Source organism: Odontesthes bonariensis, chromosome 7 (genome assembly GCF_027942865.1).
Source record: "Odontesthes bonariensis isolate fOdoBon6 chromosome 7, fOdoBon6.hap1, whole genome shotgun sequence".
Taxonomy (NCBI): Eukaryota; Metazoa; Chordata; class Actinopteri; order Atheriniformes; family Atherinopsidae; genus Odontesthes; species Odontesthes bonariensis.
This window is the reverse complement of record NC_134512.1, coordinates 27,292,423-27,364,511: the sequence shown is the minus strand read 5'-3', so window position 1 is coordinate 27,364,511 and position 72,089 is coordinate 27,292,423.

Genomic DNA, 72,089 nt, shown 5'->3' with positions numbered 1-72,089 from the left:
AGGAGACAATATGACTCATAAAGCAAATGACTCATCTGCCAAGTGTGTATGCGTGTTTGCCTATTGTGCGATGTGGCTGCATATGAAGCAGAGAAGCACCCAATAAACTCTGCATGTGAGAGTGATCCCGTGGTCCTTTTTCCAGCCTGGCACAGGTTGAAGACTGTCCATGCCTGTCTATTTACTTCTCACCATCGCTAACCTGAGCCTCGCATAGTCATGGGCACCGAACCAGACAAGATGCACTGTAGCCTCATTATGTCGCTTCTCAATATAATGCACTGACATTTCAAAGCTTCAAAGCGCCTTTCTGATGTTGTGTACAACACCCACAGTACATGTCGTAAACACACTCAATGCTTCATTTAAATGAGGACTAAGAAATTCAGCACAAGGTAAACAGTGACGCATCTGCAACACAAGTCTAGTTAATGCTTGTTAATGTTAGTAGTTAAAAGGTGATCATGCTGTCATTTTCAGCTGTCCTGTCCTTTTGTGTGTTTTTTCATGACAGAACACTATGGTAACATCATGTTATTCTATGCAAAGCAACATCAGAAATAAAAACTCCCAACAGCAACTTCAGTAACAGGGTCACAGTCAGTGTGTTTTTGATCTCTTTCTATTGCTTATTCGAAACCCAACACAATTTCCCTTTCTTCGGGTTTGCTGAAGTCTCAGTCTGTCTTTTCATCTTTGCCCAGATTTATTTGTCCTGCTTGTAATTCAAAATGCTGACTCCATATATGCTCTCCCTGTCTGTGTTTGCAGTGTGAAATGCTGCTCTGAATTGGTTCGTCTTTGATGGTGTTAACGCAAACGCTTTCAGTCATGTGTTTGGCGTTTCTCTTTAAAACTGAACACTTTTATGTTTGTCTGCGAGCTATTGTGTCATAGCTCATGTGGATTTATGTTGATTAGCACAGTGGGGATCACTGATAAGTGTCTGTTGAAAGGGGATAAACAGAATTTTCATTTAAAAACTGCCAAACCTTCATGTGATTAAAAAGATGAATTAGCATATTTAAAAAATGCTATATAATCAATTCAGTACAGATTTTTGGGCAAAAACTCCTTATCAGTTAATCTCATGTGAAAAATGTCCACTTATAGCTCAACGTTTGAACTACAGCATGAACGCTCGTGTAATTTAGCTCATAAAGCTTTGGTTAACATTTAGTGTACATGGTAAATAGAAAGGCCTCGGTGTGAACGGGAAAATGTTTCAACTTAAATGAAAAACGTATGTATCCTGAGGCTTTTAGTATGCTATATAAAGGTGCAAAGAAAAAAAAAGATAGATGGAAATAACTCAAAAGACAGAAGAGTTTCTGCCGACTGAGCAACATACAAAAACATGTTCCCATGCAGATCAGGTCAGGTTTATAATTTATTCTTGTTTCACCTTTATTTAACCAGTAAAACTTTCTATTGTGGTTGAAAATCTCTTTGCACAGACGTCCTGGCCAAATAAGGACAATACAAGTTTGCATATTACAACAGTAACATAAAAACAATTCATGTACACATTTACATCTTAAAATGTCCACTTCTGGATACTCTCAATCTTCCAGATGATTTTAACATGTTAGAAAAGACTCTTTTAGATAGTCTTAAACAAGGTCATTTTGTCTCCAAATTTTATTCCAAGCTACAACATTTGAATACAGATCGACAAGCATTTCTACGGAAGTTATGGGAAACTCAGTTGAAAACAACATTGGACAATGCAGTATGGGAGGAGATTTTACTCCTACCTATGAAAATATCCATATGTAATAGATTCAGAGAAATGCAATATAATATTGTACAGAATGTCTATATATCTCCTTATATGTACAGTAAATATACAGCTGGGGCCTCTCCAAACTGCCCAAAGTGCAAGACTACTTTAGGGCCAAGATTTCACTGCCTATGGGAATGTGAAAAGATTCAACGGTTCTGGCAAACTGTATGTGATGAGATTAGTGTGATAATCAAGCAGCAACTACAGCCTAACCCATTACTATGTCTACTGGGCTGTGTCCCTGAATCATTAAGATCACACAAAAACACTGTACATTTTCTGCTTATGTTGGGCCGAAAGGTTGTTATGACAAAATGGGTGGGAGACGAATCTCCTTCAATACATCAGTGGAAATCATCGATATCGGACTATATCTCTCTGAAAGGTCTGAGATTTAGTATCAACGGACGGAAGGATCTTTTTACGGCAAAGTTTGGCAAAGTGTTGGAGTACCTGAGAACTCAGAGGAATATTGCCTGAACGCTGGACTTATAAGGACTTTTGAGTTCATTGCTGTGACTGTATTCTGGATTTGCTACATTTCTCAAATAATCTGTATATGCACTGTGCTGGACTGTTATAATCTTGAAAATGTTCAATAAAAAGAATGTTTAAAAAAAAAAAAAAAAAAATGTCCACTTCTAAGTTACATGGAATTGCTTTAATGTTCAATTAAATCAGTCTCCTTCAATATCAAAAATGTTTTGTGGCTGATTTCACGTATCAGGGTCACCTTCTCTCTTCAAACATTCAATTGTCAGCACTATGATTAGCACCAATTACTGCCCTCATCACGAGCTTCTCTGTTTACAACAGCGCATAGTGCCGGTATCCGCAGCTAGAAAATACCGAAATGTAAACTCACGGATGAACTACAGAAAAAAGGTTGCAATGCATGGGAAGCTCAGTGCATGACATGCTAAGCAATGGCCAACTTATTAATGTTCTTATCAAGACATAGGTTTTTATATATATATATATATATATATATATATTTTTTTTTTTATTGTTTTTGCTTTATAAAGGGACAAACATTGAGTAGAAAGAATGAACACTTGGCCAAAAGTTATCTTCTTCGAGTACGTTTAAGCACCACACCAAAAGTGGATCAAATACCACAGCAAGATTTTTATTTTTTTTACATAGTTCCACTTTATTTAATCTTTGGCCATAAAAAGGAAAACGTCAAATTGTTGTTTATATGTTGTGGAAAGTAGCCAATATAGATTCAGTAAAGTTCAGAAAAGTTCAGTGGAAACTAGGCCAATAAAGCTCATTATCATACCGTACAGCCCTTGACTGACACATTTGTATGCATTCACATGGTGAAAGTGTACGGTTTCCTTTCTCCGTTCATACGGATAATCTTTTCATAAAGGTCGCTGATATTTTTGCTCCAGCTCATATATTTAATTTGATTCATACTGTGAAAATTTCCACTTAACTATAATTTCAATTCTTGCAAAAATGGCTTTTAGCTTGTAGCTTTTTCACTGGCGTTGTGGCTTTTGCAGTATGGTGAGCTCTCACGGACACTGTACATAGAAAATGCTGGTGTTCTCCATTAAGCTCAGCTAAATAGATATGTTTTCAAATGAATAAATAAAATTAAAAACCGGGATCAGTTTGTCAGCTATTATTCAGCATCATGTGTTGTGTTAAACTAACTTCCCTCAATAACTAGAGGAGGATGTGTTGCTTCAGTGGTTACGTTCCCTCACAGATTCAAATCTACTGTCCTCCGAGAGCCTTTCTGTGCTGGGTTTGCTTGTTCTTTTTTGTTTGTTCTTTTTTACTCAACTGCTCGGGCTTTCTGTTGCTGTCGGAAGACATGCATGTTCGGCTGACTGGTGACACAAAATGGTGGTGTGAATGTGAGCATCGGTGGGGGTCGGTCTCTATGTCAGTCCTGTTCTTGACTGCCGCCCTCTCCAGGGTGTTACCTCTCTTTCACCTCTTGTCAGCTCGAATCGGTTCAAGTTGCTCACCACCACTGCGATTTTTGTCATCTGCACTGTCAAGTTTTACCTTTTACTGTTTCCCGCTATGTCATGGCTGAGGAATAAGCCACAGTGTGTTTTCATGTGCTCACATACACACACATAAAAATGGCAAAGCAAGTAAGAAAACAGTTGCAAAGCACCACTTGCAATGTTTGTATTTTATTAAATAGATTTAATGTGAAGGCATCAATGTCAGGATTTCTAGCTACAGTACAGCATGTGAGGGCGATAGCTTTAGAGATGTTGAATAGTCACTCAGTGCTATATGGATATGAACTGGAACCCGATTTGAACAGTAAAGATATAATTACATTTGTTCCCCACCTTATTGAATAAATGTGTCATAAACTGATTGATGGCCTGATTATACCAATAAAATCTGATTAAGTAATGCTTCCCGGACACTAAACAACTTGGAACAAACTTGAAAAAGATTTTTATAAGATTAATGTCTGACATCCACTCACATCTAAGGAAAATTTCACTTTTAAAAGCCATAGACTAAATATTTTGCAGGTTCATTAATTGTAAAACCACAACTAGATTTTTTCTAGATTTTTCCGAGGTTATTTAGACATTCTTGCTGACACCGTAATGCACTTAGTTGCTGCTCTTTTTTTGGTACGGTCCATTTGAACCACTCTCGGCCACACCTTCCTTCCCTTTCCCGTTTGGAAGTGACAATGGCGCAAGTATTGGTTGATACGTGCCTGAACGACACAATTTGCACTTGTCCAACGATCAGCAGAGACGCACTGCAGCATCAAATCCAACATATGCAAAATAGTGTATTTTAATTTCATAAGAAGAAAGGAATATTTGATAAAGTCTTTGCAACAAGAGTAAAGTACAGTAGCACAGGGGTGCAGAGCCTATGTCAGGATTGGGACACACACAAAAGATTACTTTTTTTTTGCCCGTATGCAACTCATACCATGCCACCATGAATCAAAAGTTTGTAGAGGCTCGCCATATCATTCAAAAAGTATTGCAAAGGGAATCATTTATTGTGCTTACCTTGCTAAACAGCCAACAGAGCACGTATCACTGCTTACTTAACTGTTATTTTAGTAAAACCTAATTCTAAGGGTCTTGGGCATGTAATGTCTACTCACGTCCGTCCCCTCCCCGACCCTCCCAGATCCCCAATTCTTCTCACCATCTTCCTTTTTTCCCCAGTGTATGGGAATAATTTATGCATGATTAATTGATTAAAGGATGAATACTAAAATATGAAGCCCTAACCAAGTTGTGTAAACTAACTGATCATGTTTTTACAATGCCAGTTATACTGGTAAACAGATCCAAAAAGACAGTTCTAAGAGCACAATAAACACAACATAAGTTGACTCAACAAAATCTGATTTATTTACATACATTTATATAAAATCATCATCATCTGTCATTTTCCAGGACTCCCTGGAATAAGAGATCCTGTATCTGTATAACTTTTCTCATCTGTATAACTCTTCTTGTCTGTATCTGGGTAACTCCTGGATACAATAAAGGATAAAGTCCTTATAACAAAATGTATCTGTTGTCCTGTTCTATCATATTCCTGACCAGTCGACAAGAAAATCATTCCATTCAATTCAAATAGTTTATTTCAAACCAATCAGACGAAACAAATACTAACCAACAACAAACAAAATCACCAAACAGAAAAACCATCTTGGTTTGAAATGGGGATGGAAGAAGCAGAGCTGATCTGATGATTTCAATAATTTCTTCTTAGATGTGAATCTAAAATGTGAACAATGTGAAGTCTGAAAATATATTTGTTCAATTTTGAATAATTTAGGGCATCTTTTCCTAGATCTATGCTTAAGATTTTATAGTGTCGTCGAGAGTTGGTGACAAGATAAGGTACATATAGAGCTGCACTAAAGGATACCCACTAGACAGTATTGCAACACTTAAAGTGAAGAACAAAGTCGAATAAGAACTATCTAATGCATATTTTCCATTAAAGTGTGACAATTACAATGACTACCCTATTTTTTATCAAATATATCTTATTCAAAGTAGCTTACCAATGGCACAAGTATAGAAAATGACTAGAAAATGACTCGTGCATAATGGAAAATTAATGTCTGTTTAAGAAATATTAAGAACTGTATCAAAATGTGCCAAACTTTCTTGCATTGCATCGTTTTGAATTTAAATTTAATTGAATAAATGTTTTTAAAAATGCATTGTCCCCAATTTGTATCCTGCCCCATGTGTCCAGATAACGTCACAACATAACACACCCATAATACAGTATATTCACATCACAGGTCAAGATTCCCAGTCAGTTTTATTTTCTGTTTAGTGCTAAAGCAGGTGAACTTTAGCATGCAACAAAATGCAACATCCTAAATGGAAATTGTCAACATTGTAACAAATAATCAACTAATCTAAGTGTTAGTCATTGTAATGAAACACGAGGAGAAGATGGAGATTGAGGACCCAATGCTGGAAGCCATGAAGGAAGGCGAGGACTTGCGATGTAGAAAAAGAAAATGGCTGTATTAGAATTGAAAAAAAAAAAAATACAAATTCAAACAATAATTTAAATATAAAATAATAAAATAAATAAAAACACAGGCGGGAGATACAGAGCACAAACATACAACTAAAATACAATGGTCTGCCAAGGAAAACCCAGGAGAATATATACTGATATACCTAATGATTGCCAAATGGACAACAGGTGAGGCAATGAGTCAGTGAAAGCAGGTGTGACAGGGAGGGGCAAAAGTAACAGAAACGACCAGAGGCAGGGATCACCAAAATAAAACAGGAAGCAAGGAGACTGAAGATCAATGACCAAAATAAAGCAAAGGGACGAAACATTCAAAATAGAAAAGAAAAACAAGAACATGGATCATGACAGTCACAAGGCTTAAAGTACGCTCTTTCTATTGCCTGCAATTTCCTTTGTCGAATTCATGTCAAACTATGGATTAGTTTCTCTCATACTTGTGACTTCATCATTTTCCTCCATCTGATTGCAAAATTGCACACATCTTAATACCAATTTGACTTCTGCAAAGCTGCCTGGCAGCTGACAGAAACATATATGTCACTGAGGGGGAAAAGTGGCCCATTTTCTCTTTTGATTGACAACTTCACTTACAAGAGAGATGACAAGCAGATTGGTGCTCTCATTCAGGAGTTTAAGGGGCAGAGAGCAGCAACATGTCACTGTGTAACAGATCAACATAAACAAGTGCTGGCATCTTTGAAAGACTTGACGCTTCGCTGCAGTAGGCTGACTATATGTGCTATTTAATTAGCTGGCAGAGGTTTGCATGTGTGAACTGTGGATGTAAAAAGTGTTGTTGTGGGTGGAAAAGTGAAATGATCAGAGCTCTTTCGATTTGTACTCATTAAAGTAAGCAGCGAGGGGGGGGGGGGGGATTTTAACTGGTCAGGAAAAATACATGAGTGCATGAGAACTGACTCTCAATTCTTGGCTGAAATGTAAATCAAATATTAACAGCCAACGCTACCATTTAATGGTCACTTTAGAAATGCTGAAGAGTGAAAAGCAGGCTGTGTGCTGCCACAACACACCACTGAGGGTTAAATAAGCCAAACATACACAAGTTAAATCCACACTCACTTTATTTTCTAAGCCCCGAAAGCCAACTGATAATTATGTTCCTATACGGTCATAGTTGTGTTTCCATTTTGTTATAAATGTAAGTACACTGGCCCCACCATACTGAATTAATCGTGACAAGAAGCAACATGTGTACACCCTCATTGGGGAGCCATAGTAAGGGGAAACAAATAATCCTCAGTTATTGCCCTCCAGTTTATATATCACAGAAGGAGGCAGGTCTTACTCCCAACATATCACATTTCACTGCTTTGTCAGGATCTATTGCAGTCAAAGTGTACATCACTAAGTTTTACAATTTATTTTCAAAAAACAAGGAAAGATTTTAAAAATGTGTATTTTTTTTTTTAAGGCTCATGGCTAAGGCTAATCACACAGATTGAAACTGCAATAAAATGGGTCCTTTCTGACTAAGGGAACTCTTTTCTAATTCTTGTAACCATGGTAAGAAGTGTCCCCATTATTTATTTATTATTTATTTAGTTTTTTTTGTGTGCACCAGACAAACTGTGTTTGGCTGTATTTCATAGAACTCTGTGTGGAGGTTCTTTTTTAGGTCCTACCTGCATGGTCTCCCAGTATGAGGGGAACCAGCTGTGATGTAAGTGTTAGGTAAACATACCATTTCAATTCAATTCAATTCAAAATTTATTTATATAGCACATTAAAACAACCTCAGCTGACCAAAGTGCTTCACAATAGCAACTGCATCACATATTAAGAAAGTAATCAATAAAATAGCAAAAAGAATAACTTAATCACAGAAAAAAATAAGATTTGATATAAAATTAGCAATAAAATAATAATAAAAGTAACAATAAAAGTAGCAAGCCAAGGTAAACTCCATTTCAGCTAGTGGAAGGCCAGGGAAAAGAGTCTGGATTTGAACTGGCCTAAAGACTGAGAGGACCTCACAGACAACGGGAGGCTGTTCCACAGTCTGGGGGCTGCCACAGAGAAGGCTCTATCACCTCTGCTCTTTAGCCTGGCTTTGGGAACAGCTAACAGGAGCTGGTCAGCTGACCTCAGTACTCTGGGTGGAGTGTAGGGCTGCAACAGCTGACTTAAGTAAGACGGGCCTATGTAGTTTAAACACTTAAAAACAATCAATAAAACCCTAAATTTCACCCGAAAGCCGACAGGGAGCCGATGAAGTAATTTGATGTAATTGTATGGTGACTGCTCAGCACTATAAAGCACATAAAAAAAGATAATTAAAAAAGAATTGTTAACATTGGTAAAATGATGTCCATCGATATCAATTCTTCTCATCATTATCTTTAAAAATTGAACAATACATAGCTGAATGGACCAACAGCAAAGCCCAGGGTCTTATTGAGCCGATATGCAATGGAAGGATTGTGTATTTTTGACTAGCCTACAAACTGCTGGCTGGTTCATACTTTCTTTTCGTGTTCTATCGGCAGTGTAAATGCAGCTCGAGGTAGTCCTTTTAGAAGCTCCCCTGTCCCAATTTTCCCTAGCAAGCTCCCATAACTGTCTCATCCACGACTGCCTATTGGTCAAATAGATAATTCATACTCCAAGGTGTCTCCAAGGTGGAACAAAAAACATTAGTCGCTCATGGGAATTGAACCTAAGTCTACAAAATGAAAGTCACACAGTTTATTTCAATAGCAGTCATTTGCTCCAAATATTGCTCGAGTTACACCAAAAGACATCTCAAGCACATCTCAGAAAACACTACTGGCTTGAAAAATGGAACGTGTTAGATGCCTTAGGAAGGGTTGCTTCTGTTTTACTACAATAAACACTGCTGTCCATTAAGCTTAACATTTAGAATATAACGTCTGAGATACTGTTATGTCTGATTTTACCAAACGCGTAAATACTGAGATTATACAACTAATTAGCCATGAAACAAGCAATTGACAGAAAACAGAGAAAAAATGGGAGTTCCATTTCTGATTTGGGAATAAATATCTTCAAAAGTAATTCCAGGTGTACAGATCAGACCATAAGCTGGGGGCCAAGGACTATCTGACAAACGTGCAGCTCAAAACATCACCTGCTAGATCCTTGTTGTTTGCAGCTTTTTACACCACAGGAACAGATTTCATTGTCACTGTGCAGGCTTTTACTTCATGTCTTTTATTCTGTTAGTCATCTACTAGAAAGACGCCCATTATTCCATTGTCCAAAAGCACTTCAAACTGCATTTACAACCTAAAGACTTACATGTACCTGGTATACTGTTTGTTTGTTTCTTTCACTTTCTCTCAACCTTATGACATTTAAAGGCTTATGTAAGTAATCTGAAGTAAGTTACAACTTACTTAAAGTTCAAATGCTCTCTGAAATATGAATAAAGGAAGCATTTCTAGAAGCATTGTCTGCGAAAAACCATTCACTGTGCAATCCACAAATGCAGGTTAAAGCTCTGTAATACAAAGTAAAAGTTATTTGTTAGTATGATCCACACTCACCACTATTTTCTGTGTGCCAAAGCTCATTTAAAATTAAATGATAGAAATGAGGCAAAGTGGAAAATTGTGGTCAGACGTGTGGAAATTTAGAATCATTTTGGAAATCAAAATAATAAACCTCGTCCTTTGGACTAAAGGGACCATATGGCTTGATATTAGCTATCAGTTCAAAAGACTACATCTCTGAAGATATGGGACGCATAAGTGCCAACGGACCTGGCGACTTGCACATCTGGAAAAGTACCATCAATGCTGAAAGGTATATGCAGGTTTCTGAGAAGAATCCAGATTCCGTTGTCAGGGAAGGCCTTGCATATTCCAGCAAAACAATGCAACCAGCATGCTGCATCTAGGTTTGTGGTAGAAGAGTCTGGATATTGGAATTGTCCTGCCTGTAGTCCAGACTTTTCACCAACTGAAACGATTTGGCACAAAAGCCCCAGGACTCTGTTGAGCAGCTAGAATCCTACATCAGACAACATTCCTTACTCAAAAGTCCCAACAACTGGTTCCCTTTGATTCTCAGATGTTTACAGAGGTGCTACACATTGCTAAACATGGCATTGACCCAACTTTTTGAAATGTGTTGCTGACATCAAATCCAAGATTAGCTAATATTTTTCATGAAAATGTCAAATGTTTCACTCTGCGTCCAAACTGTTGGGTCTTGTGGTTGTATGAATTGGACTTTTTGTTGCTGTTGCTACATAGGTGTGGTTCATCTTCGCTCGTTAACAATAGTCAGCCTTGTTTGCTTTAGACTTTTCCCTGTATGTGCTTTGACTTCCCACTATAGACAACTTTGCTGATTGGCAGTGAGTTCACCTGGCCTCAATTTGCTTTGATGGCAGAGGATATCTGCAGTCGGTCCTGGACATGCATGAGGATGTGTGTCAGCCATATCTTTACATGCTCAGGACAACAAGACAAATGACTCATCCGTCTTATCACCACTTTCACCTAAACTTGTCTGGCTCATGGCATTTTTTGGGTCCACTATGCAAAACAGAACTCATTTATCAACACTGCCTGTGCGGAAGAGCAGACATGAGCGATTGAGAGTGGTTGTCGGGTGTCTGCCCAGAAATGACATGTTATCAGGATCCGTGACCAGCACCTAAGAGGGTTACTGCTAAAAATCCTAGCCTATGGCAGGTGTAAAATTATCGCTCTCATTCTACATTTAAATTTTTACTTTTTATCTTAGCCAGTCTCTCTTTTTTTTTTTTTTTTTTTTTTTTTGTTTAACTGTGTAAATAGAAAGCCCACATTAGACACAGTCAGCTTTGCTGTCCAATTTATCAAAAGTCCAACGTTATATTGTTTCCCAATTTGCACCTCTTTCTGTGAAGGTCTCTCTCAATCATACAAAGCCAAGGACGTGACTGTGAACATGCAGAGAACCTGAATTAGTCTGATGGTATTTTTTTTCTTTTCCTTAGTGGGCCCTGGAAAAAAAATATACTTTTCTTTTGTTTACTGATTTCAAGTGTTTTTAAGTATGCAAGGGAAATACTGAATCTCGAGAGTGTGAGTCACAGCTTGAACCATGAGTTGGAAATTCAGGGAGCCATGATAATGGCTTTAACAGTGTTCTTTTGAAAACAATAGGCTCTGATGTACCTGTGATTGTGAATGGAATGAGAAAGGCATTTGACTCTGTAAAGATCACAGGGTCATACTTATAAGGCAATGACAGCACAAAGCACTCTAAAAGGCCACTCCAGTGAGACAATAAAATATTATTACAGATCTCACCTCTATTTTGTAAAATGTCAAAATTAGAACAGGTTCCCATCGCTAGCACGATTCAAAAAGGCATTATCTAATCACATCTGGCCTGTTGTAGCAAGCATGTCACTTTCAGCAGTGACGAATCATTTGCCTTTGGGTTTGTGTAATCTGACATGCCTTCTCAAAAATTTGTTGTGGATGGAGATCAGGCCCTGACATTTAAATGATGACATCCACTTACAGAATGAACACGTCTGCTGCTCTCAGCACTGGCCTTGTTGTTTGTCAGCATCCTTTTTGATGGTGTCACTGAATCTTTTGTCACAATCTACATGGTCTAATTGCTGTTGTATTTTTATCTGATGAAGAACTTGCCCTTTATGGACTTAACTTGACCCTATGAACCTAAGATGGACGGCGATGGTAATGGTCTAAACATGCGTAGGAACACGGGTAAGGATCACACACTCGCCTTCTCATATGGTAGCACTGCTGACCTGTTCTTGCCCTGCCAGCCCTTATAACATCATTGCCATTGTCATGCAACTCATCTGTGTGCTTCATATTCAGTCTGACATTAGGGACAAGGCAGTTATTTTTGTTGTGGTCTCTTAAGGTCAGTGTAAAACGCTGATGTTTTTTTTTCTTCCAATTTTTGCTTCATTATGTAAGAAGTATAAATAGAACTTGCAACACAAACATACTGTTATTCATAATTTAAAACAGATTACCTCCAAGCCCCATAGGCTGAAGGAAATAAAGTCCCCCAATGAAATTCACAGTATTACAGCAGGACAACAGGTACTTCCGCAGCTTCGGAAGTGCCATTTGGCTCTCTTTGCTGCACTAATCTGATTTACCCCTGCCTGCTCTTTGCATTTGCTGTTTCTGCCACCACTGCCTGTCGAGAACATGTATCACACTGAGCAAGAAAGAAGTCTAACCACTGACATGACACCATCTGCACATGCAGGTAGCAATCTGTGGTGTTCTTTTCCTGTCCTGGCCTGCAATCAGTGTCTTCACCACACAGAGTATTGATTGAAAACTGCTGCAGTTTCTAATGATGGCCACCAGCAGGTAAATGGCAGGAGACTTCCTATCTTCTTTCTCACTATAGATATCTTGGAAGCATGCTTGGAGAAGTTGAAAGGGAAGATAATCTAGTTAATTACACAGATTCATGTTTATGGGATTACAATGTTCAGTTATATCTTTCTGGTTTGATAACAATAGTGCAAATGTATTGTACAATGTTAGGTTGTTAAATATATGTTCTTTTCTACATCACTTTTCATATGTTCATCAACAAAAATTTCATTTCTCAGTATAATATTATAAAAGTATAATATTCTTTTTTTTTTCATTTTAAGGACAGGGCACTACTGGTCAATTTCAAGATTTTCAGCCATTTTGCTTCCATAAAAGTCTTCTCTCAAAGAAGTGGGATAAACAAACAAAAAGAAAAAAGAAAACACTAAGTATGCACATTTGGTCTTGATAAAAGTATTCAGAACCAGGAACATTTGAGGTGTCTCCTGTTAATATTAGTGAACTTTCATTAAGTTATTTAAGTAGCCAGCAAGGGAGGTTTTCTAGGGATGTCAGTTAAAAAATTTCCAGCACAGAAGCTATTTCCATTTGAAAAAATAAGTAGTTTATAAAAAGATATCCTGAAATTGATTTACTTTTTATTTTATTTTTTTTTATTCTCTTTTTATTGATTTTCAGAAACAGAAAACATATATACAACAACACCACCTGCTAAATGCATTTCATGTCAGAAAATAAAATAAAATATAAAGTTTCCACAGCAGGCTACACACTACACAAGACAAGACAATGACAGAAAAGACGGTCAAAGGGAACAGCTCAGAGGTAGGACATCCTCCATGGTGTATACATTATGCAGCTATTCTTCAGCTCAAATCCAGAAACATTAGAGAGTGGGTACCTCCAAAAATCTCTCTGAATTCAAACATAGTAAGTTCAGTAACAGGAGGTCACCGCGGCAAGTTACACAGTATGCCAGCTATCTTACACATCTAAGGATACAACATATTATATTTATATTTATACACCATTACATTTTTGTGTTTTAACGTATTTTAAGTTGTTTGTAAGGGTGGAGCTCTTCAGTTCTTCAGGTCACTGCCATAAAGGGGCCCCATATTTTCATATAGATATCTAATCTACCTATCATCTTATAGCCCAGTCTTTCATAAGAGGCGACTTTGGCTATTTCCTCCATCCATTCCTTAAAGGATATATCCCCCTTGGTTTTCCAGTGTCGTAGTATTATTCTACATCCAGTAATGAGTGCTAATCGGCACCATGAGATCTGATGGGCATTCAGACCACCGTCCCTTGGTAACACGCCTAGCATACAAAGCATTGGGCCCTGTACCAGAGAGGAGGCCATCACTGTATTAATGAAAATTATCATTTTTGACCATAAGACGTCAACCGTGGGGCATAAATAGAATATGTGTAGGTAAGTACCACACACAGCATCGCATCTCCAACACAAGTCGGTGTCTCTGAGTCCTAGCCTTGCCATTTTGCTCGGGGTCCAATATGTTCTATTAATAATTTTATAATTAATCAGACGTGTCTGCATTTCCCTTGAGACCTTGAACCATGACCCAATAATTTCCCCCCATGTTTCACCACTTATCTCCTCCCCTATGTCATTCTCCCAGCATCTCTTAAGGCCTGCAAATGTGGGTGCTTGAGACTCCCTCAGAAGGTTGTAAAAGCACGATGTTTTGGTTTTTAAGTGCCAGCCTCTTTCTAACCTGTCCTGTATCCCTGTTTTTATAACAAGAGGTAATTGATTTACATTTTTTTTTTTACAATTGCAATATGAGGAATAAACGGGGTATCCAAAATCCTCTTTTTTAAATATATGTATTCAACAAAAGGTGAAGCAAATATGGAACCTGGCCTCCTTCAATGATCAGATTTCTGTTCTGTAAATTCACGTACATCAGCACATCTTTAGCCGTTTGACAAATCATAAGCCCTTTTTCCATCAGATTCTGTAGCGAATTAAAAGTTATATCGCATTACTTTGTTGCGATATAAGATGCGTTCGGTTGGTTTTCCATCAAACGGGACAGCGAAATAAAATGACATCACCGGAACGTGCTGATGCGCATTATTCTGACTCGACCAGATGATTTTCCATTACAAAAGTGGCGAATTGTAGCGAATTAGAATGCTCGGTAGCGGGAATTTAATTGCTCGCGCTGTTATTGTCAGCCTCCTGTTATAACAGTTGCTATAACTTTCAAGGCTACATACCTTTTCACCACCGGCTTTCGTTTTATTTATTAGGCTAGTTACTTATTTAGAGTTATGGACCGTAGGATAGGACTAAACATGCTGCTAGTGCTGCTATGTCAACTTATAATAGCCGTCAGAAATTTAAGAAGGAGGATGAGAGCGAGGCGAGAATTAATTATGCTGCTTCAGGACCTCCCGAATTGTGTTTAAAAAAAGCAGAGTCTCTGCTCTCGACCAGTTGTTTCTTTTATCATCGGACATTGTTGTTACTAGTTGTTGCTGCTGTTTTGATACCGACAGGATAGGTGAAATGGGGCGGCTGAGCGGCTCAACAACAACATTCGAATCCTCACGCTTTACCAATACCATCTGCGCATGCGTGTCTGAATCGCATTAACCTTTTCCATCACTTCTGTAGCGATACAACTTAGCCCTGAACCACCTATTTCGAGCGAATTGATTTAATGCAACAAAACAGGCGTTCTAGCGATTTAACCGTTTTTCCATCACATGTATCGCACTAACTTCTTGATGCGCATCAAATTAAAGCGAATCATGTCGTTGATGGAAAAAGGGCTTTAGGCATGTTTAAACGTAAAGTTTCAGAAAAAATTGGAATCTTACCGTATTCATACAGTGTTTCCCCCTTTCACAACTTCCTCTGCATAACACAAAGTTGTAGAATTATTACGGAATATGATGGCACACGAATTGGGAAATTTGGTTACAGAACAATACTGAATTAACACCCAGCCTCATATTGGATGTTAAATGCTATTACCAAGATATTCAGTTATAAAGATAACACAAGAGGTGTGTTACTCTTGCACTGAAATATATTAAAAGTGATTTTTGCAAACTTAAAATTCATCTGTACAACACTTTTATACCGTACACTATGGCTATATTAAACACAAAAACATGCTTACGAAAGAGACCATGTAATAGGCTAAATGTGTGCCTGGCATGTATTTCACAGATCCAAGACGCTTCCCCAGGAGATGCACTGCAAATGGCCTCACTGAGCAAGTTCTGCACGACTGCCCCGCACAACACAGAGAGAAGCCGACCTTAATGCGGTTCGCTCTGGCAAGCTGCCATAATAGAAGCTGTCCATCCTGGGGAGAATAATAGACAGAAAACAAGAAAACATTTTCATAGGCCCAACTGTTGTCATGTCCAGTCTGTGTTATATTTACAGATTTATCTAAAGTGAAGTGGGACTGGTATAGTAGGGCAAGCTAAGTTCAACAGCCAAGACATGTTATCATTCCATCGTGAATTGATTGTGTTGTCTGTACAGAATCAAATTTCCACATAAGCAGGTATTGTTGTTGCACTTCAGATCTCTTGTCAACACTTACTTCAATAGCAATTTGATGTTGTCTGAACACACAACGAATTAGATTAGAACTATGTAAGACAAAGGCATTGTTTTTAACTCCTTTAATCAATAAAAGAAAATAAAAAAATACTAAATACTGGCAACATCTCAGCACATCAGCCATACCAGCTCTGTCACTTTCTATCTATGACGGAGTATTACAGCAGCTTGTACAGGTTGATGAAAAGTTGCCATGGTTTTGACACAGCTATGCAACAAAAGAAAAAAACAATAATAAAAAACAGAACTCTCCCGGTCCAGTGTGGATTTTGTATCTCATCCACCCTGACATGAAATAATAATTACAGAAAAAAAGTCAAGGAGAGCATCCAGTGACAGGTCATTAATGATTTCTAAAGTCCCAAAACACAGTTGGAGTACTTTTGGGTGGGCTGTCACATTTCCCTTCTTTCTACATAGTATCCATCTACAGACATATTCTAATGTGTGTAGATGGTCACTGTGCTGACTGAAGCATTGGAAGCCAACCTGTTCTCACTTTGAACTTGTCACATACGGTCACCGTTATAATTAGAGAGTTGCCACCCCAATTTTTAACAATCAGATTCAACAAATATCCAGTGTAAACTGACATTTACTTGGACGAACCTCAGATGCCCAAGTGTAAGTGAATGGAGCATGTAATGTACTCCAAAAACTACACACCCACTTCCTCATAATGTTCGCATGTTTCTGTGAGCAGGAAATACTGTTGCTAGGTGCATTAAACATGGCAGATAGCTGAAAACTATTTAAGATTAAATATGCGGGTAAGTAAAATGAAGAATGTTTTCTTTATGTATCATTTGATGGTATGGAGTACAACAAAATGTTAACTAGCCCTAAAGTAACCCGTGTAGTTATAATACATTAATTTGGACACATTGCCTGGTAGCCAACTTCAGGGAGCTACAGTTGTAAAATAGCTGTGGTGATCGCAAACCATACCAGTAAGTTGAGAGGACCCTGCTGTACATTTGGTTGTAGATGATCACATCATCTCAGTGTAACCACGGCAGCAACATTTGATATCTGGAAAGTTTTGTGTTATTTAAATTGTGAGATGTATTCCTAGATCCATGAATAGTAAAGAGTGTGACCCCTAACCACATTCAATTTTCTGCACCTAACCATCTATTCTTGATTCCTAAACCCTTACTATTCACAAATAAGACCACAGTAGAAAAGTGAACGAACCATTGAAAAGGATTTTAGCAGTGGGTCTTGACTTTGGTTCTCTTGCATTGAAGGGGGTACACTAACACGCCTGCCTACCCCCTCCTAGCTCCTCGTAAGCATTTGTGGCTAAATCAAAATATAGACCCGTGCATAGGGAGATGTTGAACATGGACACTGTGATGGACACAGCAAAATGTCAAACATCTCCTTCATGACATAGTGAATGTCCACCTCATTGACATGACTTTGAATGGTGACTTAAGCTATATTTCTGTATTAAGAAAGTGGAGTACAGGCCTTTAACTATGGCCAGCATCTATCTTAATGTATTTCTCTCAAATTTAGTTTTTTGGTCTGCTTTCCTAGCTCTAATCAGGAATTTCTACTTCCTAGTGCCTGCGGGTAGGTGTTAGGGGTCAGACATGGCCAATTTCTTACAGCACTTTAAACTGGTAAAGACAGGTCAGGACCCGCCAACCAGATATGGTTCCAGCCCTCGGCCCATGTCTGGGTGGCGGGGGCCTGGCGGGGCCGGTGGGCTGTCGCCTCTGGTTCCCGGGGGGCCTCTGCCCTATGCTTGTGGGGGCTCTGTCCGCAGTCTTCTGGGTGAATGCGTGGTTGTCTCTGCGGTGGGCTTCCCGGGTTCTGTGCTCCTTGGGGGCTGATAAGGCCTGATATAGTCTTGTGCTCTAGGAGTAGAATGAGAGTCTATTTCATAGAGCTGACTGTTCCTTGGGAGGAATTAGTAGCAGAAGCATATGAAAGGAAAAAGCTTAGATATGTGGATTGTGGCCCTATACACTTATAGGGCCCCTCGTCCCTCGCCTCTGGAACTCTCTACCACCCCTACTTGGAAACACTGACTCACTCCCCCATTTCAAATCACAACTAAAAACCCATCTGTTCAAAATAGCTTATTCTGTTTGAGATCAACTTCCTTGTCCCAGCCTTTGTTTGTAACAATCCATATTCTGTCTATTCGTGATATTGTTATGTTTTTGTTTTTTTACTACTTGTGATATTGATGTGTTTTTATCTACTTTATGTACGGTGACCTTGAGTGTCCAGAAAGGCGCCTTCTAAATTAAATTTATTATTATTATTATACACTCATAATTAAGCACGGTTATCATGTGGGACCTGTGCCATGTGTATTGCATGTTCATGCATTGTCTTCAGTTTTGTTTTTACAGGTGTAGCAGCTGGTTGTCTGGTTTTTCATTATTTTCTCTGATTGTTTCTTCCTATATCTGTTCCTTTTTTTTTTCTTTGCTCTCCCTCTTTCCCTGTCCCCCGGTCCGGTTCGGCACTATCACATGTTAAGTATTATAACAAAAAGAAATAAATAAATAAGCAGTTGATGGGCATCAAGGGGAGCTTTACATTCATAAAGCTTCCTTTGGCATCGCAAATGTATTTGGCATAAACAGTATTCAGATAACAATTCTGCTGCCATCATGCTGGACAGGACAAGGGGTTTAAAAAAACTAAATAAATAAATAAACTGGGGAACCCAAATTATACAGGTAGGGGAGCAGGGCAGATATTCTTTCGATGTGTCCTACCAATTTTGTTCAGTTAATTTAGAAACTGGGAAGGCAGTAACTTTTTGGCATCAGTGGTTAAACATTGAACACAAGTCTTCAGTATATTCCGGTCTGTGTGAAAACGAGACTTCAACACCTCCTTTTGAAGTTTTCGAGCCTGTGAAAATGTAGATCGTGACAGTCAGTGTGGATAGAAAATGAGTTGCCAGAAGTGGAGATCAAATAAATTCCTATCCTCTCTCTCTAGAGAGAGAGATAACCATGCTGAGCAGATAACAGATACGAGGCTCTGAAAATAAAAGCTTCTTGTGGGTAAAGTTGTGTCATCACAGGGATGGTTCCTGGATGGTGCAGTTAGAGGATAACAACTGCAGGTTCTGACCTGTCTTGATTGAGGCCAGGTTTAATGTCATGTTACATGGACCACAACATCAACATCCATAGAAACGTCCATATATGAACACAAAGCATCCATCCATCCATCCATTTTCTATACCCGCTGAATCCATCGTTCGGGTCGCGTGGGGGGGGCTGGAGCCTATCCCAGCGGTCATCGGGCGAGAGGCAGGGTACATCCTGGACAGGCCGCCAGTCCATCACAGGGCCACACAGAGACAAACGAGACAAACACCCACACACACACGCTCACACTCACTCCTAAGGACAATTTTAGAGACACCAATTAACCTTCATTCATGTTTTTGGACAGTGGGAGGAAGCCGAAATACCCGGAGAGAACCCACGCATACACGGGGAGAACATGCAAACGAACACAAAGCATAATTTCCCTTACATCAAACACTGATAACAATGCAGGATCATTTCTTTGAAACAGTTCTACCAATCCCTCAAACTCGTTCCCATCCAGCAGCATCAGTGATCTGGCTGAGGATGTTTGTATACAAGAAGCATGGGAGCACTTCCTCCATTTGACATTGTAAGGATGCTAAGTATTGAATGATTAGCCAATAGAAAACATATATTTTTTTTAAAAAGATAAAGAAAGAATCAATAATAGTTTAAACAAACAATAATGACTACATAAAGATCATAGTTAAGATGTAAAATATGGTAAAAAAATAGTGTACTTATGACCACGTTGAGAAAAGTAGACGTTAGCCAATCATAGTTCAGTCCCTGATTGACCTGTTTTTAGTCCCAACCTGTCACATATGGAATCTTGGACAGGAGCCAATAGTGTTACGAGTTAGAGGTAGTCTGATCAACCTCAATCCCTCAAAGTCCAATATGGATGCCATTAAGCAGTTGCCAGATGTTCTCTGCTGGAGACAGAGTCTTCAGAGGATGCATTGCTCATGTTGTCAGAATATATTTCAACCAAAATCTAAGCATCTAATTGAAAACAAAAAAAACACTAAGTGTAAAAGTCCTACAGGGGATTCATATTATGATTACAGTTTATACTTACTTCTCCTGGAGAATGGGTCAAGCACAGGACTCACAGAGGAGAATGATATTCAAGCCCATCGTTGGTGTGGTGACCCATCTTTCGTGTATCGCCCGGTTTGAATCTCAGTTGGAGCCTTTGTTTATGAGTATGAGTTTGGAAGTTTTCCCTGTACCTGTGTGGGATTTTTCAAACACATGCTCGTTCGGTTAATAACAGATTCTAAATTTGCCATGGCTTTGACTGTGAGGGTGTCGCTGTGTCAGCCTTATGATGGACTGACAACCTGTCAACAATGTGTCCCTCCTCTGTCACAATGTCAGCTGGAATGGATATAATTTAGTGCCTACAGAAAATTGATGAATGGAAGTGCTTGATTTGATTGATTATCCATACAAGATAAACACTGATGTACTTCTTTTGGGGCGTAATGTTGACATAAATTAGTTCTAGTTGGATCGGCTAATGAAATCGAAACGGTTGAAATTCAATAAGCCCTTGTGTCTGTGAGCTGCAGAATGAGGTACAGTATCCCTGGTCTGCATGCATCTCCGTAATCAAGTTAGCAGATCAGAATAGATTTACATTGCATTGGAAAGCTCATACGGTCTCTCTGGGATACATAAATGGTACTCTTTTGTCAAGAAGGTTTTGAGCTTGTTTGTCACGCTGTCATGAGCCAAGAATTTTCTAATCCTCCCAGTGAAAGGATTTAAAGTTACTTTCCATTGTGCGATTTACCTCCATATTGATCCAATCTCTTTTCTTGTTAGTTGCCAGTGTTCCTACAGATTTTCACACTGGCCTGCTCTGGAACTTCAGGACAGCTAAGGTGAGTCTGATGCACTGTGTGGAATCTGCACAATTTAAGATGGTGTCTGTCCAAAGCTTTAAGCATACTATGTCTCTTGTAAGATCATTTTAAAAAAAGTGCAAATCATGAAGGCCAGAAACTAAGCGAAGTAGAGAAGGGGAGACATGCAGGACAAATGCTGAGGAGTTGCTGCCATGATTCACTTTGATTCAATCTGAGGATTCTGAAGTGAAAGATACCCGTGTCTATCACATAAAATGTGTCCGGCTGACCGGCTGTAGACACTGACAGGTTGCAGTGTCAAACAGGCTTCAGACAAAGACAGCTAGACATGACCTATGTGGTTATGTGACTGTGCATTCTAATGGCCTGATGGGAGGCCATCTCAGCCGCACAATGCAGTATGCCATTATTGTTTGTATCACAACATCAGAGGGACTTTGAACTCTTGTTGGTGGGTTTCTTAAATTTGACAGAATGCACACACAGAAGTCAACCTCTAACATGAGCTTCCTTCCTTCTTTCATTACGTATGACATTCAAACACTCGTCCTCTGCTCTATAAATTGGTGTAAGTCAAAGAGTGAAATTACTTTTTGAACAGGTAGGGTTCGGGGCACTGAAATAAATGATAATGACCGGGTGTACTTTTTTGTTCTGACTGTGATTCATCAGAATGGAGTGGTTTTGAAAGACCATTCCTGAAGATCAACTTTCCTCTTTAGATAAGGAAAAGCAAATTAAAACAAAACAAAACAATGGAGTCTTAGCAAAACCATTGGTATTCAAATTGCTAAAAAAAGATATTTCTAGAAAATGATCTAAATAAATAAATAGATCATTATTCTTTAAATTATTGATTGATTCACTACACTTTAAAGATCAGTACACTTATTGAGGAAACTCAAATTCAATTTTCAGGAATGGACAAGTATTAAGAAAGTTTTATTTAACTCCATAACACCATACTCATGCACAGGGGGTGATAAAGATTAGGGGAAGAGTGAATGTTGGGTTGTTTGGAACAAAAAACTTTCACGACACTAGAATCTCAAACTCAATACTGATACCCAGGAAAATACTTGATACCATCTTTGATGCCATGGAGGGAAAAATGACAAATTAAGAGACACAAAGTGTTTTTGTTTTTATTTTATAAACAGGGCTCCAGACTAGCAGCACTGAAGCTCCGAACTTTATTTTATCTTAATTTTAGGAGCACTGCTTAAGTAGACTTTAATGCAATGCTTTATTTATTTTTTTATCTTGACTGTATAACTGAAAAATAAATCCATTGCTTGTGAGCAGGCAACAATCAGTGCAAATGTTTTTTTTATAAACACAGAGGCCAAATAAATAAATCCTTTATAGTTATCCTTTCCTTTAAAAAAAGAAAAACAACAGCAACAACAACAAAATAAAACTAGGCTAAGCTGTTTAAATATATCACAATTGATAATGGAATAAATAATCTGTTAGTTTTACTGGGTTGACACATCAATGTCACTTACAACAAGCTTCACACATACTGTGTTGTTGAGAGTCCGATTCATTTGAGCTATAGATGTAGTGAATGGGAGCTTTTCCTTTAAAAGGTGATTGACTGTACTGAATTTCATCGTAATTCCAGACTCTCCTGCAGACTAATGAGTTGATTTGAGCTTGTAAAATACTGTAGACAGACCTGCTGCAGTATATCAGTATGTAAGTGTGTTTCTGGATAGTTTATATCTCATGCTGTTGTTGTGCTTACTGAGTGTTAACAACGTTCATGTCGAAAGTTTGTGATTGTGTCACCAAATGGTGGGTCACAGTGACAGCAAAATAAATGCTGTATGTGGTTTAACTTTGGCTTGTTAAGGTGTGCAACATCTCTCAAGAGAAAGATGTCAGAACGTAGGGAGCATATTTTGCTCTAAAACTTGTACATACCTTTGAGTGTTGATGGTGCTTTTCCAGATGTGCAAGTTGGCTGTTCCATAGGTACAACTGCAACACTGATAGTATGTTTTGGGAGAGGCCAGGTCTGATTGATGCTGCAGGATCTTGGAAGAGTCAGTTTTGAGATATATGTGTACCAGTTCCTGTTGCCACTGTGGGTTCACCCAACACATAAGCAGAGACCGTGGTTGACTTATACTTATTTATTTTACAATGATTGAGGTTATCAGCCAGAACGGCAGAAGATGATCTCCAGCTTCTCTGTGTGCTCGTCTGGTTCGTCCTTCCGTCTCTGGCTCTGGTTCTCGATCTTGTCATCTCCCTCTCCTGCCTGGACCAGCACGCTACTGATAAAGGGGAGAATGATTAGCCGACGATGTACAGGTGTGCCAATCATCTCCCCTCCCACTGTCCTCTGAGCCCTTCCCACCTCCCCTCTGCACCTGATGCACCACGCCCCCTCCACATACCTCCACCGCCCGACTTAGGCGGGGAGCTGTCCGGCCTAACCTACCCCCCCCCCCCCCCCCCTTTGTGGGAGCGGGAAAGGAAGTCGGCCACGACCATCTGCGTCCCCGGCCTATGGATCACCTTGAACTTAAAAGGCTGCAGGGCCAGATACCAACGGGTGATCCGGGCATTAGTATCCTTCATGCGGTGGAGCCACTGGAGGGGAGCATGGTCCGAAAAGAGGGTGAATGGGCGTCCCAACAGGTAGTACCGCAGAGCATCGACCACCCACCGGATGGCCAGGCACTCCTTCTCCACGGTGCTGTACCTGGCCTCCCTCTCGGACAGTTTCCTGCTGATGTAGAGCACTGGGTGGTCGACACCCCGCACCTGCTGGGACAGAACGGCCCCCAGCCCTCTGTTCGATGCATCAGTCTGCAGATCAAACGGGAGAGAGAAGTTAGGAGTGTGAAGAAGAGGCTCCTCACAGAGGGTCTGCTTTACCCTCTCAAGCGACACCTGGCACAGCTCCGTCCACTGGACCGGATCTGAGGCACCCTTTCGGGTGAGGTCGGTCAAAGGGCTGGTCAGCTCGGCGAAGTTGGGAATAAAACGCCGGTAGTAACCGGCCAGCCCCAAAAACCACCTCACCTCCTTTTTTGTCTTGGGCCTCGGGAAGGCTGCAATCGCTGCTGTCTTGTCGACCTGTGGACGCACCTGCCCGCCGCCCAAGTGGTACCCCAAATACCGTACCTCCCTCCGTCCAACTGCACACTTCTTCGGGTTGGCCGTGAGCCCTGCCTGCCTCAGTGACTCGAGCACCGCGGCCACCTGCTGCACATGCTCCGCCCAGCTGTTGCTATGGATGATAACATCATCCAGGTAGGCGGCAGCATATGCAGCATGCGGGCGCAGCACCCGGTCCATGAGGCGTTGGAACGTGGCTGGGGCCCCGAACAACCCGAATGGAAGTGTAACAAATTGGTACAAACCGTACGGAGTGGAGAAGGACGATTTTTCCTTAGACTCTGGAGATAGGGGAATTTGCCAGTAGCCTTTGGTCAAATCCAGCGTCGTAAAAAAATCGAGCTGTGCCAAGGCGATCCAAGAGCTCGTCGACCCGGGGCATAGGATAGGCATCAAACCGTGACACATCATTCACCTTGCGATAGTACACACAGAACCGGATAGACCCATCCTTTTTGACTACAAGAACAATGGGACTACACCAGGCACTGTTGGACTCTTCTATCACACCCATTTCCAACATGGGCTTTAATTCTGCCTGTACCACTTTTCTTTTGTGTTCCGGCAACCGATAGGGCCGTGAACGTCACGCCTGGGTGAGTCTCCACGTGGTGTTGAATAAGGCTTGTGCGTCCTGGCAGGGGGGAGAACACATCAGCGTACCGCTGCTGCAACTTGGCTATGTCTGCTTTCTGCTGACGCTGCTGACGTTCCTGGGCCCGGAGCAAATTCTCACGTGATAATTGACCCAGTGTGTGGAGTTTTTCTCTCAGGTCCATGACGTACTGAACTTCGTTTTTGCTGGGGCTTGGACCTTCCTCCCAGCTTTCTTTTACCAGGTCGCTTGGGCCTGGTCATGGCTCATCTTTGTGATCTCGTTCAGCATTCCTGCCGACACGTTCACAGGTTGTTGCGGCTCTGTCATCCTGTTGTGTTGGGATCAGTTGGGCGCCAGTGTAGCAGTTCCTGTTGCCACTGTGGGTTCACCCAACACATAAGCAGAGACCGTGGTTGACTTATACTTATTTATTTTACAATGATCGAGGTTATCAGCCAGAATGGCAGAAGATGATCTCCAGCTTCTCCGTGTGCTCGTCTGGTTCGTCCTTCCGTCTCTGGGTCTGGTTCTCAATCTTGTCATCTCCCTCTCCTGCCTGGACCAGCACGCTACTGATAAAGGGGAGAATGATTAGCCGACGATGTACAGGTGTGCCAATCATCTCCTCTCCCACTGTCCTCTGAGCCCTTCCCACCTCCCCTCTGCACCTGATGCACCACGCCCCCTCCACAATATGGTACTAGGAGGTTTAGAGAAAACTTATGGCATGTCAAGATGGAACCAAGATGTCTGGACCGTCCTTATAGAAATCATATGAGGAAGATAACGCCTAAAGACAGACGTGTTGTTTTGCACGTACTTTAGAGTATAAATAGGACCTGGTTTCTTTGTTCGAGGTCTTACCTCTGATGCATGCGAGCTGTATGACCCGGTGTACACCATATTAAACAATATTCTCTACTAAAGACTCTTGCTTACAGTGTCATTGATTCCAGCCTCATCTACTTTGACTCTTTGTCCTGCTGACAACAGAACGGCTGCCCAGGAAACCCTCCTTGCCATCAGAGGTTCAAGTTGCACATTGATTGTGCACAAATCAATTATTTAGAAAAAATAGCATTAAAATTAGACAGGATTGAGCATTCAAAAGAGAAAATTATATTTACATGTGCAGGACAGACTTCTACGGGCTATCCAGTCCCTGCATAACCAAAGCAAGATCAGTTTACGCATTCTTGGCACTAAGTCGAACTTGTTTACAGTGTGTGTTGGACTCCGCCAGGGCTGCCCCTTGTTACCGATCCTGTTTGTGATTTTCATGGATCTAAAGGCATAGTTGTGGAGCGAAGGGTGTCTGGTTTGGAAATCTCAGGATTGCATCTCTGCTCTTTGTGGATGATGTGGTTCTGTTGGCTTCAGCACGCACTGTAGTGGTTCATAGCGGAGTGTTAAGTGGCCAGGATGAAGGTCAGCTCTTCCAAATTTGAGCCCATGGTTCTCAACTGGAGAAAGGTGGAATGCTCTCTCCGGGTTGCGGTTGAGTCCTTTCCTCAGGCGGAGGAGTTTAAGTATCTTGGTATCTTGTTCATGAGTAATGCCAGGTTGGATCAAGAGATGGACAGACACATTGGGGTTTTGTCAGCGGTAATATGGGCGCTGCTCCGGTCGGTCGTGGGGAAGAAAGAGCTGAGCCAAAAGGCGAAGCTTTCGGTTTACAGGTCTATCTTTGTTTCAACACTCACCTATGGTCATGAGATCTGGATAGTGATGGAAAGAACAAGATGAGATCGCGGATACAAGTAGCTGAAATGGGTTTCCTTTGGAGGGTGACTGGGCTCACCGTTAGAGATAGGGTGAGGAGCTCGGTCATCCGGAGGGAAGTTGGAGTAAAGCCGCTCCTCCTCTGCATCGAAAGGAGTCAGCTTAGGTGGTTCGGGCATCCTAGCCTCCTGGTCGCCTCCCTTTGGAGGTTTTCTGGGCAAGTCCTACTGGGAGTAGGCCCCGGGGAATACCCAGGACTCACTGGAGGGATCATATGTCCCTTCTGGCCTGGGAACGCCTCTGTATCCCCCAAGAATAGATGGAGAGTGTCGCTGGGGAGAGGGATGTCTGGGTCTCTCTTCTGGACCTGGGCGACCCAACTTCAATGGATGAAAATGGATGGATGGAAGATAGACTGTAGAAAGACTCTAGTTTTGGTAGGTAATTACACGATAATGTAATTATTACTTCACAAACATTAACCAAGTATGTTGGCCTGCTCAGCCAAGCAACTTAAACAGAGAAAAAGATACTATGATACTTACTATGAGCAGCTTTTCATTCCATGTGCGATGCATTGATGGGAAAGAATGGTTTTGAACCATTTCCAGAAGCAGAAAAAAAAGTAGCTATTCATTATCTATACTAAATAGTTTTTGGTCTTCTCCATACAACACTACAAAACTTTACTTATATTTAAACTTACATCTGACGAAAATCAAGAATGACATATTTGAGAAATATGATTGGGAAATAAAAACCAAACTGTTCAAATTCAAGAAGCACGTCTCTGTAAGGCGCAGAATGAGGTGAGTATTGCAAGTGAATATTTTGTATTTCTATGCAAAGGAAAAAAAAAGATGTAAGAAAAAGTGCTATATCAAGGTAATGCTATTGCTGGGAATAACATAGTTATTCTTGTGTAAAATTCTAACTTAAATCAAATGTTCTTTATTCTGGATTGTCCTCCCCCAGTGATGGAGCACAGTTGGTAAGCCAAGAAAAATGTATTAAGAGAGATCCACTGTATGGCGCAAAAGCAAATGATGGATGAGCTGTGAGAAAGAAGCCTGCAAAGAAGCAGATAGGCCCTACTAAATGGAAAGAGAAACAGCATAAGACCAAAGTGAATAAAGATGGCAACACAGAATATGTGGGTCATCCGGCCTGCAGTGAGCTGTCCCTCAGGCATTCACCCTGATAGAAGACTTTGAAGAACTTTAAAGATGGATGTCGCAATGAAGACGGCAGACTTGGCTCACACAGAATATAGAGGAATCCATTTCAGATAGTTCAGAAAGAATTAAGATAGAGGCACGGAGGTCCTGGCCAGACTTATCTCTTGAAAGAGTGCTGATCCCAATTTATTGGCCTGGTCTGCCCAACACCCCATTTGAAGTGATCCAAAAGCCGATTTTGAATCAAGTCACTGCTTTAAATAGCCTTTTATTCAACAAAAAGTATGGTGTAGGAAGACTAAACAAGAATGATTTCCAATGGCCTACTGTCGACAAATGTTGTAATGATTCCTGATCGTAATTAATTTGCAATAATTTGAATCCTTAATCGTCTTTTTTAGGGCGCAGTTAGTTCAACCTGTTGCAACATGAACATTCTTCGGTTGAGAAAATAGTGAAAACAGTTGTCGCATGTAAAAGGGATGCTGTTTAGAATTCACAATATTACTATTCATTATCATGAAGTGTCTGAATGGGCCCACACTGTAGGATGACTTATTTAATTGTTTCACAGCATGTGTAGTGTTTCAGAAGTGGAAATAATGATTCAACTGATGGAAAGTTATGTGTTGCCTCTCAAACAAGGTTACCATTTACATACATTTCATTGTTATTTTACGATTACATTTTTACAATTAACTAGGAATAACAATTATTTTAACAGGTTTATGTTAACATATTGCTTTGACAGCACTAAGTCTGTTTTTTGTCTTTGCATACTAAGGTGTATAGTGACATTATTTGTAAATGCAGTGAACTGTGTTAATTAACAGTTGTTTAAAGAGGTGTTCCTGAGTCCATGACTTCCTAGACAGACTCATTTCTGCTTTTAATGTAATGGTTATGGTTTTTAGCCTTACTCCACACATACAGAGATGTCACCTATATTCTATGAATCTTAATAATATAATTTACCACAGAGGGGGACTCCTTGAAACTATTTTCCCACATCTTTACTTCTGATAGACTTTTTATTGCCACTTAACTTATTTGTATGTCTGTAAATACATAAAAACGCAACAAGATTTCCTAGTTTGAACAGTTTTTGTGTTATCCTTGCACAATTCTCTGTTGGATAGGGAGTTTAGAAGATTAAGATTAATCACATTTTCTTTTTAATTTAAATTCTTACAGAATTTTGTAAAAAAAATATTTCTTTTTTACTAGTTTTGATATCGACCAAATTTCTAGAAATATGTAAAATCCTAAGAATACTGAAATGCTGACTGTTAAGACTAAACCACTGGGGAAAAAAGGAACTGGTCTCATTACAAATTTGTTCATTCATAACATATTTTCACACGAAAGAAATCCATCAGATCAGAAAAATTCTGAGACACATAATGCAAAAGAAGTGTAAATATGATACAGCCCCTTAATTTCAGTCAAGTCTGTTATTTGCTTTGAAAGTGTTGAAGAAAAACTGCTTTTAGATTCAAGATACATCAACATCTCTAGAGATGTGGCAGCTTGTGAAAAGTTCAACTTGTCTCACAGGGGGAGGGTTGGGAGGGGGGTTAGTGCAAAACAAACAAACTCAGAATTCACAGGATTTTCAGTGAAACAGATAAGGTTTTTGGCTCAATGACAAAATCCTAATGGAACGTCACGCCTGTCAACCTGCAGATGGTGAATGTGTTACACCTGTCCCTTTTCCATAATAACAGTGCTAGATTCAGTGTGGAGCGGCAGAGATGGGGCCACAGTTTAAGGGCTCTGGTTTTGATCCCCACCTTCTAATGTTGTAAGAACAGAAATTAAATGATTACAAGAGTCAGGAAAGATTTCTTCTCTTTATATATGCAAAAGCAAGTAAATATATTAAAGTTTGATGCTCTTTTGAAATTCTTGAGCTTTTTTCTAATGCCATCTGTAGATATAGTGCAATATATTTTAACTACCACACAACCATTAACTGTTTTTTGACTGTAGAAGACAAACTCAATTGCATAGTCACATGAAATCCTTCCTTTTCAAAAGCCCAACTTGGTCAGTACTTGAGTAGCAGTGAATTTTAGCCTGCAGTTATCTTTTGACACTAAAATCTACATTTACTTCAACATGATGTAATTAAAACTTTCCCTGGATCTTTCAACATTAAGTGATGCCTGACTATCATAATCACAGACTATCTGACACCGCATTATGTGAGATCTTCACTTATAGCGACAGAGATGAAAAGCGACTGACCCTGTAGCATTCTATGTGGTCTCTGCTCTACAGTACCTTTTGAACCATTTTCAAAGGAAGGTCCCCTTCTTACAGCTCTCCCTGTCTCGCCATCTTAGTTGATTTGCTCCTTCCCTTGAGGCCAGTTTAAATGTCATGAGAAGACTGCAAGATGAGGTCTGTGTCGAGGTCACTGTCATGTGCCTCAAGTGTGACAGGCAAATACTTTTGGACGAGAATTGAGAGTTGGAGGCAAGTGAACTGAAAGTCTGTTGCCAGAGATGGTTAATGTTCATCACATGAACAGTTCAGAGGCTGCACAAATGTCACAGCATTTGTAGCATTGGGCTGAGATGAAATGTGTGCTCTTCTTTTACAAGTTGTACAATGTGGTGATGCTGCCATTTTGCACTGAAGCTGCAGTGGAAACAACAGAAAACCTTTTAACATTATCTAGACTGAAAGTAAAGTGAAAGAACTTGGACCATTTAAAATCTCTTATGCAGGGGAAAAAGTACATTTATTGCTTCTGACTAGCAATAGTAACACCTGACTGACCTGGGTTAACCTGCAATGGTCCAAATAGAGCTTTATGGTTACTGCAGATGCACAATTTGGTTTTATTTTCTTTGCTTAGGCGAGCCTCAATCAGACCTATGGTTATGTTCCTCTGTAGCTCAGTCACCTGCATTGTGCACACATGTAAGAATGGTTTCCAGCTATTGTCATTTTCTAACTCTGGACTGCACGAAGGGAGGTCATAGGACAAACTCATGGTTAAACAACCATCTGCTGCAATTCAGGGAAGCAGAAATTGAGATATTGTTGCATTTCTGACTTGACTTTTTCATCGATGAACAAATAAGTACAACAAACTCAATACTGATAAATTTCATCCGTGCCAAACAGTACAATGAAATGACATCAAATTATTTTTCTCTGTTTAAAACATCTCACCTAGAAAACATTCTGAACTAGTTGCCTAATTTGGACAGTTTAAGAATAGGGAGGAGTTTAATATTACAGGCAGTTCATTTCAACTTAAAGATAAATGGAGCACCGCGGTAGTTCTGGCAGACCACGTCGTCAACGCGCCCTTTGCCTATTGGCTGACGCCGACCCAACCCCTATGGCTGTCCACAAACCAACTGCGCTTATGGGTAATCAGCTGCTGCTCGCAATTGGATGCTGGCATTTGGGGCGCTTCATTTAAACTGGTTTGCTGTCACTGCTCTTTTTGCTTTCTGCTTGCACCCACCACCTCCCCTGCTCCACCGACTTTTCATTGCAAACAATGTCATACTGTTGTCATTGTTGCTTGCTCTGTTCTAGGGGGTTTGTTGCCTTTACAGCAAATGGAAGGCACTCCACCTGAGGATGCTGCTGTTCCCTGTCTTGGCTTCCATGGAGCTCATGGAAAAGTCGGGAACTTCTTCCGAACAGAGCCATACTGCCAAACACAAATTGTATGCAGGGCCGTTTCTAGCTTTGTGGGGGCCCTAAGCAAGATACCGTTTGGGGGCCCCTAGTTTGTCAAACTACAATGAAGAGATTCCTAACCATTTAGATGGAACACTAAGATCTATTACACTTTATGAGCAAAACAGGCTAGAGTTTAAATTAAACATCTTAAGTTGAACCACTCAGGCAAGTTAAACTAATAAGAATATATAATACAAAGAAAACAATAAATAAGAGATTTTGAGTTTTTTTTAAATATTAAACTATAATGTACTGCATCCCTTTAAAGCTGCAGTCGGCAGGTTTTCAAAATTGCGAGTCTAAAGTCGGAAAATTCGAACTGATACAACTTTCAGGTCCCTCCCCCAACCTCTAACAAGCTCCGAATCGCCCCCCAAACCCCTCCCCCTCTGTGGACGAGGTTGTGCACGTGAGTTCACACCAGTGTGAGCGCACACAAGCCTGGGGCAGACTCACGCTCAGCAGCGTGTGCACAAGCTGTGATTGACAGGTAGGATTCCTCCACCCTAACTTGATTGGTTAAAAACAGCCGGGAGCGCTCGGTTTTTGCAAGCATGATTACAGGCTTCAGAGGGAGCTACAGATTTCGTTATTTTTCCTAAACAGCCTATTTAATATTCTACTTCCAGAATCCCATGACAGTTCAAGCTAATATGACTAAAAAAAAGTTGCCGACCGCAGCTTTAAAGATTGTACCCAATTACAAAGTAGATACTTTATTGATCCCGAAGGAAATTCAAGCATCCAGTAGCAAGACATTAAGCAATAAAAAATGTTTATACAATTATAAACACTTTAAAAACAATCTAAGAATTTAAAAAACTATTTAAAAAAAGTTTAAAAATCTAAAGTGACCAGTGAAATAAGACCAAAGTGAAATATAAAGTGACCAGTGAAATACAGAAGCGCCATCACTTAAAGCTGTTGTACATCCTGATGGCCAGAGGAACAAAAGAGTTTTTGAAGTTGTCACTTTTAAGAAGTTTCTGCATTTATCTACACATTGTACTAGTTAAAGTAATAAAACTAAGAAAAATGATTCCATGCCACAATATTCTAAAATAATCAACAGGATGCCTAATATTTGTATTTCACTTAAAAAACTGACAGTAGAACACTTCTAATTAGAGGCCTATAAATAATACACCAAACTTAGTAAATGAATCCTAAGTAATGCCAAAATCGTGTGAAATACCTGAGAGACAACTTCCACTGAGCAATGACAGAGCAGGACAACAACATGCCTCCCTCCCTGCTAGAATCTGAATAAACGGGACTGGAGTCAGTCAGTCATTCCCATGGCAGGACTGACTGTTCATTCACGTGTGACATACTCATCTTATATAAGCAAACTTTCACGAGGCAAACACTGAAGCCAAGTTTATAACGAACAAATCCCAACCAGCTACATAACATTTATCCGAGGCTAGCTCGCAGGACAAATAAACACAAAAAAACGTCCCACCTCCAGCTATCCAGCCCACATCACCCAACACATGCCTTACCTTTGTCCTTAGGCCGTTTTTCTTCCTCCATTTTTCCGCGCCACTAATATAACTTCTTTATGATGCCATTACGGCGTTTGTCTTGTTAACTTTTCTCGCTTTTTAATGAATGATGGGTAGATGTCAATCATTCCTGTCACACCTGTTGGCGGCCTGCTACGCCACTCAGCGTGTGACAGTGCTGTACTTTACACAAACTCTACACACGGTCGCCAGCATTTGTAGATTTTGTTCATAACTCCAAACTTTTCGTCAAATCCAATCGCTAACCAAGCCTAGGTTGCTGACGTTAGCTGGCAGCAATATCACTGAACGTTAGGTTAGCAAAACAATTACACCAAAAACACAAATTCTAAATCTTCTTCACTGTTAACGGGCATAACTCGGAAAACGTCAGGTAGGAGGATGCTCCACCACCTCCGATGCGGTAACTTTGAAGACTGTAGGCTACCATTCAGGAACCATTGTACCATTTCAGGAAGGGGGGGTATAGATAAGGTAAACACATCTAATTTGCCCGAATCAAGCACACAATTAAGAAAAACAACGCTGGGCCTGTTCATGACTAATTTATATAATTTCTTTAATGTAATAATATAATAACTATCATGAAATTTTTTTAACAACCTTAATTTTGGGGGCCCCCGCCAGGTACTTGGGGCCCTACGCGCTCTGTGTACTCTGCGTATGCGGAGCGGCGGGCCTGATTGTATGCATTCAGAATAAGCTTCTGAAATCTATCTCTGTTTCTCGTCTCATTTTGACGAGAGTGGTTCTGACAGAAATGTAATGTTGTACTACTAGCTGGTTAAAAAGGACATCTGTTTTTCAGGTGATATGTGTAGCCTACTTTTCAGTGGTACAGTCATAGTCGTTTAGAACCATTGCTTTAAAGCTGCCGTCGGCAACTTTAATTTAGTCATATTAGCTTGGACTGTCATGGGATTCTGGAAGTAGAATATTAAATAGGCTGTTTAGGAAAAATCCCGAATTTTGTAGCTCCCTCTAAAGTAATTGTGCTTGCAAAAATCGAGCGCTCCCGGCTGTTTTTAACCAATCACGTTAGGTTTATTATTTATCTATTATCTGAGCAGAACAGTCACCAACCACGTCTTCCATGCTGAGCGTGAGTCTGCCCCCAGCTTGTGTGCCCGCACACTGGTGTGAACTCACGTGCACGACCTCGTCCACAGAGGGGGAGGGACCTGAAAGTTGTATCAGTTCGAATTTTCCGACTTTAGACTCGGAATTTTGAAAACCTGCCGACGGCAGCTTTAATGTGAATTTTTTCACCCAATCACTCTTGCAGTTTACTGTACTGAAGAACATCCAAGTTGATATACATCATGGCATGGTGGCTGTATCAAAGATATAACTTGTTTTATGGCTTATTATTGGGCATTACTTTTGGAAAGATTTTGTGCTTTTCCATGCTTTTCAATCATTTCTACTGTTTCATACTTGGTACTTTTAGAATTAGAATGGTGAAATTGTATGTCATTGTATGTAAAAAAAAAAAGAAACATGCAACAATGCTATTTTTTGTCTGCACTTTGGATGACAGTTAGCTCATTGAGACAACCTTTGAGGAACACTAACAGAAAGTTTGTACAGGAAGTGATTTAATGTTTAAAGTGTGCTCCATATACAATGTGTTACAATTAGCCTTATTATTGATGTTTTGAATGGTAAATCGCACTAATAACCGTCCTTATAACCCTGATCCCCACATTCACACGGGGGTGGGGTAAATAGGCAAAGCTTATTTGAAATAATAATGTATAGTTGTATACCAGATATCCAGCGTTTTTCAACCCTGATTCCAAAAGTTAGGATACAGTGTAAAATGTAAATAAAAACTTAATGCAATGATATGACAATCCCAAAAAAAACACAACATTTCTATTAAAAATAAATCGAAAAATTTTACTATAATCCTGAAAAAAATGGATCCTCTTAAATTTCATGGCAGCTCTCATAAAAAATGTGGAGACAAGGCACCAAAATGCTGGAAAAATAAGTGATACTGAAAAGAAACACATGGAGGAACATATTGCAACTAATAAAGTTAATTGGCAACAGGTCCGTTACATCCAGTGTCATAATTCCTACCAGCATCTCCAAAACTGAGAGCACTCTGATCACTGGTACCACAAATAAGACACTATCTACTCACAAGTAATGCACAGAATCCAGAATTACAGAATTACACAGAACTTCAAACAAGTAAAACATCCCTTTAAGACTGTGCTTGTAGGCAGACTATATTTGAATAAAAATAAATGTCTTTCATTTAGAACTCTGAATTTGAATTGGTAAATCCGGACCCAAAAATTTTAAACGCAAGTTTAAAGTAAAATGTAAAATGGAATTTTGAAGGAATATTTTACAGAATTATATTCTTTCATAAAATCGTATGTAAATATTTGTTATTATGCTATACTACATTTTCCTTTTTTTTTGTTCAACATATTGCCCATTTACTATATGTTGATAAATTCAATATAGGACAAAAGCATGGAGAGGATTTAGTTTTATATCCTGGTTTGACTTTGTAGATTAGATGGTCCAAGGTGGTTTTGTTTTAACATATGGACCAATCACCTTTCAAATTCACAAAAATTAAAGTTCCGGTATGTTTTGCAGGTTGTGACCTTTTATTTATTTAGGCTTTTTGCTCGCTTTTCAAAGCAGAAGTATTGTAGTATTAAATGTTTAAAATTAGGTTTATCAAAACCAGATTCAAACTACGTAAAAAAAACAACTAAGCAAAGCCTGTTGTCTGTTAATGTATAACAATTGTAAGTTCACATAAAAGATGAATTGTGATTTTTTTTTTTTTTCATGACATTCTATGCCATGCGAGCTGACATGTACAGAAAACCATTACACTCCAGAGCTTATATCCAGTTGTCACTTTACTGTGTGGACTTAAGAGTCACAAAATGTTTTAGACATATGAAGTTTTTTTCGAGGATTTTTGTCAGAGAAACAGAATCCCCTTTGGAAAATACTGTTTTCATGAATGTAATTAGCATAAAACCTGTTTATTTTCTCAAAAATGTTCTAGTGTCAATTAATAACAAAAATAAAATAACAAAGGAAACAGAAATAGTCAAATAACTGAGAAGACAAACTGCATGCTTGCTGAGAAACACCCCCGTGTGTGCAGTGCTTGTACATGCCCTCCTACTGATTGCTGGGGAGCCACATAGTGCAAAAATGACAGAATCCTTGCTGTGCTATCCTGCAAAGAGATTCAAAGGAGGATGCTAATGATGTCAGCTTTGCCTTTGACAGTGACAATATCAAAGTCAAATATTCCATTAAAGCAGTGCAATGTGATCAAAATGAGATGTTAAACCACAGCGAGCACGAGTTTATACAGTGATGTCAGCTGCACAAGCGGAGAAAATATGAACCTGAATTGCAAAAGTTGTAAAGATGCAAGATTAAAAGTCTCCGGCAGCAATGTCACAGTCATTCTCACATCCCACAATGTTGAATTTTCAGACGAAAAGTACTGATGATTTCTCCTTTTCAACAATCTTTTATATCCTGGGACTACAATAAAAGAAAAAAGAAAGTAGAATAAAAGAAACGCTTGGAACTGAGCTGACACACTGTCCAATTGATTTTAAACATTCTTTTTCAGTTTTTCTGTTTACCGAGAAACAGATAATAGATGGAACCATTATGGACAATGCAAATGTATATGATTATATCTTGTAGTGCCTTAACAGAGGCACAGCCAAACAGCCATGTCTGACTAAAATTAAAACCTTAACTCAAAGATTTTACATGTGGACACTGTGTTGCCAGGTTATACCCCGTCTCCTCTCCAATCTTTCTTGCCTGATACACAACGCTGACAGTCAGTCAGTCGATCTTATAAAAAAGGGCAAGTTGACAGAGTTTCTGCAGCTACTTTGGCAACAGTGCTGAGGATTTGGTGGCTGAAATGTGAAGTATTGCAGCAAAGAATGGGTTAAAAGACTGAACTCAGCTGCAAGTGAACACATTTTAAGAGTTTATATATATATATATATATATATATATGTATGTATGGCAAGATCTTGCAACACTGAGTGAAGAGTGTAGCCACTTATCGAAGTAGAAGCAGATACACATGCCACAGACCATGTTCATTTACAATATATATGTATATACGTTACATGGAGTTTCGTGAAGCATCTGAACAGGATTACTTCATAGATTAAATAGCATAGAGGAAGCAGTGTGGGTTTAAATGGAAAGCCATACAAAGTCCCAAGAGCTGTAGGGTTTGACCTTTAAGAAGTCTAACAAAAAGCTGAGGAGCCATGATTCTTTTTTCCCCTCACACAGCAGCTGTCTGCTGGAATGCCAGCCAGTGACTGTGAGGAAACAGATAGCTGCTGGTTTTCACCAGAGATGAGAAAAACAGCAGAAAAAGATAGCTCCGTCCAATCTGCCTTGCCCTTAAGACCTCGCCGGTCCCTGCTGATGAATTTGGCCATTATCAAAGGTGAGGGGTCTGCAGAGAGGGGTCTTAAATGAGAGAATAGCGAGGACAGATTGGGGGTTATGTGGCTGATATTTGACACTGACTGGCTGAAGGGCAGTAAAACACTGGTGGAGCACCACACCCACAAAATTATTCCAATAATTGGATCCCCTCAAGACTTCTTAATGACATTTGGAGCTGGAAAAGCACAAGTGAAGACTAGATAAAAACATGTAAGACGTAATACTTATTTAGTATTTAGCAATCTTTGATATTTTTTGTGTCTGGGAAGATGTCAGTTGTCATTGACCAACCTAACAGTCTAAGTCTTAAAGTCCCCCCAATAAAAACAAAACAAAAGTAATGTATTTTTCCCTGTGGAAGGGTCTGGTTTGGTTTCGATTTAGTATGCAAACCTAGTATGCCAAGGTTTGTCAGGCTTAAAATTTTACTTTTCAAAAGACTCTAGTAGTAGCCCTTTTAACACATTGAATACCGGCGGTTTTTACAGAATTATGTCGTAGAATCCCAGCGTTCTAAACCATTTTTTGACATTTTCTGTACAGTCACAGCATATTATGTGATAGGGCCACTGAAAGATGTTATGGCTCGTTTGAAAGCTGAGACTTTAAACTCTTTGTGGGTCAAAACTGCGTGTCTCTAGGTGCCGCCATTAGCGAGCTATCCTTAGCTAAACCAAGGTGGGTATCCACCAAAATCAACAACAAACTGAGATATCGGGGCTTTTGTGAAACGTGCGCTCTTTCAGCCTGTCGCAAATTTAGATACTTACATATCCGGGTCAGAAGATTTGCGTCGTGTCGCATGTTGCAAAGCTAACCTGTTCATAAGACCGCCTCCTTAGACTTGTCGCGTGTCTTCTTCTCCTTCTTGTTGTTTGTTTATGTTACTTTACCGCCACCCTCTGGAAACCGACACGTGCGATTTGACAAAATGCGGAAATGCACAACAATCAATGCAGCGTTATCAAAATTGTTCTTGAGTTGACGCAAAGCAATTGGCGTAATGATCAAAATGTCCAGATGATGACACCAGTTTTTGACTGCCATCTATGTCAGTTCTGTTCATCACATAATTACAAAAATCACACAGAATGTGCATTAGAATGTATAGATTCAGAATCCATAAAAAAAACGTAAAAACGTATTTTTACCATGTGGGAGCCAACGCATGGGCAGTAAAAACGTAGTTTTATGTGACTTGGGAGTCAATGTGTTAAAAGGGCTTAAAAAGAGACAAACGTCTGACCTGAAAGCTGAAAACCTGACCTTGGTGTTCCCAAAAAGACAGTTTCTGCTGTCATCTCTGTGAGAAATGGGCTGTAAGCAACATAACGGTGACACTTAAGGTGAAAGATAAATAAATTGCATCTATTAGAGAAAAAAAAAAGTAAGAAATCCAAATGTTCCCACACACAGGCACACACTCATTAACGTGCACACAGACTTCCAGCACCCCCCCCCCCCCCCCCCATGCACAGATCTGAGTAAATCACTCCCACGCCAACCCAGGTGATGGCACGACTCTGCTCGCTTAATCCTACCAAAGATATAGGCTGCTAATCGGTGTGTGAGCATGTGTGTTTCATCAAATCAGCATTTAATATTGTCCCTGGTGGGTGGTTGATACGCCTGTTCTGTCATAACTCACTTGTGCCAGATAGTGGCGTTTGCTCGTCTACTGCTGCAGGCTGGTCCATAAAGTTCTGTAAGGGATGGACTGGGGTTAATCCACAGTTCAGTCTTCAGCGCCCATTTTAGTAAACCTCTCTAATAGAGGGGTGGGTGGGGTGTACCTAATTGGTAGGTCATGGCAGTGCCTATCCTTTCTGTCATATTTCACAGCCTTTGCAGGTGAATTAGACAGTGCACAACTTGCACATATTGCAGAGAGTTACAGTTTAAGGCACACTTTTTCGTTTCCAAGGCCAAACAAGAATAATAAAGCTCATCGCTTTGTTTTTTTTTTTATTTTTTACAGCAACTACCTGTATAATTAAGTTTAAAGAGCATAGGATCTAAAAGTGATTGTGAGGGCAATATGTGAGGTTTCAAAATGGTGTCTATTAACAGTTGCTTGTTTGAAAGAGTGTATTTGGGCATCAAGTGTGATATTTTGACAGCCTAATCATGTGTGGATGTGTCACCAATACAACCAACTAAATGGTGCGCATTAGCTGTGTTGTGAAAATAATATATTTTAGGCTTTAGTCTTTCTGGGGCTCCTGCATAAAAATGGTATTCCAAAAACGCATTGAATATTTCTCTGCAATTACAGATTCTTCATAAACCATCTTAGTATTGAAATAAAATTAAAACTTGTGAGACGTCATCTGAGCTCTGGGCCCCGGGGTTGAAGAGGTTAACCTTGATTGTTTTTATCATACCAATGTAGTTTGGATGTCTATCCATAACCATGAAAGAATTGTCAAAACTCAAGTATTTTCAGTTAAGTGTTTTGTTTTGATGAACATAACCATTAAGTAAAAAAAAAAAGAGTTTAGTTATCTCTCTATTAACTGGACAGACAATCAGCAAATTAAGGTATTTAGGTCTCACAATAATTTGAAAATAAGCAGTGTTCCTCTGCTCTGAGACTCTGGTGGCATGTCCACTGAAGACAGATCTCAAATCACCTCAAATGAACTGCAACAGAAGTCCAACAGAGCTTGTTTTAATAAGCAAACAGCCCATAATGCAAATTATGGCAACCAGGGAAGATACATCCATGATGAAAGTTGAGCAGGTTGGCTAGTTTGCAGGCTTCCAGTCTGAGGCTAATGCTTTGTAATAGGCCTATTCATAATGTTTGAGTGTTTAGAGTGGGGTTGCTTTTCATCATCTTGTACTGTATAATCAATCCCACTGCATCATAGAATTGGGAGTTTAGACCTGCCCTAAAAATCCATAGCAGAAATTAAATGAAAAACATCCCAACTGTAAAACACAGATTCTCAGCCTGTTAGTGTATTTTAAGCAACTGCAGTCTTACATATAAATCATGTTTCTGATCTCTTTCTTTCTGCAGAGTTTCTGCAAATCTCTGAGTTTTCTTTACTGTAACTTTATCATGAAATAACACTAACATTACAATGACATTCACGTTGCTAAACCAAGACAAAGGTCTGTTTTTTTTTAAGCTGGTGAACGATTCTAAACATAGTCAAACATCCATCCATCCATTTTCTACATCCTGTTTTTCCTGTTTAGCACTTGGGGTGTGCTAGAGCCTATCCCAGCTGTCATAAAGAGGCAAGAGTTGGGGTACACCCTGAACGAGTCAGTAGTACCTATATTAATTTTAGAAACTGTTAAATTGGTAATGATCAATCTATTGAAAAAATGAGCAAAGCCTATAGTACACAAAGCTGCATAGTATTTTGTAGATCCCCGTCGTGCAAACAAAACAGTTCTGACCCCTCGGTACACCTGTTCTTGGGGGATTTTCTTGCATCTGGCAACGAGAAGCTGGACACACTGAAATGCCAGCTGCAAGGTGCTCTTATGTTCGGCATTTTTAGTTGTGTGCTACCCTTATGCGCAACGGAAACCACACTGAAGTGTTCATTATGTCATATTCAAGGTGCTTACTAAAAGTACGGACTATATTAAAATATATAAAATATCCTAAAAAGAATACTGCCTCCTGGCATTGATGGACCAAGATCAAGGTCTTAAGCCTTTCTTGTTACCATATCTTCAGCTTTTTGGCATTAGGAGAAAGTTTAAGCCCGTGCTTTATATTTCACAAATATTTCTAGAAGGTTTTATGAACGTCTTAGTCCTCCACATGTGCTTTACATGTAAGTGTTAACCAAGCCGCAGTGTTTACATTTTGAATGAAAGATCTTAAACAAGCAGCCAAGGGATCACATATATAAAGACACTGATGCGCAAACATAATTTACACTGTGTAAGTCACACCTTTCTAATTCTGCTTCTGACATTTATGCTTTACTGTTATCCAAACAAAGGCATCCCAAAGGATGTGCCCAACTGTCATCCGGCACTTACACATGAAAGCAAATGCCTGACAGTTTGTCTGCCTGTAAACAGAAGCAGCAGACCTTATGACTTAACCTGCAGCATCAATTAAAGGAAGGTGTTGCTGCTGCTAATTATCACATGTTGACTTCATTAAAGTGCCTTCACGCTGAATTAAACACATGACATAAATGGAAGACTTTTAAAGCATACTCTCTTGAATTTGAACAATTGTGTTTAACAGTGACATTTTTTGTCTTCTTTCGAGGTGTAATTATAATAGTATGCATCTACTTTTTCTTTCAGCATCTAAATATTTGTGTACCTGATTGGCAAATCTTTTTGGCATAAAGAAACCAGTGACATTAACTCAATGGGAAATCTCTGCCAATCCAACACTGAAAAGGGAACGCTAAAACAAATGCTTAAATTAACTGCAAAAAAGCAAGTTATTGTCTCAAGTCTGCTAATAAGTACCAAAGTGGGAAATCTTGCATTTGTGAAAATTTAAAAAGCACTGGTGCTTCTTCAGCTATTGCATCAACTTTTTTTTTTTTACTACAGGTGTTGAGATTCACCTGTATTCTCAAATACATTTTTAATGTCACCATGATTCGTTATCTTGACATTTTCTTTCAAATCCGTGTTTTATAATAGTGTTCAAAGCATTGGTATCATAGTGAGCAAGATTCTTGGAGAATCTTAAGCCCCCCTGCCTGGCTTTCTTTGCAATCACCACCATCACACATGCCCCTCCTCTCCGATCCTGCTCTCAGGTGATGGAGTCCTCCTTGCTACCTCCTCAGTAATGTCAATGGCTTCCACCTTCCTATTTCTAATTCTGCTCAGGCAGTTGCAAAGCCATGACTTGGTAATTTAGCGGGTCTTTCCAAGACAGATACTGGCTTCTTATGCTGGTATTCCCAGAGGTGCCATTCAAAATCACTCTCTTAAAATTTAGACTTATCCCACCGACATCTACTGAGATGGACCGTCTCAAAACATATTCTCAGTGAAGACCCATCAGTTGCACAGCAGTTTCATTAAACAAGGTGGACTGGGAAACATGCCTTTTTGAAGTGAGGCTTATTCTAATAGGAAGAGGCAGACAGATGGATAACAGCAAGGTGAAGCATATTATATATACATATATTTCAGTATATCTCAGGAATGATCACACCACACATTTATGGTTACTGTGATGGTTTCCACTTTTAGGCTGCTTTTAGAGAGCATGTTGTCTGTGACTCATGTTGGCTCAGTTATTCATACATCAGTACTGTTTTATTTTGCAAATATTCTAATAGTATGAGGTAAGAAAGGTAAAACAGCTTGTATTGTAAGCCTGTAATTGCAGAGGAAGGTGCCCAGGTCCCATGACTGCAATGAAAAGCCCAAATCATCAGTTCTCGACCGCCGTACTTAGTTAGTTTACATGCTACCTCTGCATTTTAGAGTTGTTGTTAGTTTTAAATAAATGCTACGGCATATGTCATGTGTCGTTGTTTTAAGAACTGGTCAGGAACTGATGATAGTTTCTCTCTGTCATGATAGGTAATAATAGACAGATATGTTTTGTCATATGATGCTATATAGATTGTCAAAATGAACATCTTTCTCTACCATCAGGCAGAGCTAATATTTCACTGAACAAACTCTGTCTAATAAAAGATTAGTGGAAGTGAGCCTTCCTAAACCATCGCTAAAACTTGGTTTAGACATGTAAAGCTGAAAGAAACTTTGTGTGATGACATTGCTTATTTAAGACCAAAAAGGACCATAAAGCAAAATAAGCACTGATTTTGATTATTATATCTCCAAGGAAATTAAGGAATGCAAAGAAAGACTTTCCCTTTTTTCTATTAGAGGTTTTACATACATTAACTCTTGTCAGTATTTCCCAACCAGGGAGAACGAGACAATGATCCTTGATGTAGAATTACACAATGAAATCCTCTTGTATGCAGAGGAAAAGAGAGAATCTGCTCTGTATGCTACACAGGCCTTAGGAGATCACAGCACATGGTGAGCATTAATATTCCCATTTCTGCCTCACTGCTTAAACTTACAGTATAGCTTACCGCAAGTACTATAATGTCATTCAAGAGAAGCTTTAGGGTAAAAACTCACAATGGCAGCAGACACCATATAGAAAGATGCAATCTTCACTTTGTAGAATTTCCCTTGAATCATATTCTGTTCTTATTGCTACAAATAAAATGTGCAATAGACTTTTGGTGAAACGAGATTATCATTTTGGGAAACCATATATTTGTATTTTTCACAGGAGTGAGATGAAAACACTTAAAATCACACAAACAAAAAGAAATTCAGACAGACGAGGATTTGCTCAGTAGCATATCTGGCTGCAATGTGGTACATAAATTAAAGAAAAGCTGCACACACAAGATGATTTAGGATTAATTTAATGCTGTCTCAGTTCCAGGTATGGGACTGTGCTCCAGCCCCAGTTAGTGATTTACAGCAGTGGAAGGTGAACATTGGTCTCTTGGTCTCTGTGGCTACTTGACATGGGCATAAGTTCCACATTACACAATTTTTATTTTTTTTAATACAACTGCAGGTCAAAATGTAAATGCCAGGTCCAACGTTGCCATGTTACAAACAATAACTACATTTTACCCTTAGTCCATGTTGTAAGAGTATTAAGGCACTATTCCTGATAATAGGCCTTTTCACAGGTTTTTGTATAATTCCAACATAGTGGAAGCAGGAAAGTGTTGGCCAGACAGTGTGCACATAGAATACTGTGAAGAAGAAGAGGAAGAAGAAGCCATAGCATGTGAAATCATTGTCATTGTTATGGAGCTGGTGACGATTAAGAACCTACAGGAAAACCGATTTGTTTTAAATACAGAGACTGAATTTAAACAAGTCAAGCGACCGATTCTGGAGCACAAGCTGTTCCAGCGGTGATGGGGAAATGATGGGATGGGATAAGAGATCTTTAACAGAGGAGATGGATGAATAGTTACTGCATCCTGCCCCTTCTGAAGCGTCAGAGAACTTAGAGTAGGCAGAAATGAGGTTAGAGCCTCTTCGTCTGTCCCCAGAGGAATTGAAAAGTTGCCGTGCTTTTTTTACCTGAAATAATCAACCTGTTTCTAATATTGATTGAGATGTTCCGCATCTAAAAGGTTACATTTTGGGGCACAGCTTTCCTTGCTCAAGAGAATATAATTCGCAACCTTCATCAGCACTTCCTGAATTTGCAAGAACGAACTAAAACTAGTTTATTGGCACTACGTGGTCTGAAATAAATGCATATATGCAAGCATGTCCCCTCCTTTCATGTTTTCATGAATATAGTCTCATTAAAGTTTTCATTAGGTTGACTCCAGCTCATGGCAAACCAGTGCAAAACAAAAACCTTTTCACCATAAGTGTGACAGCTGAAGTAAATACAGGTCTAAAGGTGGCCTAATTAATACTCCGTTGCCATCGAGAAGCAGTGACAGCTTTCCCACCACAAAATGGGCTCTGGGAACTGCAACAAATCCCATAGCATTTTTTTTCCCCACGCTGGTGTAGGTTTGGAGTCAGCCAGGAGACCTGAGATATGTGTTTTCCCCACTTTTTCACAGCCATCTAAACACACTGGATAATACAACAAGAAAAAAATCCATCTTAAACATGCAATTGATACGTTGCAGGGCATGTTTGTTCTGGAAATATTTTCTTGTCTTTCTTGTCATTTTGTTCAAAAGGTTGCAGATATGCAATTGTAAATGTTCATTGTTATAAATGCCGCTGCCCATCAAAAAAGCCTCTTTAATCTAAACTAAACAATACTTGATTAAACTCTTTGGGGAAACAAACTAGTTTGCTTTGATGATTCTAAATAAAGCAATCTAAAGTAATCTTGTTTTTTAATTTTTTTTTCTATATTTATATTTGTACTTACTGTTTATACACACAGCACAGATTTGCAAGTTCCAAATACAGTAGTAATTCTATGCAGGATCTGACTCTCGTGTATAAAACAGCAAAAATGCTTAGATTTAGAGAGCTTTTGATCAACACTGCTTTCTATTTAATCTTAAATAAATAAATAAACGGATACGTATTGATAATATTCTATCTACAGTCAAAAATGCAAAAGAAACTAAATGTTTAAAAAAAAAGTTGCTGTTTTAATAGGTATTCTTAATGTGTCACATCTTTTTTTGTAGAAATAGGACGCAACAGTGTTTCATTTATCACTAATAGCATAATCATGCACAATAACTATGATAGAATAGCTCATGCATATTAAACAAAATGTGAAGCTCAATGTAATGTGTAATGAATGAATTATTTACAAATGTATTACAAAGCTTTAACATCATCAGCTAAAGTATAACTTAGAAATATTTGAGAAGTTTTTTATCCACTGAATTAGCTCTACATGTGTAATCTGTGAACTTTGTCAGGGAGAATAAATACCTATTAATCAAACCACCTTTTCAAGCACGGCAACATGGTCTCTCTGCTGCGCACTGAGCGTACATTCTAAACAAAATGGAAATATCAGCTTGGCTTCTCGAGGAAATTATAAGCTTCTGGCCATGGAGGAACCACAAACCTCAGTATTTACCTCTCAGACCATTCTTATATTCTTCTGGCCGCCTCCAAGCAAATTAAAACTGTGAGGATGTGAGGAGAAGCCCCCCTCAGCGTAAACACATTGCATAATAGGCACTTCTTCAAAATGCTAACAGCCCCTGAAAAAGGTCTTACCATTTCAGTGATTTAACACATACAGTACAAGCAGAGGTGAAATTAAGAAAAAAAGGAAAACAGCTCTTCATAGCCATATCGACAGGGTTTACATAGCTGACAAGACACATACACACCATACATATAGCACTATATTTTCATTTAAATGCTTTTAGGCTATACAAAGGTATCACTTTTAGATAACTATGAAATAAATCTTCAACTCGATTCACAGTCTCCTCAAAACCAAGGTAAAGAAAAAATAATAAGAATGAAATCCAGCTCTCAGAGCCTTTCTTTTAAAACAAAAATAACTCGACAGTCAGGTGTGACAACCATCTGGGCATTCAGGAGCCGTGTGGGCGGAGTTGGGCCATCACAGAGATTTGGCTCACCTGATCCAGTTCTACCCCATGTGATGCTGGCAGTCAGCCAGTCTCCATCTCTTCTCTGGCTTCCTTCATGTTAGGTTTTATTGTCAATTCAATTCAATTCAATTCAAATTCAAAAATGGGAAATTAAATGTTGATGTAGCTCAATTAAATCAAGGAGTTACTATAGATGCTGATGGCTGTGGGCAGGAAAGATTTCCTGTAGCGGTCCGTTTTGCATCCAAACTGAAGAAGCCTTTGACTGAAGAGACTCTGTTTTCCAATAACAGTCTCATGGAGAGGATGTTCAGGGTTGTCCATAATTCTCTTGATTTTATGCAAAATCCTTCTTTGCATTATTGTCTCCAGAGGTTCCACAGCCGTCCCCAGAACAGAACCAGCCTTCTTTATCAGGTTGTTGAGTCTTTTTAGGTCCCTGGTTCTGATGCTGCTGCCCCAACAGATGACGCAAGAGGAAATGACGCTCTCAACAACAGACTTGTAGAAGATCTGCAACATCTTGTTGCAAACCTTGAAGGACCTTAGCTTCCTCAAGAAGTACAGTCTGCTCTGTCCTTTCTTGTAGATTGCTTCACTGTTGTGTCTCCAGTCCAGTCTGTTGTCCACATGAACACCAAGGTATTTATATTCCTCAACCACCTCCACTTCTTCTCCCATGATGGAAACAGGGTTTGATCTGACCTTGTTTCTCCTGAAATCTACAATCATCTCCTTTGTTTTGTTAACATTCAAGATGAGATGATTGTTTCCACACCATGCCACAAAGCGGTCCACCAGCTCTCTGTACTCAGCTTCTTGTCCATCTCTGATACACCCGACAAGTGCAGAGTCATCTGAATATTTCTGTAGATGACAGGAGTCTGACTTGTACTGGAAGTCTGAAGTGTACAGAGTGAAAAGGAATGGTGAGAGTACAGTCCCCTGTGGTGCTCCTGTGCTGCTGATCACCTGGTTAGACACACAATTCTTTAGTCTGACAAACTGTGGTCTGTTTGTCAGGTAGTCATTAATCCAGGTGATTGTTGAGGCCTCCACCTGAGTCTTCTGGAGTTTCAGACGAAGCAGATCAGGCTGGATTGTGTTAAATGCACTGGAGAAATCAAAGAACATGATCCTCACAGTGCTGCCTGCTTTGTCCAGATGACAGTGGGTTTGTTGAAGCAGGTGTATGATAGCGTCTTCAACTCCAACTCCATGGCGATAAGCAAACTGCAGGGGGTCCTGATATGTGCTGGTTTGCTTACACAGGTGGGTCAACAGGAGTCTTTCCAGGACCTTCATGATGTGGGATGTCAGGGCAACAGGTCTGTAGTCATTGATGTCTGAAGGGTGAGTTTTCTTTGGTACCGGAACTAGACAGGATGTCTTCCACAACAGTGGTACCTTCTCTTGGGTCAAGCTAAGGTTGAAAAGGTGTTGCAGAATCCCACAGAGCTGCTCTGCACAGGCCTTCAGGACTCGGGGGCTGACACCATCTGGACCTGCAGCCTTGTTCCGGTTCAGTCTCTCCAACTGCCTCTTCACCTGACTTCTAGAAACAGAAAAGTGGGAGGGGGAGGCAAAGGGGACAGCAGCATCTCCTGATTGGGTTGATGACAAACTAGTGGAAGCAGAAGAATCCATGACTGAGGTGGAGGTGGAGATGTTACAGGAAAGCTGTGAGTCAGAGGAGGGTGGGATGTCTCTTTGGCTGGGAACAGGAGGGGAGGATGGTGAGCTTGTTCCTGAACTGAACCTGTTGAAGAATGTGTTCAGCTCATTTGCTCTGTCCAGACTTCCATCCATCCGATCCTCCCTCTGCTTGAGGCCTGTGATCTTCTTCATTCCTGACCACACATCTCTGATATTGTTCCTCTGCAGTTTATTCTCAAGCTTCTTTCTATATACCTCCTTGCTCTCTCTGATCTTGACTTTGAGCTGCTTCTGTATACTCCTCAGTAACTCCCTGTCTCGCTCCCTAAAGGCTCTTTTTTTCTTGTTCAATAGTTCCTTTAGCTCACTGGTGATCCAGGGTTTGTTATTAGGGAAGCATCTCACTGTTCTGGTGGGGATGGTGTTGTCCACACAGAAGTTTATATAGTCAGTCACACACTCAATCATGGCATTAATGTCCTCTCCATGTGGCTTACAAAGAGAAATCCAATCGGTTGCATCAAAACAACCCTGTAAGGCTTCGTCAGCTTCATGTGACCACTTTCTAAAAGTCCTTTTTGTGACACGTAGTCTCTGGACAAGGGGTTTATATGCTGAACAGAGAAAAACAAGGTTGTGATCTGATTTACACAGGGGAGGTCTTGATTTCGAAATGTATGAATCCTTGACATTTGTGTAAAACAAATCCAATGTCTTGTTTTCTCTGGTAGAGCAGCTGACAAACTGTTGAAAAGTTGGCAGTGTAGCAGAGAGTGAGGCATGATTAAAATCACCAGATATTGCCACAAAAGAATTGGGGTGTTGTGTCTGTATCTTAGCAACAACGGAACTGATGACATCACATGCAGTGTCGGCAACAGCTGAGGGTGGAATGTAAACAGCCACCAAAACAACACTGGTGAACTCTCTTGGCAAATAATATGGACGAAAACTTACTGCCAATAGTTCAATGTCAGGACTGCAGAGACGACTCTTCACAGTAACATGTCCTGGGTGACACCATCTGTTGTTGACAAGCACTGCCAATCCACCCCCTTTCCTTTTCCTGCTACTCTTTAAATCTCGATCTGCTCGTACAGTCAGGAAGCCCGGCAGAGAGACGCTGGAGTCGAGTATATGACTTATAAGCTTATATTTAGCTTCACTTGGGGACCCTTTTCTCCACATTGTTTTACTTTCCATGACCTGTAATTGAAGTCAAATGATGGTGTGAAGAGAGAAATAAAAATCAAATCAAAATCCTGTAGCCATGTCTCAGTAAAACACATAATGCTACATTCCCGATATTCTTGCTGAGTCCTTGTCAAGGCTAGAAGTTCATCCAACTTGTTAGCTAACGATCTTACATTTCCCATGATGACGGATGGCAGAGATGGTTTGAACTTCTTCTTTCTTTCTCTCCTCTTTGCTCCTGCTCTGCATCCACGACGCCTCCTTTTCAATTCCAGTGGGATTTCTGGCTTCAGTTGTCGAATTATTTCTGCTTTTCCAATGTTAATCAGCTGCTCCCTGTTGTAAACCACCTTGTTATGCATCATGACAAAAGAGTAAAATATACAAAAGTATTGGGAAAAATTAATCCAGCTGCACAGCATCCAAGGCAGGAAGGAACAGTTGTCCAAAAAAATGCAATTTCTTCCAAGAAATAACAGGAATGAAATTTTGAAGAAAGAAAAATCTCAATGTGAGGTACAGAGCTACTCCAACGTGCTGCCACCCTCAGCAGCGCATTCTAGAACATTCATTGATTCATTGTACTTATTGATTCATTCATTGTACTTATAAACTTTGTTCCTCCTTTGTCCAGCCTTGTGCCTGGTATTGACAAAGGATATTGATGAAGATTGCACATTCTGTTTAAAAAGCTATTTCTCACAGCTAATTAAACCTAATTAAAGAAGCAGCCATGTGCCCCACTTATCTTGCAGGTTCATCTTGCAGTGGGCTATGAACAGCCTGTGAAAACACATCAGCAAAAATAAAGACAAGGACGCAGTGCAGAGTTGGGAGAGACTCAGCTACTTAATTCATCATAGATAGAGGTCAGCAGTCGGTACACCAGTCTGTTTTGCAATGTGCTCTTATTTACTTTATTATGTATTGCGTACTTTCAAAACCTCCCAATGACAAAGATTGAATATTGCTGAATGATGAAACAGTATATTCTTTGAATTAAAAGAATGTATTCTGGTCATTTTGAAGTCTGTATTCTTTTCATCCATTGTCTTACTTTGGTCGGTGTTCTTCCCCACTGCTGATGCATTGTTGTGTTTGATGATACCATTAAGTGTAAGCGCATCCAATACAGGAACAATATGATACAATATATAACACCTATGTGATGTCTATCAAACATGATATTATTTTTTTTTAAATCAGCCACAAAATCCTCAAAGTATGATAGTGTAACAAAGCCGCACACAAGCCGGATTTAAGAGGCACATTTGTCAAAGATTTGACCTTACCCTTCACGTTGGAAGCAGCCAGATGAGTCTAATCGCTCTAAAAATACGTCACATACTTCCTCTTTGGTGTCAGACTTGTATGCACCACGTACCGTCTTTTTATAAACCTAACTGAACACAGTGACAAACAAAAAGTTCCACATACGATTTACAATGCACTCAAACTATGGTCTTCAAGGCTACTACAGTATCACATGGGTAATAGCTGAGTGTCTGCCACCGAACTGTCAACTGTCAATCCTCCAGGCTCCTGATGTGAGCTTTGTTTCTCATTGATATGGCAGAGATTAAATATTCCAGTTTGTTGCAGCATCAGGTGCTTCACTTTGCTTCACTTCGACATCAATAGACACCTTATGCAAGTCTCAGAGATACTACAAGCTCTCACAAAACTTCAGTTTATAATGCTCTGGGAATGAGAGAAGATTGTCAAAACAATACAGGTGGCATCAACATTATGTACCACTCTAAGAATGGCTTTACTTTGATGTTTATGTGCACAGATCTGTTTTTTTTTTGAACATCAGTGTGAAAAAGAAAGCACTCCCTTCAACTCTGAGGTTTTATGTTTCGTAACCTATCATCTTGTCCTTGCTACATCTGAAAATTAGATGATTAAAACCTCAGACATTACAAAGTTCACAGTTTCAATATTTGCTGAACAAAAACTAAACTTTAAACCTGTGTGAAAAACTAGATACATCTGGAAGAGTATCTAAGAAATACATATTCAGATCTTGAGCAGTGTAGAGTAGTAGGCCTTCCACCTGACATGCCACCATTAGGAGAGATAGCTCATAAGATGGATGTTAGACCACCTAGGTGGAAAGAGGTTTAGGAGGTAGTCAGGCGTGCAAATGCTTCATCAGCACCAGGGCGAAATGGAGTCCCCCTACTGGGTTTATAAAAGTGCACCTGATATCCTAAAGTTTTTGTGGAGGCAATTAAGAATAGTTTGGGGAGAAACAGTTTATTCCTAGAGCATGGCGTAGGGCAGGAGGCGTTCTTATTCCAAAGGAGAAAGAGTCCTCTGAGTTGTTGAGCAGGTTTGTAGACAGGAGGAAATGTTAAGGGGTACAAAGGCAGTGGCTCAGGCTAAGCAGGGACAGTGGTTGAATTGGGAAGGTGTAGAGAAGAAAAAGCTTATTTGGAAAGAACTGTGGAGTATGGAGGAAAGGAGTATTAGATTTTTGATAAGGGCAACATATGATGTATTGCGAACTCCCCAGAACCTAAAACTCTGGGTAAATGGAGACTCGTTATGTTCGTTATGTTCAGGTACTGCAACTCTAAGGCATATTTTGTCAGGTTGTAAGGTTAGTCTGTCACAAGACTGGTATACGTGGCGACATAACCAAGTATTAAGAAGCTTAGCTGCAGGTATTGAAGATAAATTAAGGCAGGTTAATTTAGGAGGGTCTAAGGTGAAGAGAGTGGCAATTCCATTTGTTCAAGAGGGGGAGAAAGTTAAAAAAGACGATAAGGAGGCACGGCAGCTTGGAGGATGCTTCTGATTGGGAGATGCAGGTAGATTTAGGAGATAAGCTTGTTGTTACCCAGGAAATAGCCTCTACAAATCTAAGGCCTGATATAGTCTTGTGGTCTAGGAGTAGAATGAGAGTCTATTTCATAGAGCTGACTGTTCCTTGGGAGGAATTAGTAGCATAAGCATATGAAAGGAAAAAGCTTAGGTATGAGGAGTTGGGGGCAGTCGCAGAGCAGCGAGCTGGAAAGTTAGGATATGTCTAGTGAAATTAGGATGTAGATGACTTGTTGCAAAGCCTGTTGTCTCATTGTTGAGGGAGTTTAGTGATTGTAGGACTGTTTAGGTGAGTTTGTCTGCTGAATCTGCTAGTGTGTCTTGTCCTGCCTCCACCTCTGGCACCCTATATACTTTAATTACCCCCTACCCAAACCAGGTTTTGAATCCCATTCCTACTTATCTTTACCTCTTCTATTTATACCCCCTACCTGAACCAGGGTTTGTATCCCCACCCCGCTATGACTGGTGTGCCATTGTTGAGAGGCTGGGGTAGCTTGTGGTTGTGAAACAAAAAGATGGTTGTTTTGGTGTGAGGAGCAGTGATGGCAGGCATTAGGAGAGTGACTCTGTCTAGCCTTCTGGAGGTGTCGTGGGCCCAACTAGACGAAACACTGATGAAAGGAGGTTCCCACCTGATGACCCCAATGATATGTTGGACAGCACTGCTCACTGGACTATATAGGGCTACGAGGGAATTATTCACTGAGTCTGGTCCATTTTTTCTGCTTTTCAGGTGCTGCTTATTTAATGTCGATGAACTGACCATCAACAACTGTGACTCTGTAACAGCTGAACTTTTGTCAGTTTGCTGGTCTGGAGCAGTCAGGTGTGTGTTAACACAATACCAAGGAGGAAAGACATTAGCAATGATTTTAAAGATGCAGCTGTTGCTGCCCATCAAACTGGGAAGGGTTATAAGACCATTTCCAAAAAATTTGGAGTCCATCATTCTACGGTGAGGAAGATCATTTTCAATTGGAAAAAATTCAAGACATTTGTCAACCTACCCAGGAGTGGACATTCCAGCCAGTTCACCCCAAGATTAAACTGTTAAATTCTCATAGAAACTGCCAAAAACCCAAGAGCTACATCTCAGACTCTGCAGGCGTCAGTCAGCGTGTTGAATGTGATTTTAATGTCAGTGTAATTAGAAAAAGACTAATCAAGTGTGGCTTGTTTGTAAGGGTTGGCAGGGGAGACGCAGCATATCAGCACAAACACCTAATACCAACTGTCAAGTACGGCGGTGGAGGGCTGATGGTTTGGTCCTTTTTTTGCAGCCATTGGACCTGGGCACCCTCCTCTGCAATTACAGGGTTACAATGTTCTCTCTAAAAAGAACACGGCAGCATAGCTTAAGTTTGTAAAATTACATCTGAACAAACCACAAGACTTCTGGAACAATGTCCTTTGGACAGATGAGACCAAAGTGGAGAGGTGTGGTCATAATGGACACAACTATGTCCAAACACAGCATAAAACGCATACATACCAAATGTCAGAGGCGATGTTAGGATCTTGAAACATTGGGGGCCCAGAAATCTTTAGCGTTTCACTCATAGTTGGGACATATTTAAGTTATTTCAGAGTAAAACGACTAAAAGTTACGAAACACTGTGCGCTGTCTGAAGGTTGCTGTCAGCTGTGTGGAAGTATTCGTGTGCTTGATTGTTTTCTGCCAGTACTTTGCTGAGTTTTTTAACTCGACTCCCCGCTCTAAATGCTTGTTCTTCGATTGTGTGTCAACGGCTAATTTTGCATTATTGCAAACTGAGCTAGCACTGACTTTCTTATAATCTCATCCTCTTCACCACTTGGGCTCTTGTGGTGGCTGCCTGTTGCACTCCTCATCTCATGTGCTTTAGTCTGCTGCTCCCCTTTTACCTGTGTTGATCACCAGAGGGATGCAATACGTATGTACCAACCAACTTCTAAATAATTCTCTGATGGTTAAATGTAATGATTATATATCCACTCAGTGTCAACATCACCTTTACCAATCATACCACAACAGCAAGCTGTTTTTTTTAAGAATATCAAACAAACTAACAAACTAACAAACAAAAAACTAAACGATTAATGTACTGCTTCATACCATAGGGGCTAAATAGCTATCAGTAATCACAGTTCCAAATGGGCTGACAATCGTAACACTTCAACACTAATGGATACCAGCAAAAGGCCAATATTGAATACAGTAAAAGATTCAGTCAGCGTTCTATATCTACAGTATTAATTACTTACTGCAGTGTAAACGGTGAATGAGACATACCCACATCTTTTAATAACAAACTGATGTTTCAAAAAACTAAATTATACAAATATATTCAAAGGGGTTTTTTTCATTTAAAAAACATATCTAACGGTGAGTAGAGTAGACACATTTGTTTTCCTGACGTATACTGTAAATGATAACATTAGGTCTACCGTGAATAGAGCAACAACATACATGTTATACGTTTAAAGCACATTACAACGCTGGATTTCAGCATTGAGGTATATTTCAGAACTTTGTTTGGGAATACTTACTGTAAAACATCATCAGGAATCATTGTTTCAGAATTACAGGATAACACAAAGTGAGAGGAGAAACAGTGCTCCTGAGGGCTGCGATTACGCTGAGAAACTATAATAATGGAATGAATGAAAAGATAAGATTTTTTTGCAGAAGACCTGTTGGATGAATGTAGTGAAATAAATTATCTGCTGTCACTGATTTTGAGGAAAAGAGTAAATTGGTTAGAAAGACAAAAAAGCCAATTAAGTACCACTCATCTCGAGGAGTATTATAGTTTTTTGGCAAGTGGCTGTAGACAAATATTTCATCCTATCACCTGTCAATTATTTGTTTAAAATTGAGTTGTATTTAACGTCAGCCCTGGGCAAACAACGCCCATGCCAGATGTTAAACATGATGGTGACAAATTGGGCTTTTATTGCACTCACAGGACTTGGACACCTTGCAGTCACTGAGTTGAGCAGTTGAACTCCTCTGTATACCAAAGCATTGTTGAGTCAAATGTGAGGCCATCTGTTCCACACCTAAAGCTTGGCTGAAATTGGATCATGCAGCAAGACAATTCCAAACACAGCAGCAAATCAACAGCAGAATGGCTGAAAAAGAAGAAATGCTTCCGAGACCTGTGCTTAAATAATTGCAGTGAAACCTTCGTGAACTGAAGCATAGTTATAAAGAAGAGTGGACCAAATTTCCTCCACTACAATGTGAGAGACTGATAACATCACGTAGGAAATTATTTCTTCAAGTTGTGCTCAAGATTATTCTGTAAGCTACTGAATCACACTGCTTCTGCATTTTGGATTAGTTTTAGTTAATTAAATTAAGATATATAAGATGTATAATACATTGTGCGTAATTAAAACAAAATCAATACAAGCTGAACAATTAGGTTGTAGGTACCTAATTTTAAGACCTGGAAAGGACCAAGTGACTTTTTTTCCCCTCATATCCAGATAAAAAAATCTTAGAGCTGAAAAAGGGATACATTTCGATTTTTACATGCCTTTATATCTCGTCAGTGCGAGTTGGTGAAATAACTTTTATTCTGGTTTGTGAAAAAGAACTGACAGTTTAATCAGCTTTGATGTTCTTCACTATCACATCTTCATATATTTAACAAAACAGTGTTTTTTAAGGACAAAAAAATAATAGAGCACACACTCAACGTAAGCCATTTGTGATGAAGAGCAAGGGTGATGAAACGTCTTCAGACTGTAAGGGCAACCTCTTTGACGGGCCTTTTTTGTAACATTAATGAGGAAGACCTTGCATTTGATACTAAATTCACGGCTCATTAGCAGGATCTGCCTGTTTCTTTGGTGTATGCTTCCTGTCCTCGGGAAAAACCAGTGTCTCAGTTGAACGGTAGCGACTCACTACTATCTTCGAACACCAGGCATGCACTGTGAGCACTGGCTCTTTGTCAAATTCGAACAGAGTGCCTCTTGGTTTAAGTAATGAGAGTGGTGATTGAATGTTTAAGCACCTAATTAAATTCTCTTTTTACAAAGGGGGTACCAAGAAGCTTGGTAGCACTTGTGCCAGAGTGGTGTTTGAGTGCTTGCAGTTTAGAAAATGGACAATTCTATTTTTCACAGTTAACTTAACATTCAGGATTATGAGTCTAAAAAGAAATAAAACTGGGACCAATCTTACAGACTGATTGCCATCAATAATTTTTTCTTAAAAAATGATTTGATCATGAAAACAGGAATTTACATGCAACATATAAAGGTATGTCCCACATGTTCACCAACCCACCATTTGTGTTGATGACACAAGCCCAAAACACTTTACTGCAAACCATGGGGATTGAAGGTTAAGAATAGCTGGGTAGAATTTCCAAGGGGGAGTTTTATGAATGTATCCTAACATAAAGGAAAAAAAATGCCTGCGATTGAGTTGACCCTTCAAAAATGTACAAGTAAGCTCCAAAGCCACTATGTTTTAGTCGTCAGTGATAAAACTATGCAAAGCTTACATGTCAGGCTAAAGTATGGCTCGAAGCCTCATTTAGAGCTCACGTCTTCTTTCATGCATGTTCTGGTGCACTAATATGAGTGCTGTGGTAAGCAGTCCTGCTGGATGTGCTCCTGGGATGGAGATTTCTGCTTATTATGTCCGATGAATTCCAGATACGGGCTAATTCTAACCTCCGCTTCAGGGGAATGCCACTGAACTTCAGGCAGATAGCTTTAAATGCGCTCAGTGCTCAGCATGTGTAATATTACCAATCTCTGTCAAAAAATAGGGAGAAAACGGTCTCTGACCCTGTGATGTCACCCCACTGCACTTCAGATGCATGAACAGTGAGTAGAAAGGACCACAATTTTCAGCAATTTGTCTTAACATGCACAATTCAATAAGCTTTTACCAGTCTTTACTTATATTAGAACGCATTTAACATTTGCTGCTCACATATAATAGCAAGGAGAGAAAAGAAAAATCCCCAAAGGCTTGAACACAACTATCCAGTTTTTTCTTTTAAAATGTTTCCCATGAAGTAGAGAAGATCATATCAAACTCTAAGAGCTGAGAAGTCTGCTAGTGCTAAATTCAAACACGTTGCCTTTGGACATGTTTCGTCAGTGTGAGATTGTTACTCTCTATGTTCCTTTAAATTAACTGGGATTTATACTGTAGTAAGTTATAGGTAGTTTGATATTAAAATGCCTTCTAGCATGATAACTGATTCAGTTTGTACTTCATTCTTATCAAAGTTACGGCATGACAGAGCCTCCAGAGTTTCAAGTCCAACCCGATGAGTGTAAAAGCTGCATGATTATACATGAAAGTTTGCCTAAACATGATTTCACTGCATCATTAAACAAGATATAGCCCAGTCCTGTTTTATTATAATTTCTATGGCTTTTGACACAAATGACCATAGTATACTAAAGCAAAGACAAAGAATGCAAAGAATTATCTTATCTTAGTGCATGAAGGTTCAAGGTGTCATAGCCAGTTACAAAGATGCTCCCCAGGGGTTGGTCCCTGAACCATACCCTTCCATTTTATATATAAAACGTCTCGATTGAAATGTCTCTAATGCCATTTTTAATTGTCATGCAGATGACATTGTAATGTACTGCTCAGCGGCGACAGCTTACCACTCTCTATACGTCAGCTACATCAAGCTTTTGAGGTTGTCCAGCATACCTTGTGTGACTTTAAGCTTGCTCTTAATACTAACAAAACTCATGATTTTCTTAACTCAGAACCTTCCATTCTTTAATAGTTATCAAGGCTTTGAGATTGTGTTTGTATCCCAATACAAGCACTTGGTAAATCTAATTATTAATAGAATATAGTTTACGCCTCATTTTCAGCAACTGGTGAAAAACTGGGTTTTTCAGGACAGAGAGAGATTTGTTGCTACCACTTTTATGTAATTGACACGCGTGCATTTTTCTGATAAATACATGCATTAAATACCACAGAGCACCAATGGTCATCGCAATGCTTAAACCCTTACTCATCAGTGTTCATCGTATCCTAGTTATGATGTTGGCATTGTTAACTCAAAGATACGTATATTCATACATACAAAGCATGGCTTGGTTTGCTACCACCCTGTTTCCAGATCAACATAAATCAAAATCAAACAGAAAAGGTATCATTTTGGCACCTAAGGCTCGTCCCTTTCAAGCATCCCTACAGCCTGCACTGAAATGGCAAAAAGGCAAGCAAGTTCAACACAGCCAGGCTTTCTTTGTGTCAGGTGGTCTACACATCTCAAAGATGACAGTTACTATTATGGTGGTTATGATCTTTCTTTGTTAACTAAGGCTACTGTCTTTAGGCTCCGTGGGTGATCACATAAAAACGACATTTTACGCATTATTTGATGCCTCTTCTGTACCAGGTCCTCTGCGGCACTTCAGTCTTTAGAAGAGCAGGTTGTATGAATGGAGATATGTGAACAATATAAAAATCATTATGGAGAACAAAAACTGTTGCAATAAAAGACAAAAGAGGAACACTGCAAGAAATTGTTAATTGAGCATATGAGTAAGTTAATATATCTTCAGTTCATACCATGATATTTGCACATAAAGATGTTAAACTGTTAACTTGACAAGAAATGGAGCATCGCGTTAGTTCTGGCAGACCGCGTAGTCAACACGCCCTTTGCCTATTGGCTGACGCCGACCCAACCCTTATGGCCAGCTGTGCTCAATGGGTAATCAGCTGCTGCTCGCAATTGGATGCTGGCATTTGGGGCACTTCATTTAAACTTGGTCTGCTGTCACAGCTTTTTTTTTTGCTCTCTGCTTGCACCCACCACCTCCCCTGCTCCACCGACTTCTCATTGCCAAACAATGTCATACTGTTGTTCATTGTTGCTTGCTCTGTTCTAGGGGGTTTGTTGCCTTTACAGCAAATGGAAGGCACTCCACCTGAGGATGCTGCTGTTCCCTGTCTTGGCTTCCATGGAGCTCATGGAAAAGTCGGGAACTTCCTCCGAACAGAGCCATACCGCCAAACATAATTGTATGCATTCAGAATAAGCTTCTGAAATTCATCTCTGTTTCTCGTCTCGCTTTGACGAGAGTGGTTCTGACAGAAGTGCATTTACTGTAGCTCTGACAGTGACCCATAATAACACTTACTTTCAATACTTCTGTCTGAAGCCATTTAAAATGTTGTTTCAGTCTGATTTTTCTGTCTGGGAGATCATCAAGCCAAGAATTTGTGAAAGCGTGGAACTTTTTAACAAGCGATTTAATCCAAAACTCTAAACGTCAACCAGGTTAAAAAGGTGCACCTTCAAGATACCTAAAAGTCTAACTTTCAGCTCAGCATAGCGACTGATGTCACTTCCTAGTTCAACCCTTTGGTTTTGGTAAAAATACTCAAAGAAGTTGTGAATTTAGTGGCGGCAACATCTGGCCACAAAAGTGGCTGACTATAACTGCCCCAGTTGAACCTACGATGACAGACGGTAAAATCTTCTGATATTCCTATGTCCTATACTTTAGATGTGTATGACTGTTTTAGTTTATTCTTACAATACAGAAATACCACAAACATGTTATGACTGGGCCCTGCGATGGACTGGCGGCCTGTCCAGGGTGTACCCCGCCTCTCGCCCATTGACTGCTGGGATAGGCTCCAGCCCACCCGCGACCCGATCGACGGATTCAGCGGTATAGATAATGGATGGATGGATGTTATGACTGTATGTGTAACTGCTGTGTAATTAGTGCTGATCAAGCTGGTGCCTCTTTTGATCACTTTTGTAGAGGACACTAAATCGTATGCATTATACTTTTCCTGGTAAGACAAAGATAAAAAAAAACAACAATGCACAAATCTTCCCTCTGTATTTCTATTGTTTACATAATGGTGCAGATAAACCGATATAGATCTCTAGAGGTCTTCCTGAGAGGCATCATATTCCCTGATTTATTGTCGCAGCAACATTCAGCATGCTGTAACACTGTTCTTATCGTATACAAATACACCTTTCTCAAACAGCACTCGGGCTCATGGAACCCTGAAATTATCTTGAAATGTAAAGAATATCCCCTTCAAAAACACGACAAGAACATTAAAAATGACACTCGGTTTTCCTCAAGGTATAGATCTTTTTTAACTGTGCCAGGCACTTCATTCATCTTAAATGACTCTTCATCTGACATTTCCATCGGCATGTGATCCAGCCTTCCAAAGAAAGGTAAAAGGTGCATTTCCCCAAATGATCATCAAACAAAAGCCAGCACAGTGTGATTTTTAGACCTTGAAGGCAGATTATAATGAGGAAAAACCTGGTTGAAGTCGTCGCTATTTTTTTCAAAGATCCTTGTAGATTATCCCTCTACAAATACCATATAAAAAAAAAAATCTCCCATGTTTAACCATGCAGTCACACACTCAGTACAAAGAGGAAGGACAGGAACTTTGAACTTTAATGTAAAATGGCGGTATCTACCAGACTGAAATAATTTGCAATACACCCTGTTGGTTCAAATGAAAGAACAGCATTAAAAGGAAAAAATATGTGTGAAAATAAAACTTAACCATGTCACTTTTGCTTTTTAATCTCTTCACTTTTGTTTGATTTCATCCCTGCTGACATATTTTGGCCCCCTCAAATCAGACATAAAGACATTAAATGTTTAGTGCTTAAGACATTAGATGCTTAATCATTGCCTGCATCTGATATATTAGCATTGACATGCTAATAAACAAGAATCTCCATAATTCCTGCTGTTATTCACTTGCTTAGTGGATAATGTGATAGCTCAGAAAAAGATTTTATTTTAAAGTGAAAACAATCCATTAGGCATTAATGAAATTGTACGAAGTTGTAATGGATTCACAGATAGAGAAAAGGCATGACACTTGTTTTCACTGTCAAGTAATCTGATGGACTTTTTACTGGGTTTTTAACACTCGAACTACCAAGGCAGTCATTTTGACTGCTTTCAAAATGTGCAACGTCATAACTCTGTTTAAAAAAAAACCTATGTACCAATAGGACCCTGACTTTTCCTAAATATGTGTATATTTTATTCTAACATTGTTTTATCATTAAGATTTCAAACCACAAAAAAGATCTGAGTATTACTACCTCGAATGACCATAGCAGTCAAATTGCCTGCATGCTTTTTACATGGGGTGTCATATTTTACTATTTGCTACATTTTCCCGCTCTTTTGTCTCTTTGTTTTTTATGCTTTGTGAGGCTAAAACCTAGTTATAGCTTCACTCTAAAACCAAAAAATGACAAGTAGAAAGATAATGACAGTTATGGAGGCTTTAGCCAAGCTTCAGAGCCTTGATGAGGAAGAATCCGACGGAGGAGCAGGTTCAGAGAGTGATATCTCTTGGTGTCTGGAAGAAGCTTCATCTAGCTCTGAGAGTGATTCAGAAATCATTTCAGAGATACCCCCTAGCAAAAAAAGACGACTGGAAACATCGAATTCCACACTTGCTGACATCCCATCTGCTAATTGTCAAGGTATGAGGCCTACAGGAGGACTCCTTATTATCATCATTATTATTAGGCTAATGTTTGCTATAATGCATATTTCTGTAATGTAAGCCTGTGCTAGTTTTATGTGATCTTGTGAGCTTCTTAGCCTTTATTTTGGGTATTGTAGGGGGACTCCAAATAATTTACACAACAGCATAATTTTATGATAGACACCTTTTTGGTCTATCAAGTGTGCCATAAACTGGAAAAGGCCTGATAAGATGAACATTCCGTGAAATAAAACTAATTAGGCTATAATGTTTTGGTGACAGTGGAACATCCTGAAACTTCAGCAGCACCTACTGTGTCAACCACAAGAGCACTCAGCCTGCCATTGGATGAAGAAGCTGTCCCACAACTGTCAGCACAGAGGCATGAAACAGTGAAAGATGGCACAGTGTGGACTGTAATACAGTCGGGTGAAAACAGCGGAAGGCGTCAGAGTCACAATGTCCTTACAGAAGCTGCAGGCCCTACAGCACATGCCAAACGCAACATTGAGGATGCCCTCACCTCTTTTCTGTGTTTGGTTGATGATGCCATGCTGAGACACATCAGGGCCTGCACCGTTGCTGAGGCACACAGAGTCAGAAAGGAAAGTTCATATGACTGTCGATGAGCTAAAGGCCTTCATTGCTCTAATCTACATTTGTGGTGCACAAGGTGGAAAAGGCTTCGACTTGGCGAGCTTTTGGTCAGCTGACTGGGGCTATGCATTTTTCAAGGAGACCATGACCCGAAACAGATTCCAAGAAATCTTACGATTCCAGCGTTTTGACAAAAAGGAGACCAGACGCACACGTCTGCAGGAGAACAAGTTTTCCCTGAGATCTGAAGTTTGGGAGAGAGTCCTCCAGAACTGCATCACTTGCTACAAACCAGGTGCTGATATAACTGTTGATGAGCAGCTCTTCCCAACAAAAGCAAGGTGCAGCTTCATCCAGTATATAGCTAGCAAACCTGATAAATTTGGTATCAAGTTCTGGCTTGCTGCTGATGTTGATACCAAATATATGCTGAATGCTGCGCCATATCTGGGCAAAGATGAGACACGGAGGCCAGGACAGCCGACTGGGAGACAGCGTGGTGTTGAAATTGTCTGAGCCGTTCCTGGGAAAGGGGAGAAACATCACCACTGATAATTTCTTTACTTCCCCTGAACATGCCTAGGCACTAAAGGCCCAGAAAACCAGCCTGGTTGGTACAGTAAATAAGATCAGGCGAGAGCTTCCTCCATCTGTAAAGGAGCAAAGGGCCCTGCACACTATAGAGGTGCTGAAATGTGACAGTGCAACCCTAACAGTCTATCAATTCAAACCAAGGAAAAGTGTCTCCATTCTAAGCACTGTCCACACAGCTGTCAACATCACAAGTGGCCGCAAGGCTAAACCGGAGACTGTGACATACTACAACAGAACCAAGGTTGGAGTAGATGTGCTTGATCAAATGGCGAGGAAATACTCAGTGAAAGCACCTACACGAAGATGGCCAGTGGCGGTGTTTTATAATATTCTTGACCTGGCTGCCATAAATGCTTCGATCCTGTTCAGGAAATGCACCAATGAGATGATGTCACGGAGGAACTTCATAATGCGACTCGCAAATTAACTTCGCTCCGGACACATGACAGCAAAAGCCAGACAAATGATGGTGCAAGAGCCCTGGTTGGAACAGCAGAAGATGGCGAGGAGAAGGCAGTGCCAAGTGCGAAGAAACTGCAATAAAAACAAAGCAAAGGATACTTGTGTCAAATGTCACGAGGTAGTGTGTGGGAGCTGCATATGGAAGGTACAGGTTACCTGTGTTGACTGTGGGTGATTGTGAGCCATAAGCAAAACAAGCATCATAACAGCAGAGCATCATCTGCTGGCAGCCATCACAGCATTTAGGAATGTTCATAATAGTTAATCATTTTCATTGTTAAGGTCTAATGATGACACCAACCTATTTTGAAAGCAGGATACATTTGTTTTTATTTCACAGAGAAAATGGTTGCAGTTCGAGTTTGCATGTGTAATTGCAGAGAAGTTATGTTGTGTCAATTAAATAAATAAAACACTCAATAATTATAGTTATAATTTATTTTCCTGATGTGTATTTAACCTATTCCACCAATTTATTCTTAGATCTAATGATAATCCAAATTATATACAAATAATGACCGTCATTCTAGTAGTTGCAGAATTCTGGTAGACCGAGTGTTAATAATGGCACCAACCTGTAGGAAAGCTAAAAACTGCAATGAGGAGAAGACCATCCTCTCTGATTTGAAAGTTTTAACTCTAAAGAGAAAAATGTAATCTCACGAATGCGTGTTTGAAAGTGTTAAGTCAGACCAACTTGTTACTGCAAACAGTACTACTTTTAGGTACCTACGCGGCAGCAATTATCCAAGTGTTGACAACTGAGTGCCAATTTATGGGAGCCAGGCTATGACTGAAGGCTGCACATGAAAAATTAACACTTTAAAAACCTGGCAAAAACTCTCTGTCATTGACTTAGTTGTTGTGCCTAGCAGTTTACTGAGATAGCACATACTGTAGGTTGTCTGTCTCACAGCTTCACATCTTTTTACAAGTGGCGGTAGACAGACGGAGGTAGAGAATTCTCGTTTAAAAGTATATTTTATAGTGCCAAGAATTTTTCTTTTTAAATCTGAAGAACTCAAACCTAATTTGAGCAGGAGCTATATTGTGCACATTCATACAGCCTCACTTGACAGTTACACACAGTTGTTTTAGATTGTGATAAATCCCCTCTTCTGGTGGACTCCTTCTGAGTCGTCTTTAGCTTTAGCTTGTCTGTCGTTAAATGATCCGAGTCGCCAAACTGAGATCACTCTGACTGCTGTCTACTGAAGTAAGACACCCACTACTCAATAGAACTACACACAAACCCATTAAAAACGAAATCTAACTTTAAGGGGTAAAAAGTCTGTCTACAATTAACACTTTGGCAATCTCTAGCTGTTCAGGGGAACTCTGAATTCCTGGAGAAAGATGCTAAATGTTAGTGAATGAGGTTATCAGTGGGCTGAAAAAACAGAGCTGCTATATGAGAAAAAACAAACAAACAAAAAAAACAACAACAGTAGAAGCGCTGAATCAATGATTTGGTGTATAAATGAGTGTAAAAATGTTGGTGTGTATTAAGAAGGAATTTACTGACAATCTTAGCAACACCAATAGGCCTGGAAAGCCACAGAAGAAAACTAAAATGGTCCATCTCGCAATTGTGTCCTTGATAAAGATTAATAGGGACCTAGGATAGAGACATATGTTTTTTAGATTGTATTACCATAATCTAATGTGGAAACACAAGTACAAGCACATATCATATTTGTGTGTATACAAACTTTTTGGCCAACTCAACTGAATACACCAATCAAATTGATCACATCACCAACCGTATGCAGCAGCATAACTGTAGCAGTACTTCTCTGGCACCCGGTGAAAAGTTTGGTTGCAGACACAGGATAGCCCCCTCTCTCCCTGAGTTTGGTTAACAAATAACCAAAACTAAAGGCAGACAGACCTTGTTTTAAAAGTAACTGTCATGTCCATGTGGTTTTCCCCATGTTTTCAGTTCTTTTGTGTTTTATCATGTGTTAGTTTATTTCATGTCTTAGTTTTTAAGTTCATGTTTAGTTAAGTCTTGCCATGTTTTAGTTTTGACATTGTTTTTCCCTCACTCCCCATGTTCTGGTCATTAGTTCATTCACTTCACCTTTACATCGTTTCTCAGCTGCACTCATTTATCAATCACCCTGTTCAGTATTTACTTTCCAGGTTTCCCCTTTCAGTTTGTGATTTCCTTACCCTGATTTCACCATTCCCTTGTCTTGCCACGCCACATCTAAAGTTAAGTACTGCCATGCCATGCCATGCCATGCCATGCCAAGCCAAGCCATGACCTTTGTTTTTTGTCACAGTATTACTCATGATTTATTTTTCCACAGTCTAGTTTTGTTATCCGTCTCAGCCGGGCCTTTTGACTCTGTTTTGATCAATAAACTAAGTTTGCTTTTTACCTCTGGAGTCCGCATCCGTGTCCTGCCAACCCCCCACCTAACAGTAACTAATATTTGACGTTATGTTGTCCTGCTGCGTTTGTTTTTGTGAAAAAGGATTTTGTGGCCATTACTGTAATTCCACAACAATTGTTGCGAGTTTTGTTAAAGCTCTCCCATGAAGTATGATTCAATCTTATCTTGACTGCATTTTAAATCCGCTGTGGTGGTGTAGAGGCAAAATTGTGTGATTCTCAAAATATCTATGGACCTGACAGCACAGCAGGTTAGCTCCGAAAAACTGCATCCAATATACCCCCTATTGAGGACAAAAATTACCCAAAAGAGAGAAAATATGTATAATATTAAATGCATAAATATTTGATGTGTACTTATTCATCAGTACCATGCTGAAAATTCAAAAGACACAACTAAGCTATAGTTTGTGGTTTGTTTTGTCCCTTTTATGCCCCTGCTTGGCCTTACCACAGGGATAGCTGTTAAATTCATACATCGACACCATCCTTCAGAGGCTTAGGCTGAACCTTCTCAAAACCATTATTGCCTTCTGTTAAATCATAAAAGAAAAAAAAAGGAAATGGAAACGATTGTGATATGCTTATGTCAGTCAGCACATAAGGCTGAAATACCTAAAAGGGATTATTTCGACTAAACACCACAATTTTTCACATAAACTGTTAGAAGGTCATAGAGACTTAATGAGGAGCACTGCAATTGACTTTTGCTGTGCGCTGCATCTGGTTCGCATACATTTTGTGAAATACCAGCATCTAATAACTAATTGAGTAAAATTGACAGTTGAAACTGACGTTGTTTTTTCTCTTTAATTGCTGCTCACTGAGCATGTCTTCTATATCTGAACAAATGTCCCTCTCCTTAATTGACTCATGCTTAACATATTGCAGTGGATCACAGATGGGTATAAAGTGAATTAACATATTAATTTGAACCAATTTTGCTCTTAAAATAAAAGTGCAATTGAAAAGAGATTGGGGCTGATTTTGGTTCAGGTAGTGTTGATACCGGTGGGCATGCTTTTTCTTTTAGATAGGCAAATAATAAAGCTTGCAGCACTATTATGTCAATCTAGCATTGTCGTTTTCTGCTCTTTGGGCTTAAAGGTAGACTTCAAAACTAAAGCCTACACAGGACAGAATTTTGTTATGTTGTCAAGCTAATGACAATGCGGCAGACATCCCAAGTCTCCCTGAAGTTCCGGGAGTCTCCCTCAGGGGCGTCGAGAGACCTGGTCATTCGGGGCTTCAGCCCCGAATCTCCGGGGTTCAGCCCCAAATCTCTCTGGACTGACATTAATAAAATATGTATAATAAGAAGAACTCAGTGGACCACACTTTGAGCGGTGATAGACTACCGCTGCTGTCATCATGCAACTTTGTAACCAGCTCAGACCGCAGGATTCTGACATGCCCAAATATGCACTCCTACAATGCCCGGCCCTAACTCACCTCACGCCCGCTGACTGTCTTCACCGCCGGCAGCCCTAAACGGCTACGAACGGCACCCACCCCCAACCGTGAGTGCAGCTCGGCGTTTTAGGCACACGCTTGAGCATACACTCCTACAGCCCGGCCCTGTCTGACACTGCACGCTGACTGTCTTCACCGCCGGCAGCTCTAAACAGCTACGAACGGCACCCACCACCCCAACCGTGAGTGCAACTCGACGTGAAGCGTCCGGCTCCTTCCCAGAACACTCACCATGTACTCTGAACCTCTATTTCTCTCCTCTTGCTCCCAAACGCCGTAATCACCTGCAATCAGTAACAGCGTGTTCCCAATCAGTGCCGGGGTGAAGCCACTAACCCATTTTTGATCCCTCCCCACTCCACAACCAAAAAGCACACACATAAACATAACAAACAATCATTAAACTCCCCCCATCCATCAGGTAGATTTGGCCCGAGTTGAAGTCACGTTTTATAGTCCCAAACATCGTCAATCATAATTCACACATGTGATGGAAAACGGTTATAATGTTAATTCGCTCGGAATTTATGGTGATGGGCAAAGTTCTATCGCTACAAGAAAAGGTTTAATGCGATAGGCTACTGGCCCTTGCACGAGAGCTCCAACACTTGCTCCAACACCTGGTGATCATGGCTCTGTTGATTAGCCGATGGCTTTGAGTCTCGTGCAGGATGTTCTCCCTTTCCTACGTTCCAAGCACAAACTATGTGTTATATTCCTCAGAGAACTTGATTGGAAACTCATCTGGCGAGTCAAAAGACAATACCGTTTTATTTTGCTATAATCGTCCTGTTGATTAAAAGCCAACAAGGCGCACCTTACTTCGCTACAAAACAAAGCTAATTCACTTTAGAATCTGATGGATAAGGGCTATAGCTAAAAGAAACTCGCCTAACACACATCAGAAATGTCCAGCCTGACACTACATAAAATACCTAGTAGAGACAAGGGTATGAATATACACAGCGTTGTCTATGCACACCGCAAAGACATAGATAGTATAGCCTACTACTAAATTAAAGGCATAATATCAGTTTCTTAATTGTGTAGCAGCTGGTCATGAAGTGTGTTAAATTTTCATTTTAACACCCCTTTTTTTTTGACTATGCGAGGGAGTGTTTTTTTTTTTTTTTTTTTCATTGCGAGTGAGAGCGTGCAGGCAATACAATAACTCGTGCACCATGCACGTTTCGACTGCGCAGGCACGAGAGAGAGAGAGGGGTGTGGGGAGAGGTTGCTTGTGAAACCTGTGCGTATCTGTCCAAAGCGATGCTCTGTTCAATGAGCGTTCAGGGCGACTGCTTGTCAGAGGGCGCGCTGATTGGTTTAGTCAGCAAAATAAGCCAATAACGTTCGTTGTGGGAGGGCTTCGATTTACTCTCTGACAGTCACCTAAGTTACCACTCAAAACTGTGCATCCTGCCAAATGGCAGAGGGTGAATCCTCGAGTAAAAAACGAATATATTAGACTCATTTTACAGTAGAATATATACTAAAGTATATCCATATCTAGTGAAGGTGAAGAATGATGACACCGTGGCGAGGTGCACAGTATGCAATAGTGACTTCAGTATTGCCCACGGCGGACTTAATGACTGTAAAAGACATGTGAAGGTAGGCTAAGTTGAACGCGCCATCATCTGCATTTTATTTCTGTAGGTTAAATGCTGTTATAAAATAAAGCAAAACGTATCAAAGACTTATTTAAAGTATAGGCCTATATCTAACTAGCCAGCTACAGTATCTAACTATCTATAAGCATCTCCCTGAAATGAGTTTTTGGAGCTTGGGATGTCTGATGCGGTTACTGATGATCTCCGCAGCAGGTCCAGCAAGAGGCTGAAAGGCTCAAATGTAAAAGTAAAAGAGAGTAAAAGGGTCAACATTAAAACTAGTGAGCACCCAGCAGAGATTATGTGCTTTTTTGCAGGATGCTATCTGTCTGAGCCAGCTACTGATCTATCCAATGATAAATCAGCACTTTTTTTTTGCTTATTTACCTGGAAATGCCATTTAGATTAAATATGTCTTTTGCAAAAGAGGCCTTGTAGCAATAAACTTCTGTTTTATGGCAGGTGCCACAGGCTGCAGTCATAGCCAAGTCAACAATAGGTGGTGGTAGGCTACCACACAATCTGAAGAAGAGCTAACACAGCCACTAATGACTCACTTAGCTTCAGCAAGCTAGTAACCAAAGCGGTACATGGTATGAAAGTTTTTTCTGTATGACGGTTACCAACCTGGAAATAAAAATTGACTTCTAAGTTATGTTAAAATTGGCTTTGTTCTTAGACATTATGAATGAAATAAGTCTCAGTACTTTTCCATTATGACCTAAAGTGAGCCAGGAGTAGAAAGACAAAACAATTAGGAAAGCCTGGGAAAGCAAGGGCAGATTCACACACACACATTATTTGGGTTAGTGTGCATATCCAATCACATTTGATCAACACGGGATCCACCGTGGGAAACTAGAAGAGATATATGCAACTTGTTACCGGAAATCATGGCCAGTCTGACAGACTTCCTACGGGAGCTCTGTTCCACTGAGCCCAGCGCTGATATGCTTTGACGTGTGACTACCAATAAACACTTCATTTTCACTTGAATTACTTCGGTATGTTCTTGAGCCTCCTACTAAAAGAACCGAATCTAACAAAATGGTGCCGTGACACGAGGTTTGAAGGCTAAAGGACCACCGTTCCGTGCGACCCGACCCCGGCCGAGGGAGGACGCCTCGAGGTGATTGGAGAGACAGCTTTTTTCAGACAATCAGGCGCCAAGAAAAAAGGTGAGCAGAACACCAATTAAGGACTATTTGTGTAATTTCTGCATATTGAATAACCTAAATGAAGTTGTCTGAATGAAGTTGTCCTCTGGTCATGATAATTCGAGTGTTAATGTACTGTTTGTCTATTTGCATTGAATGGTGACACGTCCAGTATAAAAACACATACACACAGGGAAAGTAAATAAGTGTCCTGTCAAGTCAATTCGGAAATTAAGACAAGTTAAATTCATTTTATAAATGAATATCCCAGTTGTGGAGCTTGTCTTCAAAAATGTTTTGTCCGTATGCGCTCTTTATAAGTGATACGAAGTAGTTTATAAAAGCCCATCTTGAATGGGTCAACTAATTGGGATTCCGAACCGGAAAGTCTCTCCGTCTGACGAGGGTTAGTATGTGGGATTGAGAATTCCGCGGGTCGAAGAAGTCTGTAAAACCGAAATAGAGTCGGGTTGACAAGAGTCAATTTATACTTGAAGGACACAGGGTCAGATTTTTTAATTTTCATGCAACTGTGGGTTGGGGTTCGCCGCTCGAAGATATTTTACTGCGCCAGCAGATCTCGAGTGGTTTCTGTTCAATATTGGGGTTGGCATAGATCAAAAGGGGGTAGAACAAGTGACTGCGCGTGTCTATACGGGTCACTTTGTTCGGGGAAATTTTTAATTTTCATATAACTGTGGGAGGATTCGCCGCTCGAAGATATTTGACTGCGCCAGCAGATCTCGAGTGGTTTCTGTTCAATATTGGGGGTTGGTATAGATAAAAAGTGGGTAAAACGAGTGACTGCGCGTGTCTATACGGGTCACTTTGTTTGGGGAAATTAGTATTTTTATGGTGTGACCCAAAGTTTTGGAATAAACAAATGCTTTGAAAAGTGGGGTAACCCCGAGAGGTGGAGCGCACAGAACACAGCGTTCTGCGTAGAAGTTTCTTCACTACTTTCAGCATTTGGGCAATTACGTCTCCAAATACTTTGATTAACACGTGTATAACTTTTGAATATGTCACAAAAATTGATTGACGACTGGAAAAAATGCAAATCCGGCTCGCTGGGGTGAGTGCTGATTGACACGTTAGAAAGATGGAAGAAAATGGTCCCGAGGTGAGAAGAAAAACGAGGGACAGATAAATTAGACTGGAGAAGTGCAGAAAAAAGAGTGTGCGAGTTTGCTCCACTGAGGCTGAGTGTGTGTGTTCAAAATGTTTTCAAAACAAACGAGAGAGTAAGAATCAAGCACATGCAGGAGACAGAAGGAAAAAGTTGATATATGGTATATTTGATCCCAAATGTTCTTGACAAAACTTAATAATTTTTTTCCAGCATCAACGCACTAATAAGAGACCTGTAAGAAAAAATCAACAGATTTGGAGGCTTGACCTGAGGCCTGAGGTTTCTAACTAAAGATCAGCTGTGCAGCAGCATTACAGGAATAATGAATAATAAATAATGAAAAGCCTCAAATGCTTTTTGAGCCATTATATACCCAATTTAATTGTATAGTTGTTCTCTTTGTCATAAATGCGCACACCCTAATATTGTCTTTTTTTTCTCATTCAGCCCTGAGAGGGAGAACAATCCAAACAGACGCTGGGTGATCATTGGCCTGAGTTTATAATGATATACTGCTTATAATATAGGTTTAATTTTGTATTAGAGCAAATAGTATTGATTCATCCATCTATTTTAAAATGCATATGATTGGGAAAGACACCAAAGTATGTAGATAAACTGAAAACAGCTTTACAATGAAAAAATCACAGAGATGAGATAAAAAACAATAAATCCAGGAAGAACAGTGTTTCAGACAGTCATACAAATTGTTGCTGAAATAGGATTTAACAGCTTTCTTAAAAAGCGAAAGTCAAATACACAAGCAGAGTGTTTAGGAGATTTGCTCCTTTAATTAAAATACAATCTGAAAAAATGTTCTCCACCTGAAACAGGACTAAGAGCAGGCAGTCAC